General features: G+C 36.0%; 1 pseudogene; it reads right to left on the bottom strand.

Moving 5' to 3' along the window:
• Window positions 1–16,086: 16,086 nt before the first annotated feature.
• LOC105420631 (protein DETOXIFICATION 16-like) lies at window positions 16,087–27,390 on the bottom strand (annotated as a pseudogene).
• Between the last annotated feature and the right edge of the window lie 44,699 nt (window positions 27,391–72,089).

Genomic DNA, 72,089 nt, shown 5'->3' with positions numbered 1-72,089 from the left:
TCGAGACACCCAAAGCCTGTCATGTGGTCACAATCCACGAGGAGCTGGATGATGAATTCCCTGAGACCGAGCCTCCGCCTTACTGGCTCCTTACTCTTTTCGACATGATGGTGTGGCACAAGATGGTTGTGACCTGTGCCCCCAAGAAACAGGGACGAGCGGTCAACAAATGCTAAGACCCGTGGTGCCGCTACCACCAGCTGAGTGGTCATGACCTGTGCCACTACTACGGATTCTTGAACATCCTTCAAGGATACATCCAAGACGGATGGGTAGCCTTGACTGATGAACAAACTCCGTCTCGAGGCAGGACACCCCATCAATGTCCTCAGCCCCACCTGGGAACAGAACATGCTTGGAGCTCTGATACCAACGCTTCTGAGTCTTTTGCCTCCAGCACTTTGGCACCATGGCAGGTGTATCATGGCTGCCGAAGGTCGAAAAGAACTAGCAGTAATGCGGCTCACCGCAGAGACGTGACACCTATGCCCCATGCACAAGAGTCTTGTCTGCCAAGAGCAGGAGGACACAATCGGGAAAGCTCGGTCGTGCTGATTCGAGATGCTTGGTTTCCCTTGCACCCAAACAACGTGGAGCTCTTACGCCCTCGACCTACCCTATACAACTTCATCCCAAGAAAGTCCTTTTCATCGAGGGAAGTCGGTGCACCACCGTGAGAGTCCCTCAGGGTTCTCCCTATGCGGGCGTGAGATCCTAAAGGCGCATGCTACTGACAGTCCATACTATAGTTGCGAGGGTACAACTCTAAAGTTACCTCCTAAAACCACAACTGTGCACCTGCAAGAGTCTGCGACACCCTGGGAAAGCATTCAGACACCTTCCTGGTAAGTGTCTGAATTCTCGCCATTACTCCCCCTTTCTTAGAGAAGGCGAGAAGTGAGATTCAAAACAAAGGGCACGAAAAGAAGGAACTGAGGTTACCCCAGTCTCTTTAGGAAAGGAGAGAGAGAGAGAGAGAGAGAGAGAGAGAGAAAAAAGTTTAAGAGAGAAAGGATACCCTTGAGTCACCCCTGCCGCCCGGGTCACCCCTAACCTCTCTTAAGCTGAGTCGTTCTTCTTCTCTCTCTCTCTCACTCTCACCTCCACACGTGTGACCCCACCCACCAGACAGCCCACGTCCATCTGCAAGCCTTCGAACGTGAGAAAACCCACAGGCCTCGACCCTCTGGTTTCCCCACACCCCCTTTTAGCGGCCAGCAAATCCCTGCGAGAGGACGACCGAGGAAGAGGGACATTCGGATCCCATCCCAATAGCATAGAGAGAGTGAGAGGAGAGAGGTTATTAACTTGGAGAGGGCTCCCATCCAAACCAAGCTGAAAGCAGCCAGAGGGCTTCATAATTGCTCTAAGAGGGCCATCTGATCAGGTGTGTCCCTTAACCCCGAAAGTGGCATAAGAGCGTTCGTGCTCCAGTCGTAAAAATCTCTCTCACCGTCGGCTTCTTATTCGCTAATAGGAGCGCCCACGTATGCAACATGCACCAGACCTCCCTGGTTGTTCGAGAGAGGGGTTTCCACCTCCCCACCTGGAGGGAAACCAGGACCCCACTGACATCAGATGGACATGCCACAACTAATGATTTGGAAGAAATAAACCTAGGTTATGAAACTAGCCCAAGGGCTGGCCTTCATCTCAGCAGTTATGCCACCTGAAGAGAAAGAGGAATACACCACCTTCCTTCGAGCCAACTAAGACATGTTTGCATGACATTATCATGATATGCCCAGCCATGACCCTCAAGTCCCGGTGCATTGGCTTAGTATTGACCCATCCTTGAAGCCCATAAAGAAAAATTTTAGAAGGTTTCTAACTGACCTTGAAATCCATATAGATGCCGAGGTTAACAAACTCATGGAAGCCAACTTCATCAAGGAGGTCAAATCCTCGAAGTGGTTGGCAAATGTCGTACCAGTTAAGAAAAAGAATGGCCATATTCCGGTTTGCATCGACTTTCGGGACTTGAATGCAGCCCATTCTAAAGATGACTTCCCTCTCCGCTTCATTTAGATGCATATTGATTCGACGATTAATTGCCAAGACTTCTCCTTCATGGATGGTGATTTAGGATATAACCAAATAAATATGACACCTGAAGATGAAGAAGCTACGGCTTTCCTGACTCCCAAAAGGGTCTATTGCTACAAGGTGATGCCATTTGGGTTGAAAAATGCAGGTGCCTCCTATCAATGTGTTGTGACCACCATCTTGGAAGACATGCTGCATGAAAAAGTGAAATGTTACTTAGATTTGGTAGTGAATCGGGTGAGAGGAGCACCCACATTCAAAATCTTGAGTGAGTCTTTGAGCAACTCCATCTGCACCAACTCAAGATGAATCCCCTAAAATGCGCCTTTGTCGTCGTGCCTCTGAGGTATTAGGCTTAGGCCTAGTACCTTTTCTGGGTTAACCGGTAAATCCTTTTGGGAGAGGCAATGCTGGAAGGCTGTAGGATCATGGAGTGCCTCTCGTATCTCTTCTTTTCTTCTTCTCTTCTTCTTCCCCTCCTCATACACTCTTTAAGGAGGACCATGCACTAGGACGACCTTAGGGCTTTCTAGCGCCCAAGAAGTTTTGCGCCTTTTCGTCGTGCCTCTGGGTATTAGACTTAGGCCTAGTACCATTTCTAGGCTAACCGGAAAGCCGCTTAGGAGACGTGACACCAGAAGTCTGCAGAATTAAGGAGTGGTTCTCTTCCTTTTCTCTCGCTCTTCTTCTTCTCTCTCTTCATCGTTTCTCTTATGTACCATTTGTGCCCCATCTAAGACATAAGCTTAACCTACCTAGCCCCATTACCTAAACCACCAGCGAAACAGGATGAATAACTCCGAATTTCATATTAAAGAAGCGCAAGAATCAAGTGTGGTGTGATAATGGAAAGGGAGCGAGTCTTAGACCGCACCAAGAAGGTCGGGGGCTTTTGAGTTTATCTGAGAGGACGAGTCGATCTTGGGTGTGTCCAAGAACCCAACCGCACGAGGCAAGCACCTAACTGTCTCTCAACCAAAATCTCTCTCCTTGTTGGTACCTATCTGCACAAACACACACGCACCACACACACACGCATTCAGGGGCATGGTTTTTTGAGGGAGCAATCTTGAGACAGAACCTAGACCGGGTCCCCCACCAAGAGATGAGATCAAGGCGCCATCAACTAGTGAATCCACTGGGTAAAAACCACCCCAAGGCTGGTCTCGCTTATTTTCTGAAACACACTACATTTCTTGCGCTAATTAAAATGAACTCAAGGTTATCCAACTCCTATATCCGGGTGGGAAACTTCATGATCTCTCCACACCAGAATTTGTCCCTAGGGAATCGGGTTCCTCAACCTATGCTTCCCACCCTTCTCTTATGAGGCAATGCAGCCTCTAAAGAGATTGTATACTATGAGACCATTTATCTTTATTGGCAGGAGGTCACAATTATTCCTGGCCATTAGATGTCCGAATGGATGGCTTGGCGTGTGTTTCTAAATTGAAAAACAAATTCTTTGGACTTTGAGTCTAGTCAAAGACAAACTGACAATCATTTTATTTGAAATCTAAGGGACAAGAGTGATATGACCTCCTTGTACTACCAATAATAGGATTTGAACTTGAAACAAAGTCTAAATAAGAAACATGATAAAATCACAAAGCCATAATTTACTTCGATAAAAAAATCAAAGGATATATGTGATGTGATAGGACCAAACTTTGAATCTTGTCCCACGAGCAAAACACCAACATAGGAGCTTTTATAAGTGAAATTTCTAAAAAGATTGCATACTAGAGACCATTTGACTTTATTGGCAGGATGTCACAATTACTCCTGACCATTAGATGTCCAAATGGATGGCTTGGGGTGTGCTACTAAATTAAAAAAAAAAATTTCTTTGGACTTTGAGTTTAGTCAAAGGCACACTCACAACCATTCAATTTGAAATTTAACAGACAAGATTGATTCCCACCTCCTTGTACTAAAAGCAAATAGTCTCTTTACATAGTTTTCCATTTCTAAATTTTCTATGAATACCTAGGTCAGTTAAAATGAAAAAGACAAAACAATAACGGAGTTCTTGAAACCTAGATGTATTAACCATCTTAACCTATTGTCTATTTGGGAGCGAGAATTGATTTAAAGCAGTTTCTAAGACCCAAATATGCTTTCTTAACTAATCTAACCGAGGCATAATGATGATTCAAATGCTTTAGAGATCAGGAACATACCTAGATTTTCTTTTCTGTCGTGGAGCCAAATTTCGTAATTTGGTCTTGCCGGATAGCCAAATCTTTCTTAACTTAAAAAGCTGAAATTATTGACCACACGATAAAATTTCATAAGTAAAATTCATGAAACTCAATTTGATTTATAAAAACATTAATCAAGTGTTTCAACTTTGAGCACTAGTTTAAAATGGTTTTGCTTTCGGTTCAAAAAATAGTGAATTAAGGGTCATTCTGGTAGGACATATATATTATCTGTTTTATAAAAAAAAAAAGAGTTTCATTCGTCTGACTTAGATTGTGCTTGTCTTATGTTTAAAAGCATATGGGAAAGCTTTTTATGTTCCCCCTACAACATAGAAGTTCTATCTTCCTCGTACCATCCAGTCGTTTATTTTTTATCAAGAGAGACTCGCTTTTTATCAAGAGAGACTCCAATCGTTCTATCTTCCTCGTAAACATACAAGAATTAATTAGTAAAACGTTAAGAGAAAATTACATGCCTAGAAGTAAAAACCCATTTTTGGATCTCTGTTTAAACACGAATACAATTCACTTCTACACATTTATTGTTTGTTGGATATTTAAGTAAAGAATATGAGATACAAAAATCTTCTCTCCATTTGCCAAACTCTTTTCTATCCCACCTATATCTAGCTGCTTTTCAGAGGTATTTTGGTTATTTTATTTTATTAAAAATATTTTTTAAAAATTTTTGTTAGGGCAAGTTTAATAGAGAAATGGACATCCAAAAATTTTTATCAAAACAGTTTACAGAAGAACAATTAAAAATAAAATAGTGTAGAGATGTGACATTGTGATTGGGACAATCTTAGCCCTCCATTAAAAAATAGACGGTTGGATAAGGAGGAGGATAGAACTTCTATGTTGTAGGAGGACATAAAAAGCATTACGATTTCCTAATTCTACATTTACTTTTTATTTTCAATTTTCCTACTCATGTTTTATTATATAAAAACTGGTCCCACCACATTTAAATATTGTTTCCTAATCGCACTTTATTACGTATTTGTACCCCCTCTTAAAGAGAAGTGCGCCCATGTCCATCCCATGAAGGGGCATGCCAAAAACGCCTAACCAATATGCCCTTTAATAAGGGCTTGCCTGGCAATGTGAATCCCACATCTTCGATGTAGGAAATTTGTTGTGAACAAAATATGGCAAACCTTATAATGTTCTAGAATTGCTACCTCCTTTTGTTATTTTTAGCCAATTTATTCTTTTAAGTAGACTCAACTATAAGCTCCACGATGATTTTTTTAGCTGAAAAATTTCAAAGCATTTATAATCAACATGATCAATTTAAAAACAAACCAATATTAGAGCTCAAAAAATGCTCCATACCATCCTCAATGACTGATTATGAATCATTCATTTAAGGACAAATTTATATAGGTTGAGTTTTATGAGAGACATAATGGACATAGTTCATCAATGTTCAACCCATAACTATGGGAAAAAGAAATAAAAAAGGAAAACAATAAAAGGACAATTAATGTAAAAAACTAGGGGATTCACTAGGAACTACTTAAACTCTACATTATTTCGCTTTTATTAAATAAGGTATTTCTTCCATAAAGTACAATAAATTATTGATTGGGAAATGAATGCAATGAATATCAAACACTCAAACATTTGACATGCTTAAGTATTTACGTATTTTCGGCAAAATAATAAAAAATCTATAATACAACACTACCATGTTCCTTCTGAAAATATAAAAAACTAGATTTTAAAGAAATTTATGTTATTTTTTTAAATTTATTTTAGGGCTGAAACCGCTCGATTCAGCCGATTCTCTTATCTGAATTGCCGATCGATCGATCCGGCCCAGTTTTCAAGATGACCAATGAGGATTGCCCATCTCTTTTCTTTTAAACCTTGGCTGTCACTATAGCATGTTTGCTCTTTGAACATTTGTGACCACACAAATTTCTTGCAGTTACTTGTTAAGTAGTTGGAATGGCCCGAGTCTATCAACCAATCAAATAGGAAATCCACAGCTTCTCTCACACTAGGCTTGACTGCATCCATCTCGAATGCGGTGAGACCAATAGAATTATGTTCCTCATGCAAACTCCAGTCAAGGTTGTGTACACGACCTGCATAAATCTCGCTTATGCATCCCAATCTCCATCATAGCCTTGCAACTCTATTTGTGACCTCTATAATTGCATTCTTGTTCTCGTCCTTAACATTCGACACTACTTCACGAAATGGCCTAGAATTCCACAGCTATATCGTTAATTATAGTTTATCGTTACTTATTGTGCGATCCACTATTGTTCTCTTCCTTGTTATGAGGTCTAACTTCAAGGGTTCCCCATCACTTTGGCTGGCCGCGAATTCCTCATCAGTGAAACCCACCATATGTCTTGTTAGATATTCTTGATTAACCAATAAGTAATCTAACTCAATCTATCATCCTTGCACTGCAGTAAAAAAACCCATGAAACTCCATTTATGTATCAACCTTTGGATCCGCTTCTCACCAATTCATGAATCCTCATCAAGTTGCGACATCATGTTGCACAAGTTCCTCATTTTCATAAAATATTAAGAAACAAAATGTGAACCCTGTATCAACAAACTAAACTCGTTCTCCAATAGTTGCAGCCAGGTTTTTTTCTCCCTCGAGAATAGAGCACATCCCATGCTTCTTTCTATGTTTTTGTATCCCTAATGTGGTCTATGAGATCCTTTTAGACGGAGACCTTAACCGCTCAGATCATCCACATTGCAAGGCTCTCTACTCACCAAGTCCGCTGCTGATGTGTGTTATTGCCATTCAATTTCTCCCAGAGGTCTTGCCCTTGCAAATACAACTCTATGCTGGATCGCCAAGAGATGTAGTTGTGGTTGTCAAGCTTCTTGATCCAGCCAACAAGCTCCACCTATCAGCCTTATCAATCGTACATCATTTGGTTCTAATACTCTAATCTTTCGAGTCAAGCACCTAAAATTACAAACCTTGCTTTAATACCACTTGTTGAGTCACACAACAGAAATTCATACACAAACACCCATGTACACACTAAACATCATGCACACACATGAACAACAAATCTAGAGATGAAAAATTATTGCTATTTCCATTAACCAAAACATAGTATAATATTTTATGCACCAAACATCAGATGAAGCACCTTCTCTCTCTAAGTTGTGCATAAACAAAACCATAGTTTAATATTTTGTGCACCAAACATCAGATGAAACACCTTCTTCTCTCTCTATGTTATTCTTATGTTTTCAAGTTCTATCAAAGGATAAACTTTATCATCTATTTTATGTAGGCTCACTATGAATCTCCAAGTTCATCCATGTGTTCACTCGTAATTATCATTTAACAAACTCCTATGCTAATTCTTGGAACTGCTATCTGATTAAGTGGTGATCTCCAACATATTGAATCGACAGAACTCATGAGTTATTTGAAGTTTTACTGGAAGTGTCTTGCATGAATGTGGGGATGATTGTTCTTGAGAGCTTGTTTAGATCACCAAGCGTGAAGACCTTCAAAGGCCAATAGGAAGATTTTTTTGATTTGTGGTTGTTTAAAGGCCGTTAGCTCAAGGTTATTTTATGCACCCCAGATATTTTTTATAATCATATTCTTTCCAATATTCCTGGTTTCAGTGGGAGTGTAAAGCTCTATGTGATTTAGAGCGGTTCATCAGATGTCATGTTGACTGTGCTCTTCGGAGCAAGCTAGTTCAACCTGCTCTACATGACTTTGATCAAGCTAGTAGCATCTATTAGTGCATTATGGAACTCTTTCCATGGTTGTGTGGCTTGGGGCATTGGCATAAAGATTCGCATTTGCACCGTATGAATAGTTTGGGCTTTGGTTCCCAAGGTGCAGATACCTTCTCGAGGCTAGTTGAGTTTAGTGGTGGTCAAGGTTAATCAGTCGAAGGATGTACATGCGTTCATATGAAGAAAGATAATTGTAAGGATATGGGCCTTAACCTCAAGATTATCATTCTTCCCAGCATACATGCATGAATTCTAGATTGACCAAGTATTGATTAAAAACTTGGATATGGGAACAACGTTTTTATGTATTGGAGTGAATTCCCTCACTAATTGTATCAGTAATTTAGATAGGCTAACAAAAGTCATCAGCAAAATTTGTTGGTTGGCCATCAAACCGTGTTAGTTTTTATGGACGTTCTGATAATTGAAAGCACGCAAGGTTACGCACTAACTATTGATATTTGAAAGAACACACTTATGGAGAGAAAACAAGCACACAAGGAGAGAGAGACACAAAGTTGCGTTACACTAATTTCCTCCACAGGTTGCGCGTATCTCATTCATATAGCCCATATATATGGGCTTGTACAATCAAACTGCATAACTCCCCATTACATCACTACTATTACCCATTACTTAGAAAGAGGGATAACTACCCACACACGTAGATAAAGAGGAAGACAGAGAACTCCCTATTACACCACTACTATTTTGCATCATCCTTAACACTCCTCTTGATGTAAAATTTTATTTTTTAAATGTTTTTTTACATGATGTAAAATTTTATTTTTAAAATTTTTTTTTACATGTTTTTCAATAAAATTACGAAGTTCTTCATTTTTCTCCTTCAATGAGGAAACCAGGGTTTCGAGCTTTTCAATATATTTCTTCATTTCACAAATTTCTTTTCTCTTTCTCATCATTTTTAATTTCAATTAGTTCTTTCATTTTTGCCAATTGTAATATGACAAAATAGGCTGCATTGTGTTCCGCTTCTTTTTTTTTCGGATTCGTATAGGATCTTGAATATTCTTTTTCTCCAACCTTTACCTCGTAAATAAAGATAGATAGGGCTATGGTTGGCTATGGTCCGGTCCTCCCTTGATAATTTTGTAAATAGGTTTTTCAATTTTTTGTATTTGACCAAATTCATTTAACTTTTTTTGGAGTAGCAATTGCCATATTTCTTGATGTATTTCTACAAAGAAAATAAATTACAACAATTTGTTTTCTTTTTAATTTCTCTTTTGAAAAACACTTTTCTCCCATTTTTTTATGCTTTCTCATGGCATCATCATACCTTTTCACGACATGACAAACTAGGATTTCAATGTCTTGTTTTTCTAAATACAATTTCTTTTTTTATGCCTTCTCATGGCATCATCATGCCTTCTCATGACATGACAAACTAGGACTTCAATGTCCTATTTTTCCAAACACAATTTCTTTTTTATGCCTTTTAATTAGGCACCCTCATGCCTTTTTCAAGGCATCATCATGCCTTTTCATGGCATGACAAACTAAGACTGCGATGTTCTATTTTCATTTTTCAAGAATCATTTTTCCAATGCCTACACCAGGCACGAATTTCCCATCATGCCTTTCCATGACACGACACACCAGGACTGTTATGTCCTATTTTTCTCTTCTTTCCCAAAAATCATTTTCATTTTTCATATGCCTACATAGGTATGGATTTCCCATCATGCCTTTCCTTGGCACGACACACCAGGACTGCAATGTCCTGTTTTTCTTTTCTTTCCCAAAAATCATTTTTATTTTTCCCATGTCTACATAGGCATGGATTTCCCATTAAGAGAACTCATGTCCCCCTTTTAGAAATTTATTTAAAAAAAAAATCTCATCTTCTGATTTCCTATGAGGTCTACTCATATCCCCTTTTCAGGATTATTTTTTTTTAAAATCTCATTTTTTGAGAACTTTTTGCAAAAGTTCTCCAATTTGTTTCCCCATTTTTTAAAATTTCCATCTTCTTTTTCCAAGAACTTCACATTTAAGAAAAATAAAATTTTTTCTCTTTTTTTTATTGCAAATCACCTAACATTTTAATCAAAATAATTTTTTTTTTTTATTAATCACCTTTTTTTAAAAAAAAATCAAGACCCAAACATTGTTTTATTTTAATTTTCCAATACTCATAAAATTCAACTTTGAAATTAGAATCAATAGTTGAAAAATATTTTGACTATTATGGTGTGCCGTATGGAATAATGCAGGAAGTTGAATAAAGGGATTTAAATTTTTTATCACCTTTCCCTTGAATTTTGTTTCTGACCAACTGGATTAAATTTCCATGCCAACTTCTTTGGCAACATGTGATCTTCTTTTTCTCCTGTTTCACATTCTGTGATCTCCTTTTTGGAGACCTCGGCTCTCCAATGCCTATATTTTTGGTAACTTAGGCTCTCCAATGCCTATCCTTAGCTGGGCCTCTCCACCCCAATGCTTGTCCTTTTTCTTTTTAACCTTGGCTCTCCATGCCAATGCCTATTTTTTTTTTTTTCTCACAACCTGGCTCTTTTCATAACCTAAGCTTTGTTGGTTATCATGTTTTGCAAGACATGTACTTTGATACCATGTTGAAATTTTAAGAGATAAGGGTCTGATAGTTAGTTTTTATGGATGTTTTGATAATTGAAAACACGCAAGGTTATACACTAACTATTGATAATTGAAAGAATACACTTATGGAGGGAAAACAAGACACATGGAGAGATAGACATAAAGCAAGGAGAGATAGACATAAAGTTGTGTTACTAGTTTTCTCCAGTTGCGCATATCTCATAACCCATATATATAGGCTTCCACAATGAAACTGCATAACTGCCCATTACCTAGAAGAAGGGATACCTACCCAACCCGTGATAGAGAGATAACTCCCCATTACACCACTACTATTACCCATTACCTAGAAAGAGGGATAACTATCCACACACATAGATAGAGAGGGAGAGAGAAAACTCCCTATTACACCAATACTATATCGCATGATCCTTAATAACCGCACCACACCCTTTATCCACACATACTGCACAGGCCCACGGGGTCACCCATCTGCACACACGCGCACACAAGGAGGGCAAGTGCGGGGCAGGAGTGTTGGGGTCGGCCGAACAACTGTCTAATATAATTTTATGAATGAAGAGGTATGTGAAATCTATTGGTTTCATCGTTGAATAATAAACTTGATTATTCCCTAAATGTATCGCACTTTGAGCATCACAAAAAAGACAATTCCATCTAGTTTTAAGACAATGTTGCTTCCAATTAGTATAAGTCAATTACCTTCATTCATAGGTTCTATATCGGCCATGTTTGCTTTTGTTGTGGACAAGGCAACGATGGGCAACGATGGGCTACGGCATTGTGTTCAGACTAATCACAACATCTACAAATGTAATCACATTACTTATAGCGGACCTTCTGTTATCCCAACCATCTACCAAATCAGCATCCATATATAAAGAAAACATCAACACCAATCTTGTTGCAACTATCAAACTCCCCATCTTATGTATCCTTTAGGTAATGTAAAATTTAAGTTATTGCAGGCCAGTGCTCCCTTTTTAAGTATGCCATCTACTAGATAACAACACTTGCAACCTGTGAAATGCTTGGCTGAGTGCCAACCATAAGATACATGATGGTTCTAACTACACCCACAAAGGGAATATGAGACATATTCCCCTTCAGCCTTGGTAATCAAGGATAATGTTGTACAAAGTCTAAGGTGAGCAATAGGAGTAACCATAGGTTTTGCATTCGTCATTCCAAAACTCATGAGAACCTACTCAATGTATTCCTTTTGAAATAGGAACAATAACTCAAATTTGTATTCTTAAAAATTTTTGTAATAGGATTTTATTTGTTGCAACTAAATCCTCCATCAAAATTCTCAACTAAGAGGGCTTTTCAAGCTATTGATTTCTTTAAGGTTCTTGGTAGCAGTAAGCACACTCTCTACATAAAACAACAAATAAGTGAGAACCATAAGTAAAACACTTAAAATAGACATTGTTATTATGCTTACTTCCATTATACCCATGTTTGGGCATGAACTTGTCAAATCACTTGTACCATTGTACCGAAGACTATTTTAGGCTATAAAATGACTTCTTCAGCTTGTAGACATGATCATTTTTGGATTTTACTACAAACATATCAAGTGGTGTCATATAATTTGTTTCTACATCACTCCATGTAGAGAAGTTGTTAGCACCTTGTTTATGATGCAAAATCTGACAGATCTTCCAATGAAGATCTCTCGGATCTGACACCTTAAAACTGACAACAAATGAAAGAAATAAAGTGGTAGAGAAGGTGGTAAAGAAAGTGGTAAAGAAAGTGGGACAAATCAATTTTAGATCTGAGGTTAGATCTACCCAGAAATGAGCAAATCTGTGGCAGCGCCAGCATGATCCAAAACATTACAAAGGATGATTTTTAAGTTAACAAACATATCAAAATAAAATGAAAATAATAAAAGCAAAAGAGATAAAATGGAAGAAAATGATACCGATCCGGGCTGGATGACCTGGGACTCTCGAGCCTTCTGGGTCTCACCCGTATCAGATCCGGTCCTTGTTTGCCTCTCTGATCAGAATATTAGTCAGCAAATCTTATCAGTATAGGGTGGTTGTGGCCTATAGGTAGTTCTAAGTGCCATAAGTCTAGGCTCTCTTAGGCTTAAGGGAGTTCGAGGAGGCTAGGAGTTTCCTGAAGCTATTTCTAGGGTTTCTAATCTCTCTAAGGTTTCCATCTCTCTCTCCTGTCTGTTCTCTATCTATCCCAGGTTTTCTCTATCTCCCCCCCCTCAAATGAGCACGAAAAGAGGCCTTATAGGGGTCAAAACTTGTTGGGATGGATAAACTCAAATAATAAACAAATCCCCAGTCAAAAATTCAAATTTTGAGGGTCTCAAATTTGGGCGGCACAGGTCATGTTGCTCGGGCGGCACGGGGCGTGTCATTTGGGCGGGAAAGGTTGTGTCTCTTGGGCGGAACGCCCCATGTCACACACACCAATTGTCCAAATTGAGATTTTTCACTTCTGATGTGTTCCTCGACGTCTTGTGAAGCTCTCAGAGAAAATTTGGGTAAAAACATATTTTTTTACTACTTTTAATGATTTGTTTGGTAAACCAGGGCAATTGGATCATGACTTTAGCGACACACCCTGTGTTGCCTAGGCGGCACGCCCCAAACCAAAAACTTGTCCAAATTGATGTTTTTCATATTGGGTGTCTTCCTCAGCCTCTTGTGAAGCTTTCAGAGAAAATTTGGGTCAAAAACGGATCTTTTTACTATTTTTTAAGGAGTTTTTTGATAAAATAGGGCATTTACAAAAATCTGGGTCAAAACAGGGTTTCTACATGGTTCTGGGCAAGCAAACTGATTTTGAATCACAAGATAGGTTGTGTGAACTATGGATTTCGGTTTACCCTAGTGCAATTCTAAAGGTTAGAAAACCATAGAATTTGCCAGATTTAAAAAGAGAAAGATATTTTGAAGAAACAAATTTTGGTTAGCAGTTTTAACTCCTGCAACCATAGAGCCCTCTAAGCAGTTTAACGTCATGCGGCGATAGATGGTGTAGAGGCAGTTATACTCATACGATCATGGAGTTTTTATTTTTTTATTTTTTTTTGCTGCCCCTGTTGGGAGGTGGTTTTTTTTAATGTAGGTCTTACAGTTTAACCACTTGTGGCCCCTTTGGTGGACCCTATATGAGCGTATCGGGTCTTAGCTTGAATCTTCGAGACAAGGAATCATCAAGTATTTCTTTATCTTCCAACCTCAGCTCTTGTATTGCAATTCAAGGAGAGTTCTCTGGAGTTTTGAGCGAAACAGAGTCTTGAAAATATAGAATATCGTCCTTGGAATGTCATAATTTTTTCGGATTTCTGATTTTGTTCCTCCACCACCCACCTTTTGAAGTTTCGGACGATGTAGGTCCTTAACAATGTTCCGTCAGGCTACTGCTAATTAATTTTTCTTTTAACACCACTTTGACTCAGGGGAGGAAAAGAAAATATTTAGAGAGAAAAGACTTTGGAGATTAGAAAGGAAAGAAGTTCTTCTTTTTTTGTCACCCCGGGGTCCCTTTCGGGTGTTCAGCCCAGTAGCGTTTTTCCAACGCTTGGGTTCCTTTCAGATTTTCAGCCCAGCAGATTTTTTTATTTTTTTTAGCCTTTTTTCCAATGCTTGGGATACCTTTCGGATGTTCAGCCCAGCGAATTTTTTTTTTTTTTGTTTAAGAAGAAGAGAACAATGACAAAGGAAGAGGAGGAGGAGGAAGAAGAGTCAAAGGTGCCCCTTTTTTTCTTTAAAAATTTTCCTTAAGATCATGTAAGAATTCGATCATCTTTTCCTCCTCCAAGTGGCAAAGAGGTTCTAATATCGGTCTTCTCTGATTTCCTTGGACCCAGGTTGGCATCCAAAATCTCTTTGATAATGGTTGTTGAGACTCTGTTGAACGTTTCCTTTAAACTGCTCCACTTGAACCTTAATCTTGGGACTAAAAATCACTCTCAATTTCCTAATCCCTCAATCTTCTGTATGGACGGATAGGTTCATCAAGGTTTTCCCGTTAATGGAGTACTTCATGTTACACATTTGGCGCTAATGCCTTTCGAAGTGTGAGGCATGAATGCCTCATTTGGTTATTCGTAAGGGGTGAGTGATCACCCAACTACTTTTCGATAATCTTTTTCATTGCAAATTTTGAATTGCTTTTCGGAGGTTAACTCCATTATAGGCTCCTTCTCAGTGCTCGAGCTTAAGTGAGACTCTCGCACAAGAGGAGTGGTTGAGTTGGTACTAGATGGCCTTACGACATGTTGGGAGTCAACAACGAAGGGTTCAATCTCATTAGTTGCCCCCATTATACTAAACGGCCTTATGACGTGTTGGGAATCAACAAACAAGGGTTCAATCTCATTAGTTGTCCTTATTGTATCATGAGAAGAGTTTGCCTATTCTGATGGGGTTGCCCCTAAAGGGCTTTCTGTTTCGTTGGGAACTTGTTCTTCACGGGATGCATTCTCTTGACATGGTGGTGCTTCGGTTATCGAAGTTGTGCTCATGTCGTTAATGAATTTTAGAGAGCCTGCCTCTTGAGGAGGTAACCTAGTCGGATTTTCAATATCCAGTTCTTGATCCCAGATTAGTGGATCATTCAAGAAATCATATGAAAGTGGCCCAGGTGGGCCCATTAGAATTTTTAAAGGTTCGAGCTCTATCAACTCTAGTGAAGATGTCGAGTCTTTGGGAATAGTCAAATTTAAGTTCTTGGCTCCATCATCAACTAGGTTTACCTCAAGAGGTGACTCGATTAAATCTTCTGAGCTCGGCTCCTCATCCCATATAAGTGGGTTGGCCAAGTTGTCTGGTGAAAGTGGCCCAGGCGGGCCCCTTAAAATTTCCAAAGGTTCATATTCTTTTGATATTTGAGGTACTGGCCCCTTGTTTAGAAGCTTAATGGGACTTTGTGGTGTTAACCCCTAGTTTTGAAGATGATCCCTTCTCGTTGATCTGGATCGCATCAATTTCTAACACGTCATCCTCATCATATTGATCCCACTTGGGCTGGTCGTCAAGGTTTTGGGGTGAAGAGCTTCCGTTTACGACTTGCTCATTTTCCCTCTCACGAGTTCCTCTCCAAGAATTAAGGTTTTTTTTATCGTCATGGGCTTGGGAATCCATAGCTTCAAAACCTTGGTTGAGCTTATGCTCGAGTTCATATTACTCTTGCAAGTTTGATTTGTTGCCACACACGTATAAACCATTTATTGTGTTAACTTGAAAGTACGGGTTGAAGGGTTCATATGCCCTAGTGTGACTCTTGATGATAGGGATTTCTTGTGCCATTTTTTGGAGTGTATCTTGGAGTGAAATTTCATATGCATTAACTATTTCTTTTCCCTTTCTTCGGTTATGGGTTTGGAGCTAAGATCATCCTCACTGCTTTGATCTTGAGTATCCTTAGTCATTAGCTCTTGGGTGAGGTTATGCTTGCTTTGATCTTCATCTACTGGACTTTCCTGCAGATTTCTTATGGTGTTCTAAGGCCTTTGTGGATGTTCTTTGGGTTTTTCCACAGCTTGTGATTCTCTTGAGTTAATCAAGTTGACATCGGTATTCTTTGTCAAGATATCTAGAGTTTCGGATTGCTCTTTACTGTCAACATCTTCCTTTTCAACAGTTATCATGCCAGTATCGATAAGATCTAGAACTCTATGTCTGAAAGCTCGACATTCTTCCATGCCATGAGCATAATTTTGATGTCAATCGCACCATTGAGATGTATCGCCTCCATGAAAAGGAGGAATCTTGGCTGCTGTCGGTAAGTCTATGAGCCTTGCCTTAGGCAACTTCTTCAGGAGATCGGTCCTAGGCTCATCACTGGGAGCGAATTCCCTTTGTGTAGAAATCTGCATTCTCCATATGGTAGAATGAATTTTAGTCTTTCCTTGTGAATGTTTTGAGAAGGGTTGCTTTTCTTTGTCATGTTCACCTCTCCTTCTTGAGAGGGTTTTTCGTCTACGGCTTTATCTTCTTTGGCTAGCTCATATTGTGATATTCTTTCATGCATAACATCAAATGAGTAAGGGACTGCCCCCATACTGAAGAACGTGACATATTTTGGAGTCATGTTCTCTAATGCTATGCTTACCTTCGCGGATTCAGGGACTGGAGTTTCAATGACTCGCACAACGGCCTCTCTGAATCTGGTTATAAACAAGGAAGAAGACTTGCCCAACTTCTCTTTGATGGAAGTTAGCTCACCAAGGGTGACGGGTCTTGGCCTTTCTCCCCTATAACGGGAGGAAAATTGCCTGAACATTTCGTTAAGAGTTGCTTCAGGGTTATCCTTCATGAATCTTCGGTGTCAGATCAAGGGTTCTTCTAATAAGCTATGCGAGAACATGACCTTAAGTTGGTTGGGTCGATCTCTCAATGTGTGGACCATCAATAAGTAGGTATTGATGTGCGCCTTAGGATCCCCTTTCCCGGAAAATATGTTTCTGAACTGTGGCATCACAAATCCCACTAGTAGATCTTTTAAGTGTCCTAGAACTTCTTGTACATAAGCTTTAGGAATTGAGAAATCTCATATTCTCATTTTCTCTAAAGAGTCTTGGAGGTGTTTTATACTAGCAAATTGAGTCGTCGTTGTAGCTGTGAGCTAGCTCGGTTGTACGGTTTGTTGAACTTGATTTTGTGGTATACGACTCGTATGAACTGGCTGTTGGTCCCATGTAGCAGGTTGCTCCAAGGACTGAGCCAGAGGAATGTGTTGAACTAGATGTGCCGGTTGTCGGCTTGTAGACTCACCGAAGTTGAATTGGGTCAGAGCATACCCATTACTCGGAGGTTGCACAGCTTGGCCATGCAATGAGGCCTGCAGAATAGGATCACCACTTAACTAGGATGAACAACTCAAGCTGTTATGATGACTAAACCTCTGACCTTGGGTGGCTAGGTCTACCTGACCCTGAGCTTAGTTAGATGATCTATCCTTAGGGTTAGGGCATTCTCTTGCTCAAGCACTAGACTGAAAAAGTGAAGGAATGTCATAGGTACTACCAGGTGGAATCTTCTCTTGAGGTAGACATGGGCTCGAGTGATGATTAGAACTAGACCCCTGGCTCGTAGTGGGTTGGATTGGCAAACTAACAGCCTTAGGATTATCCTGGTTTGAGCCAAAATATTGGACTTGGCCTACGGCTTGAATTTATGACCTGACTTTCTTAGATTAAGTGCGCTATATGGTGTATCCTCTATTGAGCAGGTCTTGAAAGTAAGCATGCACTTTAGGATTATCTTTATATGGAGTTAGGTCAAAACCCTGATCTTTACTGGTGATGGGTTGCTCGGGTAGGCTTTCCCTAGTCGTGTGTGAACCCACTCACCTACTAATTTGTTGATTGTCAAGTCTGGAATGTTGGGCTACTATATGACCATCGGGGTTCATACAGCTAAGATGACTCAGATATTTGGGCCTGAGCCTTATTCTTGTCGCGCCGACTGGATTTGAGGTTAACCCCTATGTCTTGGAGGATTTCCCACGGCCTGTCCCTTGACTATTCAGGGTATGACGAACCTTATTAACCTATTGGCTCGTGACTTTTAAAGGGTGGCCTTGAAGGAAGCTTGGACTGCTAGGTTTGGTTCCATGCGGATCAAGAGTCGGCTCACTGACACGAGTGCTATGGATGATTTGTGAGGGAGCACTGTGACAGTGCCTCTCGGACTGACTAGGTTCTCTAGATCTAGACTAAGCTGGGGCCATAGGGTTGGACCTTGCTCTGTTATGATCATGGGTCATGATTTCTATACTTGGAGAGATCTAAACTCGATGTCTAAAGGTGGACCTAGTTTGACTCTAGGGGCAAAACCTTAACTATGACCTAGGCTAAGACTAGATTGGAAGAAAATTGCTAGACGTAATGGGTCTTGGTTTAGACCCGAAACTAGGGTAAGCCTAGTCTAGCTCTCGAGGAAACTCTATGCTTAGACCTATGCTAAAACCTAGATTAAGACCTAGATTAGATGGGTACGAGTCTCGGCTCAGACCAAGAGTGAGTCTGGACTCAGACCTGGGTGTGAGCCTGGTTCGGACCTTGACTAAGCTGGGTGCAAGCCAAGGCTTAGACCAAGAGGGTTTTGAATATCAGGCTGGGTGTGGACCCTGACTAGATCAAGGTTGGTTTAGGCACAGGCCCTTGGCTCGGACCAAAAGGGGGCATAGGTTCGGACCTGGGTGTGAACCTGGTTCGGACCTGGGCTAGGCTGGGTATAAGCCTGAAGCTAGACCCAGAGAGGTTTGATGATCAGACTAGGTGTGAACCTGGGCTTAATCAAAGATGAACTTGGAACGATCCTTCGGCTCGAACCAAGGGCGGGCCTAAGTTCGGACCAAGGTGAAACTTGTTTCGAACCTGGGCTAAGCTGGGTACAGGCTTGGACTCGGACCAAAGGTTCTGCTCGGACCAAAATGGGGTCCGGACTAAGATCTAAGATTAACCAACAGAAATAAAAAAGTACAACCCACGAAATCTTTTGTCCTAGATTATAAGTAAGCTTGGCTTGAGAGTGGATTCCTAACTATTGAAATGCGGCTAGGCTGATATAGGTCCACACGTAGGTCCTACCCTCCTGTTATAGGATGTTTACCAGGCCCTACTATGCGCTAGTTGGTTTGAGGAAAAGGATTACGAAGGGGCACTCACAGTTAAAGTTACATGAATCCCAACCGCCTCGACTCTCAAAGCTAGGTTCCCCTTATGCCGTTAATGTAGATTTTGGTGGTTTTCGAAATATTTGTTTGTTGATTTTCCTAGGACTCCCGGTCCGGTGTGTGCTGGAGTGTGTAAAAAAATACGCAATTAAAATAAAGTCAAGCACACAATGTACACAAAACAAAAAAGGAAATAAGTGAGCACTTGGCACTGGTCATGCCTAGCAAGGCGCACTTCGAGGCATAACTCGCTCGAAGCGCAAAATAGATGGAGGGGTAAGGAACCCCTAAGCAGGTAAATTAAGAATAATGAGACCAGGCATAGTCCGTGCTAAGTCGAGCGCGGCCCGAGTCGAGGGTGACTCGAACGGGACACGGTTCAAGGAGGGTACAAGCAAGCCCTCGATATTTTTTTTTTAAAAAATTTTTTTATCTTTTTTAACTTTGACGAAACATAGTAAAACTAAGCATGGTGAAATCCTGGAAAACATGGTTCTAGTCAAAATTAACAAACTAAAATAAAATAAAAAAGTCAGAAACAGCATAGAGCTACCTGAAGTAAAATAATTTTTTTTATTTTTAAAAAACTTATTTAGCTCAAAACTCAATAGGGAGCCAAACGTCCTTGAAATAGGCTTGTGGGGTCCCAAAATGTTTCTTGGACATTTTCAATTGGGCGACATGGGTGGTGTCGCCCTTGCAGGGTGGGCGACACTACTACTGTTACCAAAATAAAAAACTGTTATTTAATTTTTTTTATTGTTTTATTGTTAACCATGATGAAACAAGACTACTTTATACTTGGAAGAAGTAGGAAAAAAATATATTTACGATGCAATAAATTAAAATAGAGTAAACAGGAAAAAGTAGATAGAAAAGATCTGTATCAAGTAAAATATTTTTTTGGTATTCTTAAAAAATTTAGTTTGCTTCCAAATTTTTTGATTAGTCACAAGAGAGTCCCAGGACCCATCCAGCAATATTTCAAAAAAATCTGACTCAGGCGATGGGGGGCACCAGAGGGTGTGTCGCCCTGGACCTGGGCGGCACAGCCCGTGTCACCTAGGCGGCACGCCCTGTGTCGCCTATGCGGCACGCCTCATGTCGCCAAGGTGGAATGCCTCGTGTCACACAAGGCCAATAGGGGTCCTTGTCACAGTCGAGTTTTGGATTCGTTTTGGACTCAAAGCAGTGAAAAATAGTGAATAAAAATCGTAATTTGGCTCTTGGATCACACTCGAAATGCCTCAGGTGGGTGCCAAACTGTTTATGATGCAACATCTGACAGATCTTCCAATGAAGATCTCTCGGATCTGACACCTTAAAACTGATGAAAGATGAAAGAAATAAAGTGGTAGAGAAGGTGGTAAAGAAAGTGGGACAAATTGAATTCAGATCTGAGGTCAGATCTACTCAGAAATGAGCAGATCTGCTCACAGATCTGTAGCAGCGCCAACATGATCCAAGACGTTACAAAATATGATTTTTAAGTAAACAAACAGATCAAAATAAAATGAAAATAATAAAAACAAAAGAGATAAAATGGAAGAAAATGATACTAAACCAGGCCGGATGGCCCGGGACTCCCGAGCCTTCTGAGGCTCCCCCATATTAGACCAGTCCTCTTTTGTCTCTCTGATCCGGATATTAGCCAACAAATATTTTCAGTATAGGGTGGTTGTGCCCTATAGATGATTCTAGGTGTCCTAGGTCTAGGCTCTCTCAAGCTTAAGGGTTGAACTTCCAGGACACTGGGGGTTTCCTCAAGCTATCTCTAGGGTTTCTAATCTCTCTGAGGTTTCTATCTCTCTCTCCCATCTATTCTCTTTCTATCTTAGGTTTTCTCTCTCTCCCCCCCCCCCCCCCCCCCCTTCCCTCAAATAACCACGAAAAGAGGCCTTATAGGGGTCAAAACTTGTTGGGAAAGATAAACTCACGTAAAAAATAAATCCCCAGTCAAGAAGTCGAATTTTGAGGGTCTCAGATTTGGCCAGCATGAGTCGTGTCTCCCGAGCGGCACGGGGAGTGTCATTTGGGCAACACGGGGGTGGCATGCTCAGTGTTGCCTAGGCGGCACGCCCTGTGTCGCCTGGGAGGCACGCCCCATGTCGCATGCACCAATTTTTTTCCAAATTGAGATTTTTTACTTCTAGTGTTTCTCGGCCTCTTGTGAAGCTTTCAGAGAAAATTTGAATCAAAATAGGTTTTTTACTATTTTTAATGATTTGTTTGGTAAAACAGGGTAATTGCAAGATGACTTGGGTGACATGCCCTGTGTCGCTTGGGGGGCACGCCCTGTGTCATATAAAATAAAACTTGTCCAAATTGATGTTTTTCAATTTGGGTGTCTTCCTCAATCTCTTGTGAAGCTCTCATATAAAAGTTGGGTCAAAATAGATTTTTTTACTATTTTTAATGAGTTTTTTGATAAAATAGGGCGTTTACAGAAAACTCGTCAAAACAAGGTTTCAACAGTATTTAGGGCAGGCAAACTGATTCTGAATCACAAGGTAGGTTGTGTGAACTATGGATTTGGGTTTACTAGGTTAATTGTGACCCTAAAGGTTCAGGAAACTATAGAATTTTTCAGATTTAAAATGGAGTGTCTACACACTTCAACCTATTTCCATTCCGAGTAAAAAATCAACTATTGTTAATTACACAAGAATCTAGGTGTGTGTCATAAACTTTAGAGAAAAAATGATTATAGCAAATTCATTCCATATGTGGAAAGCCCTTTCCAACCACTCATATTATGTTCATACCACCACTAACTCAAATGATCTGTTCTAATTCTTGGAAAACCATTTCTTGCCCTTGGCTAACTTAACAAGATCCTCTGTAAAATTCTTGTAAAGGGACACTATCTCCTCAATGGAATCTTTACACCTATTAGTGTTAGAATCAATCATGACTTATTCATACGTGGACGACTCTTTACTTGTAATATCTAATGCATAGGCCACCATGTCCTCAATTTATATCTTCCCACTTATTATAATTCACCTTCCCCTTCCAAGCTATTGCTCTTCTTCTTGTGGAGTATGCGCAACATCTTCCTCAGGCTTAACATTACCCTAATATCTGCATGGGAATATCTAATATGTCTTTTAGAGACATAAAATCAACCTTAATGATATCATTATGTAATGATCACCTTTTTCTCCACTTCTCTGGTAATATTCCAACATGCGTGATTCACATTTAACATAATTACTAACAATGAGCTTGAGAGACTTAAAGTTTATGGTACCACAATCTATGACATTTAACTCCCTTTTCATATCCAAGGAATTTATCCTTAGTTTCTAGATGTGATTCCAACCATGGATGTTAGGGCGCATTTGGCTAGGCAGAGGCACACAAGACGACTTGTCAAACCCAATTGAAGAATTAATTTATATACTTACCATGAGTTTGAGAGTGCTTCGTAAGAGCAGAAAAGCCAGCAAGTGTATGGTCGACATTCAACAAGCAACGGCTAGCACGAAAGCCGTTGTGTTAACGCCCATCCATTTTCTTGCTCGTCTTTGTTGGCTTGAAAGCAAGAAACAACAGCTAGCACAAAAGCCATTTCATACTAGCACGTGTATTTTCTTGCTTTTCTTTGCTGGCTCGAAAACTAACAAGCAATGGCTAGCGTGAAAATTGTTGCACATTAGCACATCTATTTTTTGGTGCCATAGATCCAATGACCATAATCAGTCATTGGTCAATCCGCCACGAGAATAATAGAAGCATAATCATTCTTGCCTCCTTTCTTCCTTGAATATTCGTTGGGTCATATGCAAGCTGGAAAGCATTCCTTCGTCACCTAAGATTGAGTACTTCTCCTTGACATCACGTCATTCACCAACCTAACAAACAACAAACAACATATCTCAACCACTTGACTTAAGTCCTAGCACTAAAAGACATAACTCAAGGAGTTGACTTTGGAAGGAAAGACTATCTGAGCAAAACCAGTAGCACTTGCTCGGAGTATCGATATCGCAAGCCGAGAAATCAATCAATCACTTCTCCCTTTCCCTATAAAGGATAAAAGGAGTTCAAAGCGATGAAAAGTGACAACTATCTATATTCCATTATCAAAGCATTTATGTCAACTATATTTGTTGCTTCTAAGGCTCTATTGTCATACTCGACTTTAGGACAGTCCCCTCTGCCCTTTGTTTTTATAATAAAACCATCAAATATTGCTCTTATATGACCTTGATTTTGATCTGGATCTACTTTGGCTTTCATAACTACTTTGTTTACTTCCTTTTGACCTCTAATCACGAAGCTTATGCATGTATCAAAGCATCACGACGTCTCTTCTTCAATTTATCTCAGAAAAGGCAAAGTAATGCCTCTAAAATTCATCTCAGAAAAGGCAAAGTAATGCCTCTAAAATTCATCTCAGAAAAGGCAAAGTAATGCCTCTAAATCCATGATATCCTTTCCTTAGAGTAAGGACATGCAAAGATGCTCACAAAATTAAAGGAAAGAAGACAATGTGATTAAAATCTTATCATTGTCTTCCATCATAAATCAATTTGTAATAATTGATATGTAATTCTATTGAACTAATTTAGATGCTCGAAAAAACTTTTACCTTCTTTCATCCTCAATGTGCATGGTTGTTGCTTCAGATACAACTTATTTATGAGGGATTTTGTCATGCAAATATTCTCAAACTTTGTCTAAAGTATGTCTCTGGGATCTTATTGATAACGTTATACGACCTCAATTAAAAGGCACAATCAAATGATGCTAACAACCCTCAAATTCCAATTCCTATAAATCCTTATCGGCGTTCACTCTTACCTTCTTTGGCTTTGCCTTCGGTGCTTTGCACAAACCTTGTTGAAATAACAATTCCCACACGTTCACTTGGCAAATCCCAAAAGTGTTCGTGCAGTCTCTGTCGAACTTCTCCACTTGAACCTTTCATTTGAAACCTCTATGGCCATAAAAAAGAACCCCTAACCATGTTATGAAACTAGTTATTGGGCAAAACCTTGACCCTAGAATATATGATCAATGGCAATGTGACAAAAAAAGTGAAAACAACTACAAACATGATCAATACAAGCCAAACAAAAGGAAAGGAATAATACAAAATATCACTTCACGTAGGTAAAAAAGAACAATAGTTTCACTACTGCTACCTAAAAAAATGTGCATGGCAACTCCTCCTTGAGAAATCTCTTTGAGCACAAGCATAAAAATCATATACACCATCTCAATCATAACAAAACCAGAAAACAAAACGTATCAATATATAAAAAATTCCCCCATAGGAGCACCAAACTTTTGAGTTGAGGCCTCCTGCCCTCAAAGCCCTACACCCCCCCAAATTAGGGTAGTTAGCAAAGGGCCAGTAGTCAACATAGAATAGATATCAGTTTGTACCACACAACTCAAGTAATAGCGGTAACTATGCCTAACTTGTGCAAATATGGATTGTTGGCTTATTTTCGATTAGTTCCTGTTTGGTATTAGAATATCACGTTAATGTGTGGTCTCCTTCCCGAACGATTTCTTTGGGCTCATTGATTTCCACTGCCACTCCTCCTACCTAGGTTGGGCTACAGATATATAGAAAGTCTAGCTCTTCATAAACAATATAACGTGCAGGCAATATATCCAAGAGATTAATGGCTAGTGATGATTATGATGACTTTTTCACTAAATTGATGCGACTACATAAAAATTGCATCCCCAAAGTCATTTTAAGGAAAATATCTTTTAAGGAATCATATCCCCTAAAAAATAATAATGGATCAAACATCCCAATTAACATGGAGGGTATACCTTTTAATTTTGATTTCACTCAGTTACTTCCTAAATAAATGTCCTAAACATGCTTGAATTGCCCTTTTCTGGCATTAGGACCTTGCATAGGTAAGAGATTTTGTAAGTTGACCCATCTTAGAGGCCCTAATAAAATGATGTGAGCACTCCCACTTGTTCTGGGTGGACCATTGTAGCATCACATTGATAGCACATCCTTAACCTTTTTCGTAGAGGCACTATTAGTTTCTTAAAAAATAATTTTAGTTTGCGTACTAGCACATTGTATTAATTTCACTTACTTCTTGTTCCCAGTCGGTACATAATGTCATAATAAGAAGAGATAAGCCTTGTACAAAGCTACTGCACATGATTCCCATCCAAAGACCCTGCAATAATACATATTATTAAATACATGCACATACACACAATATTTGGCATTAGTTGTTAATTTCATGAGTGAAATAGAGTTGAGAAGAAAAACCTAACCATTGCACCAGCATGGAAAATAAAGCCCAAGATAATGGCCATAGGAATACCCACTCCATAATAAGCCCCTAGATTAGCCATGGCTCCAAATTTTTGCTTACCACAACCCCTTATCGTACCTGAAGGATAAATGCATATTTCTAGTTCATGATTGTCGTTTGTTTTCTAATTGAATATAAGGTCCTTCAAAAGTATTAGCGATCAATCTTTGTTGTTAAATAAAAATTATTCCAATGAATATTAACAACTTGGATGAAGGAGAAAGTTCCCTGAAAGCGTACATTGGATTCCATCGTTATATTACCAATTGCAAGCAATGGTGTAAGCCTTGTAACATAATCTACAACTTCTTGTTTATTGCTATAGCAATAACCCCAAACATTGTGCATTAACAATGTGATCCCACCAACTAGGAAGCCCTCTAGTGTAATAAGGAGTAACACAACCCGAACAGCAAAAACTGCACGACGTGGATATCCTGTACCTAATTCATTTGAAACTCTTGTACTGGAAAAGATAAGATGATAAACAAAGAAAGACTTCAAAATTGAGCAGGATATATATTAAAAATTGAAAAGGGTATTTGAACTGCTTTCCATCATTCATAATTCAATGTTTTGAAAAACTTAAACATGATGATGAGTTATCTATTGTTCTTCAGTGTCTAATTTATAGATAAACATAAAAATAGTTTCGTATTTTTACATTGCTCGGTATAGCTTTATCCACTTCGGTAGGCAAAGAACAAGTAAGAACATGTCTATATCTAAATAATAACTAACTAGTATGTCGTAATACGTAGCACATATCAAACAACTAACAAAATATTATTATACATAATATAATAAATTTAGATAGTATAGTCCACTTTTAATAAGATTAACAATTATCTAGTAGGCTTAAAGATTTGTCATGTGTCGTGAAACTTCCAACATTGAGTGTTAGATAGGGCCTAACCTTATACAATCACCAAGACCTTGAGGAATCATGAAAACCATTCACCCCGTGTTGAAGCAGGGTAAGGCATAATCAATTATTAGCTTCTTTGTGAATTTAAATAATAAAATGTCAAAATAGTGCAACTAGTGTTAGTTTTACGTACCCTATTGCCAATACGGATGCTTCAAGTTTTGGATTGGGAAGAAGACCGCTCAAAATGATCAATATCTCATAAGAGGCCCACTCCAAGCTGTTCATATTCAATAAGACAATCAATTACTAGAACTCATGGCTTCAGTGATCTTTCTTTAAGAGAGAAAATTTTGCTTACAATGAAAAGAGAGACAAACGAAGAATAGTGAGTAATAGTTTACATTACCAACAAATTATGGTAGAAGGAATTGCAAGCCTAAAAAAGTGCGCAATGTTCTTAAAAGCTTCCTTTGATAAACCAGTCCATGTCTTCACACAAGTTGAAGAAAACTCACATATGATGTGAGTAGTATGACATTCACGAAATATGAGACTGAATTTGCTAGAGCAGCACCCTTGTTTCCTATACCAGACTTAGAAACCAAAATCCAACAAATTGGGACGTGAAGCAATGAAGTAATTCCCGTGGTTAACATTATTGGGGAGGCAATATTTTGGGTCTGGACGAACCTGATCGAGGTTTGAAGGAAAGAATAAGCGAAGAGACTTGGGATCATCCATCTAGCATAACTTCCTGCTTCTTTTGATAACTCTACATCTTGTCCAACTGCTTGTAGGATATCTTCAGTTCTATATATAATACAAGAGCAATCGGAATGCTAAATATGAGGAATATAATTAGAGCCCTTTGTGTGTGTACACCAACCATGTGATATTGTTTTGCACCATAAGCTTGTCCACATAACGTATCTAGCCCACCAGCCATCCCGTACTACTTCAAATACAGGCAATACAATGAACAAATATGTGAGAGTCATATAACCTACCCTATAGGGAAAGTTGTAAATATGCCAATTCAGGGTCGGGTCGACCACGATTCAAACCAAACTGCAATTGGCATATTTACATCAAATTTTCTTTGGAAATGAGACATCCCTAAACCCTAAACCCAACTATTCCAGCTCAAGATCATGCATAATTTGATGGCTTTTTAAAGTAAAAAAAAATGTAGAAATTGCTAAATAGTTAATGCCTATGGTTGTATTTTAAAATTTTCACTTTGTTTATACCAAAATTGCTCCCGCTCAGAGTTTTGAAACGTACTAAGTGAGGACAGTTTGGTAATTTGACTACTTAAGTTGGTTTATGACATGAACTTAGAACTCCTATTTGTTCTAGGTTCCAAACATATAATATATTTCTTCAATAAAAAATTTATTTCTAAGTTTGGTACATGGAAAAAACAAGGGTACTCATCTCATTGGCTCAAGCGACTTAGGGGAGCCAAACTACTAAAATGCTCCCACTTATTTTGGGTTCCAAACCCAGCATATAGACGGGAATTTATGTTGGTGCAAGTGATTTTAGTGGCTTAAATTATCAAAATATCCGCACTTGTTAAAGGTCACAAATGTTGATTGGGTATTTTTTTAACTTAATTCTCAAGGATATGCTTATAATACATGAAAAGAATTTTAACAATTACCAATTCATAATTAAAATTATTTATTTTACCAGTCCATTGATGCTAAGAGGAGGTTCAACCATTTTACTGAAATTTTTATAGAGTTAAAGATGCATAGTCCCCTCTCTAATATCATAATCCCAAATAACCTCTCCATCTATGTAAAGTTCATAGATCCCCTCCAAGTAAAAAGAAATTGATGTTTAATGTTTTTTTAAAAAAATAAATTTGAAATTGGACAATTTCCTTAATTCCTAAAACCCCAAATTTCCAAAAATCCATAATCAAGTATCGTAGTCACCTTTTCATACCTAAAACCCAAACTTTAATACCCTAGCTAAACGTCCTGGACACCGTTGAGTCTAGTAAGCATAGAAGATTACCCCAACACCAATCTGACATCAAAGACTTGAAAACTGATATCCTGAAATCCTAGTCTTGTAATACATTAAAACTCACTCAATTTGGTTAAAAATTGATTCCAAATTGTACATGAGATGACAAGCTTTTTGACAGTCCAAAAATCGCTCAAATCCAACATATGATTTGGAAGTTATGGCCCAAAACGTAATTGGAAAAAAATTCCATTTTGGTCATCACTACACAGAATGTATCGTCAGGCCCACTTTGCCCCAATGATGGGATATGCGTCGTTTTCCTCTATTAGTTTCATAAATTTCTAAAAACCTGGGAAATTAGTTTTGGGCTCTTTTTATAACATTCTAAAGTTTCTTGGACACGATTTGGCTTTGACTTTAACCCAATCGAAACCTAGGAAACCTATTCCTAATCATATTGTTGACGCAATAATGACCTTCTTGCGCCATCGTTTGGCCATCTCGAATTCTGACATTCGGTGGTGGTTCAGGCTAATCACAAACTATTGTTACTAGTATTGGCATTGACGAGAGTGTTGCCTTCGTTAAAGGTAAGGATGGCCTATCTTCGGTTAAGCCCACACATTCTGATGTCAGGCGATTGGCAGCAATCTCAGCCAATCAGAAGCTTACGAGGCCTCTAATGGTTTTAACGATCCGATGTCAGGCGATTGGCAGCAATCTCAGCCAATGCTTACGGGGCCTCTAATGGTTTTAACGACGGTGTATGTGTCGTTGACAGCAATCATCCCTCTTTAGTATTCACATTCCCATGTGCCAATTTGGCAATTCTTGCGACCATCAATGTAATGACACAGAGAGTGTCGTTCACGCTGGTGTTACCGTAGTCAAGAGATCACAACGACATTAACACTAGAGTTAATACGGCTTCTAGAGTAATTACTCCAAGACTATGTTCGTATTGATTTTTGACTGATCACTTCGGATTTTCTCTTGCCTTTGAGACTTTTTTGGTCTATTGGGGTGTCTCCCACTGTCCTGGGTTCAGTGCTGCCCGTTTGCGATAGGCTCTGTTGGGTGGTTTAGGTACTAGGGTACGGTCCTTAGGAGTCCGGTTGGTTTATGCTTTATGGTGGTTGTCCTGGGGTACTTTGGTCTTCCTACCGTTTTTTTTTTTTTTTTTTTCGACCGAAATTATCGAATTTTATTGTCAAACAAAGACCAGAATTACATCATTCAGGAATTACATCATGTAGGATAGAGACAGACTCAAGCAAAACACCTCTATTAGCTAAACCATCAGCACTACCATTGGACTCCCTAAATACATGATGGAACGATATCGACAGCACTCCCGCCAAATCCATCACTTGACCCCAAATTGACTGAAGCATCCAAGGAACTCTCTGTTGCTTGTTACACCATCTTATCAGATTTAAAGAATCACCTTCGACCATGATGATGTTCCCTAAGTTCATAGATTTAATAAACAATAGTCCTCTGAGCAACATTGTGAACTCCGCGAGATTAGCAGTTGCATATCCAATAGGTCCAGCATAAGCAAGAATAAATGTTCTTGTCCAGTCTCTCACTACTCCTCCAATACCAGTTTCTTCCCGATTACCGAGGAAACTACCATCAAAGTTTAACTTTAAGCACCCTTGAATAGGAGGTAACCATCAACCAACAGGTCTTGTCCTTACCACATTAGAAAAAACAAGGTTTACTAAGCTTAAATGCACATCAATCTCGGTGATACCCCTATCGTCATTAGTGACAGAAAGCCAAGTCCAAGTGGTATGAAATATACGCTGAAGGAGACAATCACAGGAGAGAGCTGACCCTTCAAAGGTGTGTCGATTACGCTCTTTCTATATCTCCCAACACACTGCTCCTCTAATAATTTGCCACAAAATACACCACAACGTTGGTAAGGCGGTAAACACTAGCTGTGAAATGATACCCAGTATATCTTGAGGTAAAGCCACCCTGAATCCTAACACATAAAAAAGGAATTCTCAAATTTTCGAAGCATAGAGGCAATGAACAAGAAGAAGTGAAATAGATTCACCATCTTTTTTACACATCAAGCACACGTTGGGTAGAACCTTACCTCTCTTGATGAGATTATCTATGGTCAAAACCTTATTTTGCCCAGCTAACCAAATAAAGCATTAGACTTTATGAGGTATAGGCCACTTGCATACTTGTGCAATTTGAGGCAACGACCATCTATAGCGATCATGGAATAGAAGAGAATACATCACTTTTTCCGAGAATAATCCATGTTGTTTATGCTCCCATACCATCTCATCCTCAATACTACACGAAAACACAGCTTCTTGCAACTGCGATAACAACAATGTAAATTGCACCATAATGTTCTCATGAACTCGGTTCTATGGAAACTGAATATTCCATACCAATTTCTCCCCTCGTAACCGGTAGGTTTCATTTATCAAAGCATTAGGATTAGAAACTTTAGCATATATATCAGGGACTGAAATCTTCAATGGACAGTTACCTAACCACTTCTGATGCCAAAAGGAAACTTCAGATCCACTCCCCACACACCACCGGATATCTCTATGAAGATATGCTTTACATAAAAAGATGTCTCTCCAAAACACCAACCTTGATGTACTTCTTCTATCCCCTCCAATCCAGACTCCAAAGCCATCGACACCATATTTGGCTATTAGTACCTTACACCATAACTGATCTTTAGAAAACAAACTACGCCTCCACCACTTAGTTAATAAAGCCTCATTCTTCAGAGACATTCTTTGAATGCCTAAGGCCCCTTCACATTTAAGGGTACATGCCCTATCCCAACTTAACATGTGATATTTTTTATCCTCCCCAAAAGAAATTACAAATCATCCTCTCGATTTTCTTAATCACTCCTGATGGAATTTTCAAGAGGGACATTTGATATATAGGTAAATTTGCCATGCAAGATCTCAACAAAGTCACTCTTCCCACAAGAGACAGATACTTGGGCTTCCATAAATACAACTTCACTTGAGCACGCTAAATCACTTTATCCCAAACTGAAATGGGAAATCTAGTATCAGAAATTAGTAGCCCAAGATAAGTAATGGGAAAGTTATCAACTTTACATTCAAGAGTCAGAGCCAGATCCTCAACCGTTTCCACACTACAATTGACTCCAACCAAAGATGTTTTTGTAATATTAACTTTTAGCCCTACAATCATTTCACAACACTTTAAAAACCTACCAATATTTTCAATATACTCCTTCTTAGCCTCAGTAAATATCAGGGTGCCATCTGTATACTGAAGGTGAGATACTATAGGTCCACCCTGACCAATAGGAAAGCCTGAGAAATTACCTCTATCCACCATGTTATTTATCATAAGACTGAAAAACTACCACTTTCGCGATCGGGATTAGGCGTCTACAATTATAAGACCATTTATTTTTGGCATAAAGAAAGCATAATCATACCTAGCTATTTGATGTGAATTTTGACAGTTTAAGGTGTGTCATAGAGTTCAAAAAAAATAAAAAAAATTTTGAGCCCAATTAATGACATACTTCCAACCACCCAATTTCACATCCAATTGTTGAGATTAATTATGACCTCATAAATAGTCTTATTGCATACATTTTATATGAGGTTTTGAGGGAACATATTGTTTCCTTTCTAATATCTTATCTTTGTTTTTTTTTATCTTTTAAATCAAATAAAACACAAGTAGAGTGCTTCTTAACCAAATAAAAGAATCTATTTGTTTCTTAACAAAAGTTTTTAATGATTTTTATTTGATAAGTAAATTTTTTCTTTTTATGTAAATAGAATTTTAACCAAGTTCTTTTCGACAAACTCTTGCATAGGCATTCTCAATTTTTGTTGCAATAAAAAATGAAAAAATAAATTGAAATATCTACAGTCTTATGGTAAATTGCCCTACCTTAATATAAAAATAAATTAAATTTCAATGCGATAGATGACCCAAATGCGGGATTTGTATAAATAGGTTCCACCCAAAAGCCATCAAATGACTACGCCAATACCCATTTTGCACCAGGTGTCTGGTGGTATTTTGACGCAAAACAAAATCATCGAGGGGTAGTTGCTGCAACTGTAGAGCAAAAAATCGAACTACAGTCCTGAGGCCAAATGGTCCAAAATATTTATCAGAAGACAGGCATCGTGTTAGAAGGCTTAAATCCCAAATATGAGCCCAAACAGATGTCGAACAACTCAGATGGGGCCTTTCCGATTTCGTTCTCAAGTACAGAGTGGGTGTCACGCTCTAAACTTCTGAAATTTACCAAAGAGCCCCAAAAATTTGTGGTTGATTGGGCCAAAACTTTTATGTAAGAGGGACGCAGTGGTTGAAAGCTTAAGTTCGAAATTAGAGGTCAATCTTTTATGTTTAGAGGACTACTAAAGGACCACAAACCTTTTGCAGAAAAGTGCATAATGTGACCTTGGTCAAGCAATGAGGAACAATTTTAAGCAACACTCACAGTTTTTTTCTTCTCAAATATTTAGCCATACCTCATAATTGCCATAGCCAAATGAGCCCAAATTTTGATTTTTTTACTCCTCTTTCAACTAGCTCTCTCTCTCTTTATATATATATATATATATATATATATATATATATATATATATAGGGTTCTTGACATGAATTATAGAAGCAAATCGTAAGCAACTGACAGTGGGTTCATGAGGATTGCAATGGTCAGAATTGCAAGATTTTGAAAGTGGCATGGAGTATTCTTTAAAAGTTTGATTACAAATCCTTAAATTGATCATGACTCCCTCGACTTTGCAGTTTTTTTGAAAGAAAGACCTATGTGATCTTTTACCGGGGAATACATTTTTTATTTTTATTTTTCTTCACCTCTTTCTTTTGACAAAAGATCACTTACATGTGGTCTTTATTATAATAAAATAAAAATGTCATTGAAACAACTATACACTATGCTTGAGAATAAAAGATAAGATTTCAAGAAACAAAAAGAAGTGTGCCGAAAATTACCTCAACCGGCCTTATTACACCCCGCACCGAGTCACCACCATCCATTGGCGCGGGATCAATGGCTAGCTTCAATCTCGAACCGGGAAAGCAAATTTCGACCAAGCCACACCAATGGAACATGAACCCCTTTGATCACAAACTCAAACCCCAGGTGAATTCTCTTAGCAACCTAGTTTGAGAGAGATGGATTCTCTTTTTGCTAAACCCTCAAACCCTTAGCCATAAATCTATATCTGAGAGACAGGATATAAGAACTTCATAACCTAAACCCTTTGGTTCTTTTACAATGTGGGAGAGAGAGATCAAACATGAGAGAGTGGTGCGTGCCCTTTTTTTGGGATATGAGATAGAGATGGGAATTGGATACAAAAGATAAGGTGTAGAGATTTTTGAGTAGAGACAATCTCTTTTTATAGGCTTTGAATAAGATTACGGTTTTTTAGGGTTTTCCTTAACTTGCCTCGTTTTGTGAGATTGAACATACACCGTCAATCAAGGGTGACTTGTGGGGTAAGAGATCTGAGCCATCCATTCCATAAATGGGCCATCTACATTATGGAAGGTGCATAAACCATTATCCCCCTTTTCTAAACCATTTTTCCATCAATATATTTAAATAAAATAAATACCATGCATTCTATAAAATGGCACGATCCATGTCACATATTCTATAAGGATATGTCAAGTAATATCAAGTAGATAAATACTACCAAATATAAATAAGATAAGATCCATATCAATTCAAATTGATTATGTCTCTTTAAAACAAACATGTAGATAAATACTACCAAATATAAATAAGATAAGATCCATATCAATTCAAATTGATTATGTCTCTTTAAAACAAACATGCTACAAAATAGATAAAGCCATAGTCAATATATCCCTTCCAATATTTGACCACATGCCATAAATCAAACTAACATTATCTTAAAAAGAAAGAAGAGAATCTAAAGAGGGTGGGACGTGCCACCCTTTTGTAGATTGAGCTCACATGCCACATGGTGGGCCCACATGCCACATGGTGGGCCCATGTGCACTACGGGCCCCCATGAAATATTATAAAAAAAATATTATTTTTAAAATTGAATAAAACAATTTAAAATATATATTTGAATTTTTATAACTTTGTAAGAACAATAACTGTATTTTTATAAGTCTAAAAATCACAAATAAAATATTGAGAGATTCATAAAATTCAAATACTAAAACTAAAATCTTCAATAATAAAATGAATACAATTAATTTAATATGATGGGAAAAGGATCCATATGGTTTTAGGAATCCAATCTGTAATAACAGGGTACTCCACCTTCAACTGTGGACTACAAACCACACTAGCTGTATCGAACCGACCCAGTGTTTTTCATGACCCACAGTCCAAGCAGGGGCTCATTAGCGTGTCACCAAATTCAGGTCGATGAATAAAGGGGTTGCAATCCCAGTCTGTGGATTACAGGTCCTCCTCTAGAGACGAGTCAATGCCACTTAGACCCGATGCGACCATAGCTCATATGGTGCATAGGGGTATCTCTTGCACATGTATACGCTTCACTCTAAAAGGTGGATTTCTGGCTTTCCCGAACGATCTATCAATATGCATGTCGTGTGATGGTATATGGATGAGGCTTTGGCCGCCATCTCTGTAGGCCACCATCACACACAAGGATCACACAGTCCCTCGACTCACTCATCCGGGCATGTTCTTCAGCTTCATCAAGGGTTTGTTCTTCATGCCCAGGTAACATGGGTTTTTTCCTATCGACTGGCCTAGATTGTTAAGCACAGATCTGTATCAGTAAACCATTGTTTGCTTAGTATGGTCCACGAGGGACCACACTCCCACTGAGTTCATGTTCCACTATATCATTTCATTTTACAAGCACTTATAAGGCCTTTAAAGGTCACATAAACCCAACATCTCCCACTTGGCCTTTGAAGGCCTTACATTCTCTCGTTCTCACTTTCTCTCATTCGCATTTCTCTCTCTCAATTACAATCTCTCTTAAGCATTTTTACTTATTCTCTTAATAAATTAATCATGGCTTTCACCATCAATCTTTTCACAAAAGAATTCATAGAGGCAACACAGTTTTCTCTTTATTGTTCGGATCTCATCCCAAAAATGGTCGTAGCTCATCTTTCACATCGCATCGCGAATCATGAACCTATTGTCGCAAAAGACCATCACGTACCCTCATCTCATGGGGTCGTATGTTCATGGACTTAAAAGAGCTCTTCAAATAAGTTACTCCTTTTTGTAGCCATACAACCAGCACCAAACATTTGGGTTCCATGGGTGAACAACATTGTAGTTTATTGTTCTATTTGGCCTGTCAAATACTAGCAAGTGCTCGCATTGGAATATTTAATTTATCTGGATCTCGATCTTTCTCGATCTCACCTCATTCCTCAGGTGATAAAAATATGGTTTTATATGCTTGGAGTTCTTATGGAATCGTGACTCCTTTGACACGCATATCGTTACCGTGCTGTTGCAGAAAACTCGTACTACCTCATAATGCACGAGGTGAAAGTCAAGTCAATTAAGAAATTTTTTAATCCATATGGCCTCCTCGATCACCAAACAGCACGCCACATACTCTACCTTCATGGTGGACAATTTCGCCACATCTTATTTCTTTGATTTCCAAGAAACTGTATCTCCTCCAAGCATGAACACATACCCAGATATAGACTTCGCATCATCTAGATCTGTGAGATAGCTTGCACATGTATATTTGAATATCCAAGCAGCTAAAAAAACATGGGATTGTAGCAGCTCCCACTCAATTATTGTACGTGCAACATATACATTCTCAACATTCTTATGCATATATCATGAGGTAGCATATCAAGTCTCATGCAATATGTAATTCAATGCCCGTTGGTTTCACAATATGTAAAAACTTTCATGAACCACAAAGGTTCAACCACACTAGACATATTGGTAGTAAATTCATACAAACTAAGTTATCTAATCAACACAATATATGTCAGGGAAGCCCAGCATGATGGCATTCCTACAACATTTCCTATGGTTCAAAATCTTAAGTAATCGAGAATTCTAAATAACTAGAAACATGGGTCAAGGCATATAGGTATTTATAAAAAAATAGTGCACGAGAGTTTTTCTCCCACTTTTATAAATACCTTCAAGACATATATTTTTCTTTGTAATAAAAATTTTTTTTGACTTGGTATATATATATGCATTCACAAACAATAGTTATATAATAGTATGACAGTTTAAAATGATTTTCATAAAGAATTAATGGACCTTGCAAGACTATGTAGTTTTTTCAAAACAATATTCATAGACTTAGGTTTTTCTCAAATCGTCCAATTTAATTATAAAATATGTGCTTAGCCGTCATAAATCATTTTACCGCATTCACCTTTAATTTCCTACCAAGTCAAGTTCATGGCCATAAAAACAAATCATATATATCATCTTATAATAAAATAAAGCACGACTAAAAAATATCTATTAAAGCTTTGACAAAATACTTCTTTTTTGGCAATTATGGAGAATTTATCAAGAGATCATCATCACATATAACACATTATAGATATTATTGAGAGGATGGTCACCAAGTCCAAGTTCTATCGGAACACTCCCTTTGTGATTACATATTTGAATGAGCCACACCCATCTGTCGTGTTTCATCCTTAGGGCTCAAAGCCCTTGATCAAATCACATCACCATGTGTATCACTATCTTAAGTAATTCATACTCAAGCACAAGGAGGCATAAAAACACAAGGTAGTCAAAACCGGCACTTTCAAATTTATTAGCACTTATCACTTAATGTCCATACACTCCATATATTCATAAAAAATTAGCCAAAATATAACTAAAGCACATTAAACAAAGTTATTGAATCATCTTTCCCTAGATGACCTTACCATATATTGTGCGATAGATTTCATACCTCAAAACCATGTAGTGTGGTACCTGGGCTTTCTTGATTCATCGTTTTTACTTGTTTGACAAGCTTTTGTGATCTTGGAAGTGCATGCAACTGTTGGAGAATATATTGGTCATTGGTTTCACATGTCACGAAGTATCTATCTCTTCGCACTTGGATTCTCCTGTCTTATACCATAAAGAAAATATCTTCTTCATCCTATTATTTCAAATATCACAATTTCGATTCTCCCACTGATCTTTAGCGTTTATATGCTACCACCAAGTCTCTCTATATATCCATTCATTTCAAAGAAACCAAGATGTTTTTATAGGTATTGTGTTTCTTCTTCTTTCTGCTATTTCTATATCGAATACTCTTCACATAAAGTGTGTTATCTTACCAACTCTGTATTACATCTCTCTAAATTTGTACTATAATAAACTCTACTCATTGCACACAATAAAGCCTTTTAAAATGAGTCTGAAAGGTCTCCATAATTGGGAATTCAAGGATATGCCTTAACATGCCACATATTTTAATTTACTGCAGCATAGAACATGAGCATCTCATGATAAAAATATGATATATGTTAACTCATAAAGAGTCTATCTTTGAATCCTTTTGAGTATTGAAACAGACTCAAAAATATAAAATAATGATCAGTTTCATTCTTAAATCATACCATATAGTGAGTCTTCATTTCAGTGTCATTTAGGTCACAATGTAATTTTTTTAGTTGAAAATCAGGTTGAGCACCTCTTAATAAAAAAATTGTTGCTCTCAATCCTCAAAGAGTTTCTTCTTGAAATCTTTCTGTTGAAAACTAGACTCAAAAACAAATAATAACATCATAGTTTGAATCCCAAATAATACTTTCTTTTAGAGGAATAAGGAAGTGACATTCACGTCACAAAATAAATCATATTGCAGAATTCTAGGATGAACATTATCTAGTAAAATTATCTTTTCTCTTTACCATCATGAAGTTTCCTTTTCAAACCAATTTTTTTTTAAAATTAGACACATAATGATAGCCCTTATATTTCCATGAGCCTCATATGACTTTGTTAAGTAGGCTTGATAAATATAGTTATTTATGTCTCAATGAAGAACATACCAAATTGTAGAAAATTTAATATGACATCTCTTCAATCCAAAATTTTTATTCTTCTCTTCCCAAAATATTTCTCTCTCAAATAAATTTTATTACAAATTAGACTCATAATGGAAGTATAAACATTTAGTGTGGACCATAAAACATTCCATTAAATATAGAAATAAAACCATGACTTCGAAGTCATGAAAGTAATTTTTGTTGTAGAAAATAGCACTTGCGCATCCTTCAATAAATTGATCATATCTTTCAAACCACAAGCCATTTCTTGATGAAACGTTTTTTTCTTGAAAGTAGACTCAATTTTGTGAGTTGTATTAAAAGTTTAACAAGAAATAAAATCATATGATTGGTGGGAAAAACCATAGAACTCAATGAAAAGTTCCTGGATTTTGCAGGATCAGAACTGACACCCTTCATTGATGATTCCATAACTCTTAATTCCCTTAGGTTCTCCCACTAAAAATTTTCAAGTAGATCCTACTCTTAAAGACATAAAATATCAATGCAGCATGTAATAGAAAAATACATCATTATCTTTTTTATATTACTAATCCAAAATAGCCCAGAATACTTATTCTGTAGAGTGCCTTTTCGGTGTTGAAGTATTTCAATAATTCTTAATCGTTGATGTATTTCTTGACCACAAAAGTCATGAGTTTTCTTATATCTCATTCCCAAGCTTTATCTAAACTCAGTAAAGAGAAAAGACAACTAATGGCATCAAGTATCAATAGCTCTGATATCATTGAAAGAAAAGCTTATGTGATCTTTTACCAGGGAATACATTTTTTTTTTTTTTTCTTCACCTTTTTTTTTTGACAAAATATCACTTACATGTGGTCTTTATTATAACAAAATAAATTTAAAAATAAAATCAGCATAATAATAAAACCAAGATCTTAACAACTTGGTGTCATTGAAATAACTACGTACTATACTTGAGAATAAAAGATAAAATTGTAAGAAACAACAGGGAGAGTGTCAAATATTACCTCAACCGGGCGTATTATACCCCACCCTAAGTCACCACCATCCGATGCTGCAGGATCAATGGTCTAACTTCAATCTCGAATCAGGAAAGTAAATTTCAGCCAAGCCATACTAATGGAACATGAACTCCTTTTATCACAAACTCAAACCCTAGGTGAATTCTCTTAGCAACCTAGTTTGAGAGAGATGGATTCTTTTTTTGCTAAACCCTAAAACCCTTAGTCATAAATCCATATCTGAGAGATAGGGGAGAAGAACTCCAGAACCTTCCCTTAAGTTCTTTCACAATGTGGGAGAGAGAGATCAAACATGAGAAAGTGGTGCATGCCTTTGTTTTGGGATATAAGAGAAAGGTGGGAATTAGGTATAAGAGATAAGGTGTAGAGATTTTTGGGTAGAGACAATCTATTTTTATAGGCTTTGAATAAGATTAGGGTTTCTTAAGGTTTTCTTTAGTTTGCCTCTTCTTGTGAGATTGAACATAGACCATCGACCAAAGGTGACTTGTGGGGTGAGAGATCTAAGCCATCCGTTCCATAGATGGGCCATCAACATTATGGAAAGTGCATGAAACATTATTCCCCTTTCCTAAACTATTTTTCCATCAATATATTTTAATGAAATAAATATCATGCATTCTATAAAATTGCACGATCCATGTCACATATTCCATAAGGATATGTCAAATAATATCAAGTCGATAAATACTACCAAATATAAATAAGATAAGATCCATATCAATTCAAATTGACCATATTTCTTTAAAACAAACTTGCTACAAAATAGATAAAGTCATGATTAATATATCCCTTTCAAGATTTGACCACATGCAACAAATCAAATTAACCTTATCTTAAAAGCAAACAAGAAAATCCAAAGAGGGTGGGGCGTGCTACCCTTTTGTGGCACATGTGGCCGCCCACCCACATGCCACATGGTGGGCCCATGTGCACTATAGGCCCTCATGGAATATTATAAAAAAAATATTATTTTTAAAATTACATAAAACAATTTAAAATATGTATTTGAATTTTTATAACTTTGTAAGAACAATAACTATATTTTTATAAGTCCAAAAATCACAAGAAAACTATTGAGATATTCATAAAATTCAAATAATAAAAAGAAAATCATTTCAATAATAAACTGAACACAATTGAATTAATATGGTGGGAAAATGATCCATATGGTTTTAGGAATCCAATCTGTAATAACGGGGTACTCCACCTTCAACTGTGGACTACAGACCACACTAGCTTTATCAAACCAACCTAGAGTTTCCCATGACCGACAGTCCAAGCAGGGACTCATTAGCGGGTCACCAAAGTCAGGTCGATAAATCAAGGGATCGCAATCCCAGTCTGTGGATTACAGATCCTCCTTTAGAGACGAGTCAAGGTCACCTAGACCTGATGCGACCGTAGCTCATATGGTGCATAGGGGTATCTCTCGCACATGCATACGCTTCACCCTAAGAGGTGGATTTATGGCTTTCTCATACGATCTATCGATATGCATGCCATGTGATGGCACATGGATGAGGCTTTGGTCCTCGTCTCTGTAGGCCACCATCACACACAAGGGTCCCTCGACTCACTCATCCAGGCATGTTCTCCGACCTCATCAAGGGCTAACTCATAAACCCTCATCAGTTTGTTCTTCATGCCCAGGTAACGTGGGTTTTTCCCAATCGACTGGCCTAGAGCGTTAAGCACAAACAGCAAACCATCATTTGCTTAGTATGGTCAACGAGAGACCACACTCCTACTGAGTTCATGTTCCACTATATCATTTCATTTTACAAGCACTCCTAAGGCCTTTAAAGGCCACATAAACCCAACATTTTTATCCAAATTTGTCACAAACTAATCATGCCAACTTTCTCCATGAAATTCAGGAGAAAATTGAAAAAAGAACTGCCCCAAAAATGTATCAAATATGTGGGAATTAAATGGCGGCATGAGAGAGATTCGTCTCTAGGGCATGACCATGATATTTCTTAAGTTGTGGCCTCATAAAATGGTCATTTTTGGCAAAGCCCAAGCCAAATTCTTATAATCTACACCTATGAGGCCCAATATTGATTTTCCACCTATGTTTCCTATGAAAATCCATATAAATCCCTTAACCCTCATTTGTAAAAGGTTGGAAACTTAGATTAGGATCCTCCCTTAGTGAGAGAAAACCTATGTCCTTCTAGCCTAGAGTGTTAAAATTGTTAAAGTATATTTTTTAGGAATCATATTAGTTTTTATGTTATTTTATTATTAGTAATGTAGCGAGGTTGTACTTGTAAGTTTGTGTAATATGAAGGTATGAAACTACTAGGTGGTTAGTAGTTGTTGTTGCAAGTAGGTAGTTTTTTTTTTCGTAAATATAGTTATAAAAAACCTCTATTTAAAGAGAGATATATGGATGTCAAGATTGTAATGCCTTTGTGTACCCCATGTTTCATCTTTGAATGCAAGTTTTTTTTCCATCTTGTTCTTCTTCTTTCTATTTGGATATGAGTTATGGGCTAGTGTGACATTGTTACACTAATTGAAAAACAGATTGTTGCGGTATTGTTGCATCTATCTTTCTCCAATGCCCAGATTTCTCTCTCCTAAAATGCCCAGATTTTAACAGAGAGAAATAAAAAATACCCAGATTTCTCTCTCCTAAACTTGCAATGAAGATGGTGCAATAGTGGTGATAATAGTGGTGCCATGGTAGTGGTGGAATTGGTGGAGTACTGGTTGTAGTGGTAGTGGCGGTAGCTGTGTAATGGTAGTAGTGGCTGCAGCAAGTGGTGGTGCCACTCGCAATTGTGTGATGGAGATGGTGGTTGTGATGAAGCGTGGTAGTGGTAATGGTGGACCAGTATAAGGCTGCGGTACTGGTTAGATTGGGGGCTTTTTTTTTGAGAGAGAGAGAGAGAGACTATTCAAATATATTGCAAAGTAACTTGGAGTGATGGCATAAATAATTTGAGGCTTAACCACGATTGGGATTCATTGCAAATTGAAAATCATGCATCTCTTGAAGCCGAATTACTGGTGACAAGTTTTCATGTAATGTAAGTCTAAATTACGATTTGGTCTGGAAATGAAATAGTAGGATACAATTCAACAAAGATTAAGTACGCCCTGTTGGAAAATGAGACTATCTTGATTACCTCTTGTTGCTGCGAATCCCCGACTTCAACAAATTAAATACCTTGAAACCAACTTGTCTATCATTGGCAAATTAATTCCGAGAAATCCATACACGTAGGAACCATATATAATATAAAGAAATGTCGATAAATCATATTCCATCACAAATATATGTGGTTTACCCAAAATAGGTTATATCTACAGGCAACCGGTAAGAATAGATTTGTTATTAATAGAAGAATTACAAGTTTTTAGTGTATGTAGAGTTTACCTAATAATAGCAAAGAAAACACTCAAACAGATTTTTTCAATACTATGAAAATACCTTCAATTGACTCCCTTTCTTGCTACCTTTGACTAATTCCATTGCTGCAACAAATTGATAATGAATCCCACCCAATATAAGGTCAAACACAAAGTCAGGGTTTATGCAAAACTCCCATTCTCTATGTTCCCAAGAACTTCTTCTTTTTCTCTACAAGAGCTTCTCTCACTTGCACGTTATGTGATGCCTTCTCTCTCTTTCTACAATAACTTTTATATACCCCATAAAAGTCATTTTTTCATTTGGTCATTTTCCCTTGGTATTAAGAAAAACACCATATGTCAAATGGGAGATGATTTTGTATCAGCAACTCAACAATCACCACCTTGATGCAAAATCTCATCCTTGTCTTGCCAACTATATCCAGTTATTCTTGTTTTTCAACCTAGACAGCATAGCCAATACCTGAAGCTTTCTAGCCAAATAACTTCTAAGAGCATGTCTTCTTCATCTTCCATCGTGTTTGTTCTTCTTATGCAAACTCTACATTCTTTAACACTGTTATCATTGAGCTATCGAGGTCATGCCACCTCTTTACATCCTTTTGATGTTACCTTTCTTGTATACCTCCAAGCACAACTGAGGTTTGATCTCATATCGCTGAGATCCTTTGCACAAGTCTTTCCCGCGAATCCTTGCATATGCTCAAATCCTTGGCAATACATGCCCATATTTCTTAATTTTTGAAGTAACAATTTCATTCCATTCCAACATTTCTTCCTAGGCTAAACACAAGCCAATCTAGAAAACAACAAACAAGTGACAAATTTTACACAAACTATGTAAATAATCAAAATCAACACTAGAGTAGTATACAACACTACAGTCATATCGGCCATTCCTTCACCAATTGTTAAACATTGGCCAGAAGAAAATTCATGAGGTGCTTCCAGCTTCACATCCTCTTATGAAAGTCCCAAATCTTCAATTTCTCCACCTTGCCGGATATCCTTATTAAGACCTTGATTTGTACTACCAATATCTTTCATTGCCAAATCATGTATCCCTTGACAAGCTTCTTGCTCCTCTATAACCAAATTACCTTTCATTTATAATTGTGCTGCCCAATAATTTATACAAATTTCCTTTCTGGTCTCCCTTCATCATAACTAGAGCCCATTGAAAACTTTGAGCCACTCCACTTGGTCCAATAAATTTGTAGTCTTTCCTATCTAGAAAAGAAAGTGAAATCAAACTCTTCTTCAAGTGAGGCACATGTCTCACATTTTTAAGTATCAAAACCACACCATCATAGATTTATAACTTCTTCGAGCCTATGCTGATCCATTTTACTCATTAAATTACTTTCCATTGATGCTAAATCGCCCTAATATGGCTCATATGTATCAAACCACAATCTATGCAGGCGCATATGATGTGTGACTCCACTATCAAGTATCCCACTTTGATAGTACATGAGATTGCATCCCACCATTAATACCTCCTCTTCAACATAACCTAATGTTGATTCTTCAACTTGGTGAGCCTCATCCTTAGCTTCACCATCACCTTCCATTTCTGAACCAAAACCCTTTCAGGAATTTCCCCTTTTTTTCCCAACAAATTTTCCATATATGGTCAGGCTAGCCACAAAACCAAAAACTACTTTTGTCATAGGACCCTATCAACTTTGACCGACTTAAACAAACTTTCGATGAACCACTCTGTTCATCCAATAGGCCTCTTTCTACAAGGACGTCTATCTTTAAAACTATTGAATCATCCATCGATATCTTCTTTCAAAGTTGATAAGCAAGAACTGTACTAGAAACTAAGTCCAATTAAAAGGATTCTTCATTGTTACAACTTAATATAGTAAAAAAAACATAATAAGACTTCAGTAAAAAAAACATAGAATTGTCAACACCTTATCTTCCTCATCCATCTTCAACCCGGCACTCTTGAATTGACAAATTATGTTCTTGAATTCATTCAAGTGTTTTGATACTTTCATACCTTCATGCATCCTCAAAGAATGCAATTTTCTCTTTCAGAAAATTGGATTTGTGAGGGACTTTGTTTGGTTGAACCTTCTTAGGCCTGCCATAAATAAGCCGCCTTCTTTTTACTTACTATTTAAAAATAGTATTTTATTCTCTAAACACAAGCCAATAGTTGTGAGCGCCTTTATATCTATTTCTTTCTGATCATCATCCTCCTTACTTTCCGGTTTCTTGGATTTTCTTTGTAGCACTTTATACAAACCCTGGTGTACTAACATATAAAATTATTTTTCCCATCAAATTTCTCTACTTTAAATTTGTAACTAGCCATTTAGCCAAACTAATACACATTTCTTTTGAGCTCAATCCATACACCCAAGAAATGTATATGGTGTAATAAATTTGGAAAAACTAAAATGAAATCAAACGAAGCAAAAATATAAAATCAAAGATGCAACCACACACCACGAACAATAATATAATCATCGGGCATAAATATATGTGGGTCACCTAAAATCGGGTTTTATTCGTAGGCATTTACAATGATGAATCCACTATTAATAGTAGAATTACAAGATTTGGGGTATCTAGAGATTACCAGATAATGGTCAAGAAAACCTCAAAATGAATTTCATACTACAAAAATATCAATCGACTCCCTTCTTTGTTAGTTTCAACCTAATCTATCGTCTTAAAGAAATACCAATTAATCAAGCTCAATACATAGGCACACACAAACCTAGGGTTTGTGTAATTCTCTTCTTTTTCTCTACAAGAGCTTCCCTCACTTGCACCCCATGTGATGCCTTCTCTCTCTCTCTCTCTCTCTCTCTCTCTCTCTCGATCTCGATCTCTCTCTCTCATAACTTTTATATGCTCCATAAAAGTCACTTTTTCATTCGGCCAAAATTGCCCATGGGATAAAGATAACACCATATATTACATGGGAGGTGATTCTGCATCACCATCTGAACATGCCCCAATCACGTGCTTCATTTTGGTGCTCCTAGTGGCCCACATTTGACCTGAATAGATTTGACAATCATAATTGTACTTGTTTGGTTTATGTGGCCATTAAAGGTTTTATGAGAGCTTGTATATGCATGTTATATAGTAAAACATAAACTCAGTGGGAATGTGGTCCTTGTGTGGACCATACTAGGCAAATGCGATTTGCAGATACTCGGATTACGCTCAACGTGCTAGGCCAATCGAGTTTGGAAAAGCCCCAGGTACCAAGGCATAGGGATGTAATCGAGAAGGGTTTAGTAGATTAGCCCTTGATGAGGTCAGAGTATGTCCGGATGAAAGCCGAGGGACTGTGTGACCCTTGTGTGTGATGAATGGATTTTAGAGACAAGGCTAAAACCTCATCGTTGTATCATCACACGACATATACAAAGATAGTTGTATTGAGATTCACCATTAACAACTATGCACCATTGAGTCGTGATTGCATCATGGTTTGGTGGACCATGGTTTTATCTCTAGGAAAGAACTTAAAATCCATAGATTGGGATTACGTCCCCTAGTCAATTGGATGACTTTGGTGATCCATTCATGAGCCCCTATAGTGGACTATGGGTCATTGGAACTGTTGGGACAGTTTGATAAAGCTAGGTGGATCGTGGTCTGCAGTTGAAGGTGGAGTACTCATGTGCATTCATAAATTCCTAGACTTAAACGAATCAGATTCCCATCAAAAGTAATTCAAAATAATTGTTTGACTAAAGAAAAAAGGAATGGAGGTACTAAATTACATAGTCAAAAATATATTTTCCTTATCTAAAGATTTGATGAGAATAAGTTTAAGAAAATGAGGATAAGGTTCTAACACATTCTTTTGAATCTTGATGGTGGTTCAAAGGAATTGATGACTCACATCTCTTACTCCACAAGTTGCATTAGATCGATGGTCAAGATTTGATTTCACTAAAGATGGCAAACCCTACGGCATAAAAAATCTATAGAAGGGACTCTCCCCCTTTTACTAAATCTCTACACCTCTTCTCTCTTTTCTCTCTAAGTTATACTCTCTCTCTCTTAAGTCTTCAATAGGGCCAAGCCCCAACCTAGGTATCTCACCTCTCTTCTTGAGTTTCAAGGGTGGCGTGCCCAACAATCTCATCTCTCACTTGTGTTTTTTAAGGGGCACACGTAGCTAAGGCTAATCTTGATTTTTGCGGGTAGCAAAGGGGAGCATCTCCTACCTAGTAGATCTCTCCCTCTCTCATTGATTTATATCTCTCATCTCTCTAAAGATCAAGCCAAGATGACTTAAGCAAGACTAAGGCATTGAGGCATCAGGTAGTTGGTTCTAGATCGAGATCCATAGACCATTGAGAGAGTTTTGCCATAAGTAGGGGAATCAATAGATCAATCATGGATCTTGAACACCATCGGAAGGATAAGACTCATCGTAGGGTGTACAAAGCCCGGTTGAAGTAATCTCCAGCAATTTTACTTTTTAAATTTTATTTTTGTGTTGAGCTCTTCTATTCACATAAAGCAATGAGTTGAGGTTTTGATTTAAGAAATTGTATTCAATAGTGGTAGTAAGTGAGAATCATGTTTCTCTTCTTTTCTTTATTCATTTCAAGAGTTATTTAATTGTAATTGGACATTATAAGTGGTCTTATTGGTGTAAGAATTAGAAAAATAAAAAAAAATTTAATTTATATACACCGTATTTGATCATATAGTCCAAACTTTCATTGGTATTATAGCTTAATCTACGTAGGGGCCAATTATTTTTATTACACTATTTTTGGTGAGTTGGGAATGAGATATAAGGAGCCAAGGACTTTTGTGGTGAAGTGATACACCTCCTGAGGAATTATTTGCATGTTCAAACATCGAGAAGACACTCTGCAGAATCAAGTATTTTTGTTGTATTGGAGCACTGATATGATAAAGGTAATAAGGTATTTCTTTGATGAATACTACAGTCATATTATGTATTTTGAGAACAGGATCTACTTACAAAATTTCAATAGGAGCTCCTGGGGGAATTGAGAGTCATGGACTCATTAATGAAGGGAGTCAGTTCTGACCCTGCAAAATTTAGGAATTGTCCATTAAGTTTTGTGAGTTTTTCTACCAATCATATGATTTTATTTTTAGCTGAAAATTGACTTTAACTCGTCAAATTGAGTCTATTTTCAAGAAAAAAAGAAAAAAAAATCACGAAAAAATACCTTGTGGTTTAAAATTTAGAGTTAGTTTTATTAAAAGGTACGCAAGTGCTATTTTCTGCAAGGAAATTTGTTTCAATGATTTGGAAGTCATGATTTTATTTATATTTTAACATAATGTTTTAAGGCCTGCACTAATATTTTGTATTGTCATTTTGAGTCTACATTCTAATAAAAATTATTTGAGAGAGATATATCTATAGGAAATAAGGAATAAAAATTTTGGATAAGAGAGAGGTCATCCTGAATTTTTTGTAGTTTTGGTGTATTTTCATTGAGATGTGAATATTTATATTTGTCAAGCCTAATTAACAAAGTGATATGAGGCCTGTAGAGACATATTTTTTTTCATTATGTCTACATTCAAATAAAAAAGGTTTGATTGAGAAACTCTATGACGGTGGAGAGGAAAAGCAATTTTACTAGATAGTGTTTATCCTTAAATTCTCCAGTATGATACATTTTGTGATGTGAATGTCATTTATTTATTTCTCTGAAGAAAAATATTATTTGGGATTCACACTATGATGTTATGCTTTGGTTTTGAGTCTAGTTTTTAATAAAAAAAAATTCAAGAAGAATTCCTTTGTGAATTGAGATGAAAAGTTATTTTATTAAGAGGTGCACAACCTAATTTTCTGCTATAAAAATTATACTGTGATGTGAATGTCACTAAATCGAATACTCACTAAATTATATAATTTAGAGATGGAACTAAACATTATTTTCTATTTTTGAGTCTATTTCAATGCTCAAAAAGTTTCAGAGATAAACCCTTCATAAGATGAGAGATATCATATTTGTATCAAGGGATGCTCATCTTCTATTCTGCAGTAAATTGAAAGATGTGGCATGTTGAGGCACCTATTTGTAGTTCTCATAATAGGAGCTCTTTTTAGGGCTCATTCAAAATTTTTATAATGCATCATGAGTACGATTTATAACAATAAAACTTCAGAGAGAGGTAGTACAAGGTTGGTGAGATATGACACTCTATGTGAAGAGTGTTCAATCTAGGAATTACAGAAAGAAGAAGAAACACAATACCTGTAAAAACATTTTGGTTTCTTCGCAATGAAGGAATATGTAGAAAGATTTGGTTGAAGCATAGAAACTCAAAAAATCAGTGGGAGAATTAAATTTGTGGTCTTCTGAATGATGGGAAGAAAAAGAGTATTCTTTTATATATATATAAGAAATCCAAAGGTCGAAGAGGTACATGCTTCATCGATGATGGCCAAATGTTTTTTCATCAGTTGTGTGTTCTTCCATGTTCACAAAAGTTCATCAGCAAGTAAAAGCAAAGAATCAATAAATCCCACTACATGGTTTTAATATATGAAATATATCTCACATTATATGGTAAGGTCATATAGGGAAAGATGATTCAATTTTTTTTTTATATACTTCTTTGATTATATTTTGGCGGTTTGTTTATGAATGTGAATGAAGTGTATAGATATTAGGAAATAAATGCTAACAAGTTTCAAATAGCCATTTTAAAAAAAAAAAAAAAAAAAAACCTCTGTGTTTTAGTACCTCTTTATGCTTATAAGAACTACTTAAGGTAGTGCTACATATGGAGATGCGGTTTGATCAAGGATTATGAGCATGAGTATGAATTACAAGAGATGTGTGTGGCTCATTCAAATATGTAAGCACGAAAGGAGTGTTCTGATGGAACCTGGTCTTAGTAACCGTCCTCCAAAATAATGTCCAATTATATGATGTGTTGCATGTGATGACGATCTCATGATAAAGTTTCCATATTTTTCAATAAGAAGCATTTTTATCAGGTTTTGATAACCATTCTTTGGCCATGCTTTATTTTAGATAAAATTATAAGATGAACTTTATGATATGTTTTGTGGCTATAAACATGTGATGATAAGTAATTATAGGGGAATGTGGTAAAAACGATTTATGAAGACGAAACATATATTTAAAATTAAATTGGATCAGTTGTTAAAAACCTAAGTCTATAAATATGGTCTTGAGAAAATCCCATAGTTTTGTGAGGTGCACTAAGTATTTAAGAAAAATTATTTTAAAACACTATGCTATTTTCTAAGTATCTATGAAACTAAGTCAAGAGTAATTTATATAAGAAAAAACATTAGGTCTTGAAAGTATTATTTGCACATGTGAAAAGGTGTCATTAATCTATGCACTGTTCTCAAATAATCGCAGTTCTTGACTCATGTTTTCATAGTATCGATTATGTAACTTGGTTTTGAGTTTTTTAGAATCTTCAATTACCTAAGACCTTGAACCATAAGGTATGTCCTAGGATGGCCATCTTGCTAGATCTCCTTGACATGTGCTGTGTAAATTCGATAACTTCGTTTGTATGCATATACTACCAAGAAGACTAGTGTGATTGAGCCTTTGTCATTCGAAAAATGGTTTTAGTATTTTTTTCGAAACCGAACGGACATGAGTAACTTTTTGGTATGAGACTTATTATACTATCTCATGTCATAGGCATAAGAATGTTGAGATAATATTTCTTATGTGTTATGTTTGAGTGAGAGTTGTTAACAATCCCACGATTATTTTTAGCTGCTTGGATATTCAAATATACAGGTATGATGTTATGAAAAATTAGATAAACTCAATATTCCAATGGAAGCATCTTCTTGTATTTAACGTGCCAGTTGGAAAAACATATTGTTGTTCTCTTATGGAATCCAAATGTGTGGCGCTAGTTGTATGGCTACAAAAGGGAGCAGCTTGATTGAAGAACTGCTTTAAGCCCCTGAAGATACGACCCTATGTGATGAGAGTACGTGACGATCTTCTGCGACAACAGGTCCACAATTTGCGATATTAAAGATGGGCTACGACCACGTTTTGGATGAGATCCGAGCAGCAAAGAAAACAAGGTGCTGCTTCCATAAATCCTTTGTGACAAGGATCGATGGTGAAAGTCATGATTAATGTAATAAGAGAGAATAAGTGAAAAATGCTTGAGAGAGAGATTGTGATTGAGGGGATAAGAAAGTGAGGAAGATAGATTGTAAAGCCTACAAATGCCAAGTGGAAGATGTTGGGTTTATGTGCCCCATTGAAGGCCTTATGAGAGCTTGTATAATAATTTTATTTAGTGAAACATAAACTCAGTGGGAGTGTGGTCCTCGTGTGGACTATACTAGGAAAATGCGATTTGTCGATACTTGGACTAGGCTTGATGTACTAGGCCAGCCGAGTTTGGAAAAACCCAAGGTACTTGGGCATAAGGATGTAACCGAGAAGGGTTTAGTGGGTTAACCCTTGATGAGGTCGAAGTATGCCCGGATGAGAACCGAGGGAATGTGTCACCCTTGTGTATGATTAATGGCCTTTAGAGACAGGCCTAAAACCTCATCGTTGTATCATCACTTGACATGTACATAGATAGCCGTATTGAGATTCACCATTAAAGGTGAAGTGTATACATGTGCGAAAGATTACCCCTATACATTATTGAGTCGTGGTTGCATCATGGTCCAGCGGATCACAATTTTATCTCAGGGGAGAACTTGAAATCTATAGACTGAGATTGTGTCTCCTAGTCTATTGGCTTACTTTAATGATCTAATCATAAATCTCAACAATAGACTATGGCTCATAGGAACTGCTGGGTCAGTTTGAGAAAGCCAGGTGGATCGTAGTCCGTAGTTGAAGGTGGAATGCTTTTGTTCATTGCTAAATTTCTAGACCTAGACGGATCCGATTCTATACGTATTTAACATATTTTAATTTGAAGTTTTCTACGAATACAAATAACATAGAATTTGTGGCATGTATGCATCTTTTTGTTCAGTCTCACAAAATATTTTTAATTGGGCCTACCAAATTCATTTGCGCTCATGCCCATGTTGATTGGATTTTAAAAAAATAAAGTAAAATACAAAATTCATTTATGGCGATCAGCTGGATTTAATCGGGGTCATAGCCATACATTATTACGTCATTTTGAATGGTATGAGGAGATTTAAATTTTTCTTTTTTTAAAAAAAAGTGATCATATTTCCCATTTATTCTATTTGAATATATTTTTGGTGTGTCTGGGCCCACTTAATAACATGTATGGTCCAAATATGTGACGGTGCAGACTTTTTGAGGGGCAAATGGGAACCAAATGCCGAGATTGCCCCATCTAACCAAGCTCAGTTCCCCTTTCTCTATACAACTTCCCTTTGTTTACACTTGGTCTCCTTTTCTCTCCCCTCCATTGTGAGCTCTCATCATCAATTGTCCCTCTATACTTCTCCATTTGCAAATCATTGAAATACTCTTTCTGCATATGCTTCCATTCCCTCTTCACCCCATCTTTAAAACTGTAGAGGGGTGCCAAGATTTTGGGTTTTTGGGATTCGATTTACTCATTATCCATACTCTTGAATTCCAAATAGGAATTTCGACAGAACTCTTCTTGCAAAGAAGAGATCTCATTGAAACCCCTTGAAAATGAATCAGTAATCTACCTGAAACTCAGATAATTCTTATTCTTTGAAATCACTACCACACTAAAGTATTTTCCTATTTTTTAATGCCAAAAGATATTCTACTCCATTGGGACTGTACTGTCCATTTACTCCATCTGGTAAAACCCCACATAGAATTAGTTTTGGGACTCCAAATTCTTGGGATATAAACCTCTTTAACACGTAGATTAACCTCAATTAAAAAATGACCTAATTGCAGCCTCTAAGCACTTAAAAAAACAATGTCTCAAGATTGAATAGAAATCATCCAATTTATAGAGATCTAAATGCTAGAAAACTCAAATTTTTTTTTTTTTTTCTTTTTTTTTTGAGAAACGTCACGTAGGTTTCTGATATGGTTACCAAAATCTTATATCAAAAAATGCTCCCAAATAGGTCGTCTAACCGAAGGAGTAGAAGCGTACTATGCTCCCTCCGAAGCATAGTAAACATGCTCTTATATAATACTCATAGTATAGTATTTGCAAATGCTATGTAGGGTCCACACAGGCTAGGTGTAGCAATGGGCGAGACAGCCCGGCCCTAAAAAAAAAGTAGGGCTTGAGCGACAAATTATGGCCCAGGGCCATGCTAGGGCAAATGCCGGCCTGGCCCAAACAAGGTCAGGGCCACCCGTACGGGGGCAAGGGCAGTTCATGCCCCAATATAATGGCTCCAATTTTTCTTCCACTAAATTTAGTAGAAAATTAAGTATAGAGCAGTGTTCGCAAAACAAGGCAATCTAACCTCTACACGCGCGGTTAGATCAGAACCGGTCACTGGAAGGTTACAATTTTGGGTGGTTTTGGTGATCAATAGGTATTTAAAAAAAAAAAAATGTATATAAATTCTCAAAAATAAGGAATTTGATTTGCAATGCATTTTTTAATATTCTTTACATAATTATAAAGATTAAAAAAAAAATTGATCATTGATACTCACTTTTATATTTTTCCATCTTTTTCAAAAAACTTTAAAAAAATCCCTAGGCACAAATTGATTCATTAAAATCTATTTTTTCATTATTTTTCAACTTCATTTGAATGTGTTTTGTTCGAATTATTCTTTATATGCTTTTCATATTTCAGGTTTTATTTTTTATTTTTTTCAACACTTTTTGACTGCCTGGGACTTACCCAGTTAGAGCGATTGAATCGGCTTGTTTTCCAGCCGGTTAAACCGCTTCCAAGGCCATATCCAATTAACCGTTCCGGTTCAATTTTGTGAACATTGACATAGATAAAAGATGTTACATCTACTTTTCACTCATCGAAAATGGATTTCTCAAAATAAATATGGGATTATCGGATTCAACATATTTTATAAACTACATAGCAATTTAATGGGATTGCAAATATTCATAAAACAAAACCACATACCGAAAACTTTCTCATCATACAGTGATTTAAATAATGCAAACTTTCTCATTATGAAGTGATTTTTCGCATGGGATGTTTTCTATAGTGGGCCATTATTAAGGATTTTAGATATAAAATTTAACAAATTTTCTTTTCCAATCTGTTGTAGATGGATTTTGAGTCTAAAATTTAATTGATGGATAATTGAAAGACTAAAATTTTAAAAAAGATAATAAATATAAATTTTGTTTACAAATCCATTCATTTTATTACTTTTATAATATCTATTTAATGTTTGATGTCTTTGTATTTCGAGATTCACTCGGGTTTTCCATCTTCTGGAATTTTAAGCCTAAAACTCATCAGGTCCATCTTCTGGAACTTTAAGCCTATATGGATAAGACAGATTTTAAGCCTAAAACTCATCAGGTCGATAATCTGGACATGAATAAGAAAATTTTAAAGTTTTGGAAAATAGAGAGTAATTGTCTCCTAATTTTTTTTTAATAATCAATTTAAAATTTTAAAATTACTAATTTTTTAAGGTTTAGATAGCAATTTTCATATGCACGATGGTGGTGATGGAGATTATTAACCACTGAAATTTTAAATCCCAAATCACGTCTGAGATGTAGAAAGAGAGTGTATGTTGTGACGAGCAGGCCTCATGGCTTAAAGAACTTAAAGGTCGGGTATCTCTTTTCGATCAAAAAAATGACTTAATATTTCTTGTATATTCTCCGAGAACCTAGCCATATAGAAAAGAACATGTGTTTAGGGGCTCTGGGCCCTAGTGAAGCAGCCCCACTCTTGTTTGGTCAAAACCTTGATTAACTAAGCAATGCGAAGAGGAGGAGAATTGCAATTAGGGGCGTCAATAGTCGGGTCAGGTCCAGGTTTTTGGACCCAAATTCAACCTGGTTCAGTTCCGGTCTAGAACATAATAAAAACTTCTAAAAAAAATATTACAAATATGTGCACGTACATCATGCATTTATGGGCGTGCATGCACACACATATATGTAAAAAAAGATCATATCAACCTATTAGCTGATGGAACAGTGTCAGTCCAATGATTCAGGTTGAATCTGGACCGATCTGAAGGTCACAATTATATTTCGGCACCTGTTACTATACGTTATGCAAAGTTAGGGTGTGAGATAACGGGCTCCACAATAGAAGTGTAACGTTACGTTCAAAAAACTAATATTCTGGAACAGCGTGAAGGCTTGTATTCTCCATTTCAGATTGCAAACAAAAGAAATGGAAAATATAAATAAGGGCAATCTTCATAGGCTTCCCCTACAGTATTAAACTTACATACTTCCCCTTATCCAACCGTCCATTCTAAATAGATGGTTGAGATAGCCCCAATCATAATGTCACATCTCTACACTATTTTATTTTTCATTTTTTTCTATAAAATATGTTTTACGAGTGTGATTTTAAGAGACGAATGGACGCCCAAATTTTGGTATAAAAATATTTTGTAGAAAAAAACTAAAAATAAAATACTCTAAGGCATCGGATCTAGATCAAACGGTGAGTTACTCACTTGATCTAAATTGGATGGCTGGATGAGGGGAAGTACATATCTTCTATGTTGTAGGAGAAATATAGAAACCGTTCTTTATAAATAATGCCTCTAATTCAAAAAAAATGGGAAATCTTGATCTGATTTTAGAGTGTCTCTAGATTCACAGATTGATATCAAAGACAATAGAAAATACAAATTCTGATTTCATAAACACTTGAATCTGAGTATTAGAAATTGATTGGCGCTGATCGATCATGCAGATATAAAACTGTGCACCACTATTTTCCTCGTGAAATTTGGGATCCTAAAACTAATTCTAGGTGGGGATTTAGAAAAGGGAATAAATGAATCCATAAAATTTAAGGTCCTAAAATCAATCCTAACTAGGATTCTAGCCAACAGAGTAAATGCAGATATTGACAATTGCATAAGCATATTGTCCTCTGACTTTTACTATATATTCCCCATTTGTGCCATTTTCCACTCACTCTATTTTCCATGTTCTTTATGGAAACGATGATTTTTCCAATACAACGGTTGTTACTAATGCGTAATATATGTAAAGTAACAGTTGTTAAGTATGACGGTGGGGAGGGGAACATGTGGGTTTATTTTGACTCAAGGAGCAATATGTGATTCATAAATAAAGATGGGTTTATTTTAATTTAAGGAGCATGTGAATGGCGTGATTGATAAATAAACGTTGACTTCCTACAATACCTTAGGAACTGGTATTTGTGTTTTCGGAAAATTGACCTTGTCAATTTTTAAAAATGACCGATACTAATACTACTATTTCTACGTTTGTGGTGCCTGAGGTACAAAACTTCCATCCTAAAGATCCATTTAAAAACATGAAAAAAATATCTTCATAAACTTTATTTTTAAGTTTTATTTTTTGATGAACTTAAGGTTTTAAAACCTATATATATTTATTATATTTTCAAACCCATTAAACCGATTTTATCTTATTTTTTAGGCCAAACAAATTTTATAAAAACATCCTTTTTAAACCCCTCTCTCTCCACGTTTTTCTCTCCTCTCCACGTTTTCTATTTTTCTCTCCAATCTCCCAAATCCCTCTCTCTCTCTATTCCCTAAATCTCTCGCCCTCCCTGTCTCTCTCTCTTCCCCCAACACTCTCTCTCCCCTTGAGAGAAGCACATTTTTTTTTAGAGATGAAGAAGAGAAAGCTAGGTTTTTTTAAAGAGATCTTTTTCAAATTTGTTTGAAATAAAAAGTTAAAGTAAAAATGGGTAAACATAATTTAGGAGGTTAGAATATATAAAAGATGAAATCTTTATATTGTACAATAGGTTTGAAAAGTTTGGATCTATGGAAAAATAAAATTTAAAATTTTGGTCTACAGAGATATTTTTCTAAAAACATTTGAAACTAACGGTCCAATCTTTTTTTTTGAACAATTATTATTTTTAATTTTCAAATTTATTTATTTTTTCAAATTCATGATCTCTATGGTAGAGATTACATGTCGTTAAAAATTAGGTACAAACTCCGTCTCAAAAGTAGATGTTTAGGAGGTGACTAATTTCTACATGGACTCATATAAATCATGTCCAAAACTTAATGGATCCAGTTCTTATGAGTCCTCCAACTCATACTATTTTGATGCGGGCTTCCTTGAACACCCAATATTTATATCGAATTTGGATCCAAATTTGTAGTGATCCGTGATATACACTACAATGATCATGAATATAAAGAACAAAATAAAATTTTAAAAAAATTTTATTAGAATTTTTCCTATGCATTGGATAGGAATCTTTAGCTGCAGATGTTCATCTTAAAGATAGACGTTTGTAATTGTGTGGGCTAGTGCGTCCCCTGACTCACAAAACACTTTTTCAAAATTAATACCCTAAAACAAAGGATTGGTCGGTCATTTTCCATCTTGTAGCATGTAAGTGCAAAGATTTAGGCAGTGTTTAAATAAACGCCGAGTCGAACCGGACTCGCCCGGTTCGACTCGGGAATCGCCATGGGGGGATCGAATCGGTTAAAAAACGGGAATCGTCCCGTTCTAGAGAGAACCGGACGATTCTGCACAGTGACTCGCCAATTCACTGTACGGAATCGGCGAGTCCGTGAAGAACACGGATTGCACAGTGTTCTTCACGGGATTCTTCGAAATTTGTCATTTTTTGATCATTTTTCTTGTTTTATTTGGCATGTGATCTAATTTGCAGGCTGTAAACAGCTTTATTTAGCTTTTACATGGATTAAATGGTTGAAAATTTTGGTGTTTTTGGATCACGAAACTTGCATTTTTAGGATTTCCGCCTTTCCTTGTGTTTCATGCCAAATAGGGCATGAATCTTTCAAAATTTGTAGGCATTTTTATCGTAAAGTTGTGCATCAAAACCTTTTGTTACTAATTTGTGATAATCGTTGAGAAAAACAGAGTTTTTTGGAGATTGAAGGCTTCGGTTCACAAAATCCGTTAAGAAGTTTGGGTTTTTTTTTTTTTTCCGCCACATGATTTATTGCACGACATATTTTGAAGATAATGAGTTCAATTTCTAAGGTTTTTAATCTTTATTTTGTCTATTATGATTTAAAATTTTCAATTTTATGTAATTTGGTCAATTACAGCATGAAATTTGAGATGAACACAGAGATGTCTGCGGAACCAAAATTCCGCTGTTTTTTTCTTTTTTTTCCGCCTTTTGATTTTTTTTTCATGATATATTAGAAATAATGTGTTAAAAATTTAGGGTTTTAATTCCTTATATTGTTGTTTATCAGAAAATGTACTCAATTGGAGGTAATTTATTCACTTAGAGGTGAATTTTTGAGTTAAAATGGCTTTTGTCAAATGGCTCTGTGAAGAACAAAATTTTTCTTTCTTTTTTTTTTTTTTTTTTTTTTTTTTTTTTTGTTGTTGTTGTAATCCATGATCGAGTGTTTTGTAATACTTGATCGATTTTTTTGTAATCCATGATCGAATTGTTTTTTTTTTTTTTGTAATCCATGATCGAATCTTTTGTTTTTTTTTTTTTTTTGTAACTCATGATAGAATTTTTTGTAATCCATGATTGAATTTTTTGTAATCCATGATCGAATTGTTTGTTTTTTTTTCTTGTAATCCATGATCGAATTTTTTTTTTTGTAACCCATGATAGAATTTTTTGTAATCCATGATCGAATGTTTTGTAATCCATAATCGAAATGTTTGTTTTTTTTTTTGTAATCCATGATCGAAATGTTTGTTTTTTTTTTTTGTAATCCATGATCGAATTTTTTGTTTTTTGTTTTTTTTGTAACCCATGATAGAGTTTTTTGTAATCCATGATTGAATTTTTTGTAATCCATGATCGAATTGTTTTTTTCTTTTTTTGTAATCCACGATCAAATTTTTTGTTTTTTTTTGTTTTTTTTTGTTTTTTTTTTTTTGTAATCCATGATCGAATTTTATGTAATCCATAATCGAATTTTTTGTTATCCATGATAGAATTTTTTGTAATCCATGATCAAATTTTTTGTAATCCATGATCGAAATGTTTGTTTTTTTTTCTTGTAATCCATGATCGAATTTTTTGTTTTTTTTTTTTCTTTGTAACCCATGATTGAATTTTTTTTAATCTATGATCGAATTGTTTTTTTCTTTTTTTGTACTCCACGATCGAATTTTTTGTTTTTTTATGTTTTTTTTTTTTTGTAATCCATGATCGAATTTTATGTAATCCATGATCGAATTTTATGTAATCCATGATCGAATTTTTTATAATCCATGATCGAATTTTTTGTAATCCATGATCGAATTTTTTGTAATCCATGATTGAATTTTTTGAAAATTTGTGATTTTTTTTTTTTAATCCATGATCGAATTTTTTTTTGTAATCCATGATCGAATTTTTTGAAAATTTGTGATTTTTTTTTTTTAATCCATGATCAAACTTTTTGAAAATTTGATAATTTTTTTTTTTAATCCATGATCGAATTTTTTGAAAATTTGTTGTACTTTTTTTTTTTATTTCTTTTTATCCATGATCAAATTTTTTGAAAAATGATGATTTTCCGAAAAGATGTGAAAATCGTGATAAGGTTTTGATTATCATGATGTATTAAACCCAATTTTTAATTTTTATTGTTTGAGTTTGCTGTACTTTTTTTTTTCCATGATCGAATTTTTTGAAAAATGATGATTTTCCGAAAAGATGTGAAAATCGTGACAAGGTTTTAATTATCATGAGGTATTAAACCATATTTTAAATTTTTATTGTTAAAATTTTTGTTGAAAGAATTGTATGTTGATAGATTATTTATGCAAAAAAATGCATGTTATTATATTTTTAATGGAAAACTGTATTTTTTTTATCTGTTGGTCATGGATTTTTTAGTTGGAATGACTGATGTTAGCTGGCTCTGTCAAGAACTGTTTTTATTATTAATTTTTAATGCAAAAAATGTATGTTCTTGATAATTGAGTTGTAGCCATGTTTGGAGCTTGCATTTTGTATTATATTATCCTGAATGTTTGTAATTGATATGTACGAAAATATTATTGTCAATAAAGGTATTTTGCAATAACAAATAACAACAAATATGACTACATGAACTACCGCAACATATTATCACTACACATGGTGATTATTTTTCTTTTTGAACTGTCAGGTTAATTTTATACTTTTTACATCTTAAAACAGTTGAATCATGTCCAGATCTGTAGAAGACCCTGCATGGCAACATGGGGTCAGACTTGATCCCAACAAGAAAGACAAAATTATTTGTAATTACTGTCAAAGAGTGATAAGTAGTGGGGTACATAGGTTCAAGCAACACTTGGCAGGGGTTAAGGGAGAAGTTTCTGCATGCACTAGTGTCCCTAGTAATGTAAAAAAACAGATGGCGGCAATTCTTAATGCTAACAAAGGTAAAAAAATTGCTAAACATAGGATGAATGAGGAGATAGCTAGTTTATATACACCATCAAGCAGGAATGATACAGAAAAGCAATATAATAATGAGCTGGACATGGCCACAAGATTGAGTTTACATAAACAATATTAGAGGGAACGTGGGTTTAGAATGCCCGGTGGGTCTAACTCAGACATGCATGGTGGGCCTAGCTCAGATACGCATGGTGCGCCTAGTTCAGATACGCATGGTGGGCCTAGCTCAGATATGCATGGCGGGCCCAACTCGAGCATGTATGGCGGGCCCAACTCAAATATGTATGGAGGGGTAGGTGGCAATATGTATCAAGGAGAATCAGTTGTTGAAGAAATTGTTTCTAGGTTACCTAGGAGCGCCAGTATTGCAGGTCATGGTCGTAAGGACCCATTTCTCTCAAAGCCTAAGTCACAACAGATGACCCTAAAAGGCACGGTTAAAGGTACAAGAAACATATTAGGGAGATATGTTGGTAAATGGTTCTACGATAAAGGGATTCCCTTTGATGCAGCCAATAGCCCATATTTTCCACCTATGGTCAGTGCAATCCAGAGAGTCGGGCCCGGGGTAAAACCCCCGATGACATATGAGCTCAGTGGGCCAATATTAGATGAAGAGGTGGAGGAAGTTAAAAAGTGGACTAAAGAATATAAACAGAGTTGGCTAAGGGCAGGCATTACTCTCATGAGTGATGGTTGGTTGAATAAAGTTAGCAAAAAGGAGTTTTTAAACTTCTTGGCCTATTCCCCAAAAGGTACAGCTTTTTTGCCTAGCAAAGACGTATCAGGGACGAAAAAGGATGAAAACTTCTACGTACGACTATATGATCAGATAGTGGAGGAGGTGGGAGATAAGCATGTAGTCCAATTTATTACGAACAATGCGCGTATATGTGTTTCTGCGGGCAACAAGTTGATGGATAAGAGGAAGCATCTAGTATGGACACCGTGGGCTGCACACAGCATCGATCTTATGTTAGAGGAGATCAGTGAGATCAAAATTGTGAAGGAGACTCTAGAGGAAGCAAGGTTGGTGTCGAGATTTATATACAACCACTCTAAAATTTTATTTCTGTTTAGAGAGCACTCTAAGAAAAAAGAGATAATCAGGCCTGCCATAATCCGCTTTGCGACCGATTACTTAGCTGTGGACTCCATTCGAGAATCTGAAGGTGCATTAAAGATATTGTTTACCTGTGAAGAGTGGTTAAATGACCGCCTCTCGAAGTCTAGTATCGGTATAAAAGTGGACAACATAGTCTCAAATACGCGGTTCTGGTCTCGATGTTCCAGTGTTATAGAGGCCACGGCCCCTTTGGTCACGGTGTTAAGAATGGTGGATGCTGACAATAAAGCTACCATGGGTATCCTTTATGAAGGTATTGAGAGGGCGAAATCAGCTATTGGGGAGAAGTGTAATTTTGCTAGCAAAGTGATCGAGATTATAGAAAGAACGTGGAACACCAAATTTGGACGTCCAATTCATTATGCTGGTAAATATGTATTTATATCATTACAATGTTTCAGTTTAAATCATTTTTTTATGAAATTGTAAATGATATTTTTCTACCTATATATTTTTTAGGTTAGTACTTTAACCCAAAATTTTTCTATTTGACACCTGAACAACCCCACAAGATTATGGAAGGGGTCAGATACATTATTGCAAGGTTGGAGAGAAGCCATCGAAATCAAGTAGCAGCAATACAAGAGGTATTATTTAATGTTTGGGTAAGAACTTCATTGAGTTGTTATATTTGTGAGGAATAATGCACTAAAACGTAATATATTTGTTTTAGCTTGCTATTTATAGGGATTCTATAGGATCCTTCGAAACTAGACTTGCCAGAAATTCTCAAACTATGATGGATTCAGGTTATCCCCTCGCTAATATTTTGTTCATTCATATATTTAATCTTAGAATTGTTCTTGCCCTTACAATGCTTTTTGCATTTTAATCCAGCTGAATGGTGGGAGATATATGGTACTGATGCACCTCACCTAAAGAGGATAGCAAACAAGGTGCTCTCCCAAACATGTTCTGCTACTGGCTGTGAGCGCAACTGGAGCACGTTCCAATGGTTGCACACTACTAGGAGGAATCGACTCGCTTCTGAGAAGCTTCATAAACTAGTCTACGTTCATTATAACTTAAACCTCAGAGAGCGACAAATAAGAAGGAAGCTTGAAGACTATGGGCCGATAGACTTAGACACAATATTTGTCACAGACACAGCAGACTAATGGGTAGTAGAAGAGGAGGAGCCAGTGTTGCACAAGAGAGCATTCCTTGAGGCTATCGGTGATGAAGATCTTGAAGAAAATGATGAGCAGCATGAAAGAGGAAGCAGCCAGCCAACGTATCCACAATTCGTCGGAGATGTCGGTGATATTGCACCTAATGAGGGAGAGCGGGAAGGGGGTCTAATAGAAAATGAGAGAGATGATGATTCTAAGGCCACCCTATCCCAGCCATATTATTCACATATTGAGTCCCAACAGCAACAGTGTAGGGATGAGCATGACACTGCAGGTGAGCATGAAGGATAGACAAGCTTCGGGGATTTTGGATTGAGAACACAACAAAGCATTAACACTCAAGGATTTGGGAATAGACAAACGCCTGCTAATATCGATGATTCGTTTTTAGATTGAATCAATGAATTGTCAAACGAATTCAATCAATGGCACCAGCGTGACCAAGAAGAACAACAACGTCGTCTATCATTTTATTTTTAGATCGTATGTTACTAATTTTATGCTTAATTGTAGTCCATGTATGTTGATATACTTATTCCATGATAATTCTATGTTTATCCTTTTGTGTGATGTAAATTAAATGCTGAATGACGGTTCATGCAGGGAAAGAATATATCAATATCCGCATATTCATTCAAAAACATGAATATTCTTAATAGAGTACCCTCATTTCTTATTGAATTCCTAAAAAACAATATTTATAATGAATTTTAATAATTTTTTCGGATTTTTTTGAAGCTTTATTCTGACCGATTCACCAGATTTCTGATCCGGATCACCGATCCGTTTTTTAAAACCATTGGATTTAGGTATTCAATGCCCTCACGGGTCACATACAGCATCATCCCAAGTCCCAACAATCGTTCTTTGCCCCTTGATTCACTTTAGTTCACTTACTTTTGTTGGTACATAATAATTAAATGACAGATAAAGCCCAAAGGAGGGCACCAGGTTATAAAGGAATTTAGAGGGAAAGTAATCCATGTCAGTTTTTTTCTTTAAAAAAAAATAAAAAATATTAAGTTTGATTGAAATCAATAAAGACAATATATTTTAAACTAAAGAAATAAAAATAGTTTTGAATGCATTTAACCAATGTTTGAAAACTCGTCGAGTCGAGTCAGACTCGCCCGGTTCGACTCCGGAATTGTTCGCTACCGAACCGTTCCACGAAAAAACCGGGAATCGCCCAGTGTTCCGAGAGAATCGGGCGATTCCCAATAGTGAATCGCGAGTCTCACCGAAAAAACCTGTGAATAATTTTTGGGTTTACATGTGGCCGCCTCACAGGAGCAACACGTGGCACCTAAAATTCCTCCACACGTGGCAACTCACCTCACATGTCTGCCCCCTTGCTTTTTTACATGCACAACGGAGTATCTATTACACAGGACTTTATAGAGAACCAAGCGATACTCATCCTTCGATATGGGATAATTCCCACAAAAAATCATTAAAGCAAGACGCTTGAATATATATTATTATGGAAGCTAATAAAATTACATTAGGCGATGTGGCTGTGTTGGTTGACAACACCAATTTTTCAGTGGACGTTTAGAGTTCGAACCCCTTAACACACAACAAAAAAAAAATTTTACAAAACAATTTTTTTGTCAACAAAATAAACAAAGGCAGAAACTACTGTTGTAAAAAAATAAAAAAATATAAAATAAAAGGCTTTTCAAGATAAAAATAAAAAATATAATACAATATACTTTTATTTTTCTTGTAAAAAAAATACAATTTGTTGTCAAAAAAATAAACAAAGGTAGAAAATACTGTTTTAAAAAAATAAAAAAAATATAAAATAAAAGGCTTTTCAAGATAAAGATAAAAAAATATTTTTTTTATTTTTCTTGTAAAAAAAAATACAAAGTAATATAACAAATATTTCTTGCAAAAAAATAAAACAAAAGGCATAAAAAATAAAATGTACTTTGGCCGCATAATTTTTTTATTTTTCTTGTAAAAAAAATAAAAAGTAATACAACAAGCAAGAAAAAATGTAGTACAACATCTTCTTCTTTTGTCAAAAAAAAAAAAAAAACGATAATCAACAAGTATCATATTTTTCTTGTAAAACAAAAATAAAAGATAACACAATAAGTATTTCTTGTCAAAAAAATAAAAGGTATTTCTTAATACAACCTAAGAATAAATGGTCTAATTATATTTTTTATTTTTATAACATGATGGTCTTTAACATAAATTTAGTAATATTAATTTAAAGATAGGATTCATACAATGAGGCCATTTGAAATCTCTCTCTTTCTACTAACAATCTCTTCCACTAATTTATTCTAGAAACCAAAGAAATTAAAGAAAATTGGTACGTATTCTAATAATTTCTACATTGATAACCAAATCTTTTATTTTATTTATTAATTTTTGTATTATAAATCATGTAGTGCACTATTTTTCTTACAGTTATCAATAATACATTTTAAATTAGATGGTATTTTAAAATATTTTTAATAAAATAATTATAAAATATTGTTGGTATATAATATTATAGTTAGTTAGGTTGTAAGAATTTGGGTTTTTTTAGTAGAGTAGGGTTTTCCGCCAATTCGAGATTTTAGTGGCTACTTTTTCATCGATTTAGTCAACTCTTTATTGTAGTCCATATATGATTATATACTTAATCCATGATAATTCTATGATTTCTTTTGTATGATGTAAATTTAATGGTCAATATAAGTTCATACAGGGAAAGAATATCTTAATATTCATAAATTGATGAAAACAATGAAAGTTAATAATGTAGTACCCTCATTTCTTATTGGATTCCTAAAAAAGAACATTTATAATGAATTTTAATAATTTTTTTAAGGCTTAATCCGAACGATTCCGCTCGATTCCCGATCCGATTTGAGGGATGCCCGATCCGGGTCACTGATCCGTTTTTTAAACCACTGTATTTAACTAAAAATTTGACACAACATAAGATATCCATTGCTTGTGAACACCTAATTTTCTAAGGAACACCTAAGATGCATAACTATATTTGCGTCTACCGTAGCACCCCGCATCCATCTTAAAGAATGGACGTGGAATTGCGGTCTCTTGCAAAAGAAGGCAGAATCAGTAGTTTACAAATACTCCTTCAGAAATTAATATTTTTCATTTTTAAAAATTCGTTTTTTCTACACATTCTTGATCTCCATATTTGAGATTGTATATCTAGAAGTACATCCAAAATCCATCAAAAAAATGGACCATAAAATGGGGAGTCATATCTAAACATCAGTATGACTCATAAAGGCCCTGTCCATTCTCGAATATTGAACTAAAGTGAAAAACTATATTGGTAGTCACCAATTAACCAAGACAACAATCCAACAATGTGATCGTGAACGAAATCTGCATTTCATAGACATCATACAACATTAACATTTTAATAAAGGGAGATTTATCAAAGTACCCATGAGAGTGAGATATCATTTAATATTTAGCACTTTGCATTTATTCCAACTTATGACAACGTGCCATTTTATGGGCATTTTGAAATTAAATCAAATTATATGGATAGAATGTTAAATAGTTTATCTTTCATAGCTATTTTTTTGATAAATAACTGTTACATAAATTCTATGGATTTCTAAAATTATCATAAATATAAGTTAAAATATTCGAACAAAGGATTTATTGAAAAGATTTTAAATGATACTGGAAGTAAAACTTTCGATAAATTATAGAAAAAATTACAAATACCTCCCAAACTTGGATTTTCTAGACAATGTCTCACCAACCAATCTTTTTATCGCAATTTTTTACCCAAAACAAACTTTTCTAGCAAATAACCCCTAAGTAAAAATGAGATATTTTTTACCAAAATGCTATTGTTCGTACATGATAGAGTCACATTCCCGTAAGAAGCTCAGTGACCAGAAAGAATGTTGGACCAAGTCCATAATATGCTGGAACGAGTGCACATGCCAGACCAAGTGCACAATGCCGAACTGAGTCCACAATATACTGAACTGAATGGGGACATTGTCGGACTGCGCTTTGGGCGTATTGCCAGAGCACATGGGGCTATTGCTGGACCGCTCTTTGGTAGGGTCGGACCACATGGGCCTATTACTGAACCGCTTTTTGGCAATGCCGAACCGCTTTGGGATATTACCGAACTGTTCGTTTATATTGTCAAACCGCCTTTTGTGTGTTATGGGAAAAGTTAAGTTTTAGGTGTTCGAAGAGAGAGAGGGAATTTTTGTCCTAAAAACTATGACTTTCTGACTGGGGGTGTTTGCTAGAAAAGTATGTTTTGGGGTAAAAGTTGTGATAGAAAGATTAGTTGAGGGTATGTTGTCTAGAAAGTTCAAGTTGGAGGTGTATCATAATTTTCTCTAAATTTTAAGGTATAACTTTACCTTTTTCTATAAAGCCTTGGAATTATTTTTAACCCTTAAGCATTAAAAATTCAAGAAGAGTAAAAAATATTTTAAAACCAAATTCTAATTTTACAAATAAAATTAAAAGCAAATTTGAAAATACTAGAAAACTATTAAACAGTTATAATTATTAAAACATCAAAGAACCATCATTTATACATTAAAAAATTATAAACATAAAACTCTATTTATAGAGTAAAGGGAAATTGTTTCATGGGAGTTCTACTGCATTTCCACAATACGCGGTCCCAAAGTATAAAGCATCCATCTTAAAATGTATGCAACTAGGTGGTCCATCTAAAAACAATTGAAACTAACGGTGAAAATGTTTTCTTAAGAGAATTATTTTTTTCTAATTTTAAAAATTTATTTATTTATTTATTCATATTTTTTATCTCCATGTTAGATATTACATGTCTTTAAAAATTAAGTCCAAAACTCCATCTCAAAAATAGTTTTTTAAGAGGTGACTCATTTCTACGTGGACGCATAGATACCGTGTCCTAGAATAAATGTTACAAATATACTGATATACATGATATGTATGGTACATGTCAGAGGTATCTCGTACGTGTGGCCAAAATCCAATAATTTCTAACAATTCCTTATCTGCCTTAATTTATTAAAATTAGTATAAAATACAAATAACATATAGATCAGATTTATTATACACTTTATTTTGCATTTGTTACTTTATGAAAAGTGAAGAATCATTACGTGCTAGATCCAAAGACAATGCGTTGGAATTTTAGTCATTTATTTTTTATGGGTAAGTTAATGGGAGAAAATACCCCTTACCCTTTTTTCATTAATAAGTAAGAAATAGAAAGTTTACAGCTCATTATCGTAAAACCCTAGAACGGAGCACCAGTGCCAAATCATAAGTTTTTTTTTTTTTTAAATAATTTTTTATGAAGAGTTATTGTTGGAAATATGGCCTATCAAACCCTTTTATCTCGGGAATTTATTTTTCAATAATGGTACAAAAGCTATATTATATATTATATGTGACATCCCATGTGGTTGACATGAGGCAATGTCATATACTAATATCCATTTTGGAGCTTTTATAGGATGTTGCACTGGAGGGAAAATCCAGTGTCACTGTGGGGAAAACCCAATGACGTGTTTGGATTCTTTTTAAAAATTGTTTTTTTCTATAATATAGATGTACAAAATTACTTAATTTCTAAATATCTTTTATCAAATTGTAGGAATGTCATTAGTGCACTAATGAAAGGTTTAACTCATTATATAGGATTAACATTTTTATAACAACTTGTTAATCCTAATTGGCTGCACTTAAAGGAATTAAAGCAGGAGTTATACTTGGATCTCAACTCCTATCGACCATGAATATGAGAGTTACAAAAGATGGTTCTCTATAAAAAGAGGTTAGCTCATCAAGTAAGATAAGGAGAAAGATGGAAAATTGGTGAAGGTGATTCACTAAGAGGACTCTCAAGTTAGCATGTCACTAGATGGCTTGGTTTATAGGTTTTGGTATGAAACCTTAAGTCCTTCGTGTCATTTAAAAATCGATTCAAGTAAGTTGTTTATCGTTTTTATTTATTTATTTTCAGTATTGAAACTAACTAGTTATTTATGTTGACATTAAAATGTGGCCTGCATTATGTCAATTATTTTATAATGTAAGCCTTAAGTTTTGCGTTATTATTTGTACGATTTTATGTCGTTATCTCATTAACGAAACAAAAATGTGTGGCACCCCGTTTTGAGTGGCTCATAAATTATGGGATATAGTGTGTCCCGTGGCAGGGCACTTCAATAAAAGGTGCTAACGCTTATAAAAGAAGAGTAATTTATGGGATTTACAGTCAAGGTCGTGTCTGTCGTGTCTAAAGTCGTATAACACAATAAAATAAGTGATTGACTGTATGATATGAGACCATTTACTACGCCATTTTTGAAGAACAATCTCAATAGTGAACTAATCTTCATGATATTTGGGGCATTTTAATCGTAATTGAAGTATCTATCATATTTTCATGTCAATTTGTTCAAAAAATGAAGATTTGGGGTTGATTTTGACTCTAAAGTTTATGTGTTCTTTGGCCCGATTTTAGGGTTCTTAAAAAAAATTTGTTTATTATAAAATTACGTTTATATATATATATATATATATATATATATATATATATATATATATATATATATATATATATATATATATGTTATTTGTGATGAATATGAGAAAAAAGTAGATTCTTTCTTTTAAATTTTATATATTTTTGGTGAGCTTGTTGGATTGTTTTTAATGTTATATACATATATTTTACAAAAGTATGTTTTTTTGTGATGAATATGAGAACAAAAGTTCTTTCTTTTTAATGTTATATATTTTTGGTGAGCTTGTTAGATTGTTTTTAATGTTATATATATTTTTTTAAAAAAATATGTTTTTTGTGATGAATATAAGAAAAAAATTTCTTTCTTTTTAATGTTATATATTTTTTGTGAGTTTGTTGGATTGTTTTTAATGTTATATATATATATATATATATATATATATATATATATATATATATATATATATATATATTACAAAAATATGTTTTTTTTTGGGATGAATATGAGAAAAAATATTTCATTATTTTTAATGGTATATATTTTTGGTGAGCTTATTGGATTGTTTTTATTGTAATATATCTTTTTAGCATGCTGTAGAAGTCTTGTGAATTTGCAAGAATTTTTTATTGCTCTATTGAAGCCATGAATTGTTTGCACCTTATGATGCAACTTGATCTAAATGATTAATATATGATAAGTCTAGAAGATGAAAAGAAAAAAGAAAAAAGACTTATATAGATGACTTAATCTAAGTTTTTCTATTTTTTAATTTTTTTAAAACATTTTGGGGGCTTTTGACCTTTTTTTAAAAAAATATCTACTTGACCGGTTAGTCCAGTTAACTGCCTCGGTTAGTCCGATTCGATTCAAACTGCTCCTAGTCTTATGATCGATTAACCGTTTCGGTTCGATTTTGCGAACACTGGAACATTATAAATGTACATTACGTATATATGCATATAATGTAGATGTATATGTATATTATATGATGCATATGTATAATGTATATATATATATATATATATATATATATATATATATACCATCCAGTCAAAAGACCGTTATGGCCAGGAGAGCCGCTGAGGTCAAAAAGACGTAAGAGATAGCTAAGAGCACTCATCCGCAACCTAAGGATGTGCAAAACCTTGTCTCTAAGCAAATCTTTGCTCGATGGCAGGCGATATTATCATCTTTTGATTTTTCTATCGAATATTTAAAAGGTACTACTAACCATCTCCCTGATTTTCTTACTCGTGAATTTTTGCAAGGAGGGCAACACTGATCATTTTGATCCACCAGCTTTATCTTTTCCACTAACTTTGTTTTATGCAAATATGAATAAGAATAATAATCCTTCCACTCCTGAACAAAGGGGAAAAGCCCCTATGGAAACCTCACTGGATATCATTCCAGTAAATATTACCCAGTCACCAATAAGAATGGAACCTGCTTTATCACCTAGTAATAGTCCTATTTCCTATTCCCCAAATATCAATTATCCAGCTTATTCAAGCCAACCTTCAGCTCCTCCTCCAGCTCCAGTTTTCCAAACCTCTACACCAAAGAGACCAACTTTACCCAGTAAATCTCCATATCTTGAAACCTATTTTGTTGCTGATACAATCATAGAATCCAGACATGTGCATGACAACCCAAATAATGTTGCTAAGTATTACTTATGCAATAATCTTTGTCCATCTGTAGGTACCAAAACAAGAGAATGGTACGAAATGATTCTGCTAGAAACAGAGCCTATTTCCTTGGTACATTATAATCAAAAGAATTCGAAAATAATAGCATATTCAAAATTACAAATAAGAAAAGTATTATCTTTTGAAGATTGGGGATCAGACCCTTCTAAAGCCAAGAGATTATATTCCCCAGATTTCCCAAATATATATTACAGACATGCTGATTACATAGATGCTTGGCATAAGATACTGACACTTCAAAACCCATATAATTCTCACACTTGGTTCTTACAATTTAAAATGCCTGTAAACACTCCATTTCCAAATTGGTTTCGTAACTAGTTTGCAACATGAGGATCTTTAACCCAAATACTTCCTGAACCTCTGCAAATCTCTCAAAACCGTTTTATTGAATTCAATGGGAGTGATCCCAATATAGATTACCACTTATATTTTATTGCTATGTATTAAGTATCATGGATCGTTAAATGGAATTTTGTGATATCCCCAAATAATACAAATAATTTTGAATATATGACATGTCTAGGCAAACAAATTGCCATAAAATGGTGGGACGTCTTTGTCTATCATAATATTGAACCAGACAATATACAACTCAAACGAATCCCATTAGCATATGGCTCTCATCCATACTCCAACCCAAATAGTCTGGCAGAATAAATAACCATAATGAAAAAGCAAAATCCTAGAGCCACCAAAGAGAAGCTAGAAAAACAACTAATGAAAATATTTGAAGAAGAGGCAGAAACTGCCCAAATTCATGATGAATCCAGCACACCAAGTACTCCCGAAATAGAAATACCACTTGATACACCAGACCCATCAGGACATGAAATGTCCCAGAAACATACCTTGTATTAACCAAGATGTACATATCTTCAAATATTTGTGATATAAAAGCAAGCAGATGTGATATAAAGCAAGATATCTTCAATATTTGTGATATGACAAAAAGCAAGCAAATGTGATATAAAGCAAGGCAGACAAAGGAAGACGTGACCCAAAGCAAAGCAGATGTGACCCAAAGATGTAACCCAAAGCAAAAGCAAAGTAGATGTGACCCAGATGCGACCCAAAGCTAAGATGCTCTAGCCACTAACAATCTACAATAAAGATGCTCGAACCACCGACAAAGCCACCTGTCTCCACTAACATCAGAAAGATTCCACCTGTCTTCACGATCACCCAAAAGATGCTCCAGCCGTCTCATCAACCTGTCTTTCACAACCAAAGGAAGATTCTCGAAGATAAGGACGAATGATCCTCTACAATCATAACCAACCATGT

This window comes from Amborella trichopoda, chromosome 13 (genome assembly GCF_054954075.1).
Source record: "Amborella trichopoda isolate Santa Cruz 75 chromosome 13, AtrichopodaSantaCruz75HAP2 v2.0, whole genome shotgun sequence".
NCBI lineage: Eukaryota > Viridiplantae > Streptophyta > Magnoliopsida > Amborellales > Amborellaceae > Amborella > Amborella trichopoda.
The sequence above is the reverse complement of the archived record's forward strand: the minus strand, read 5'-3'. Positions and strand labels throughout refer to the sequence as shown.